The 72,089-nt window shown below is 43.6% G+C and overlaps 1 protein-coding gene across 1 annotated transcript; it reads left to right on the forward strand.

Moving 5' to 3' along the window:
• The first annotated feature begins 1,158 nt into the window (after positions 1-1,158).
• On the forward strand, positions 1,159-59,296 carry HSPA4 (heat shock protein family A (Hsp70) member 4). Its single transcript, XM_044280839.1, has 19 exons — positions 1,159-1,416; positions 21,124-21,181; positions 21,413-21,553; positions 22,354-22,476; positions 23,517-23,616; positions 25,479-25,612; positions 27,376-27,620; positions 40,369-40,445; positions 43,321-43,472; positions 44,106-44,212; positions 44,319-44,452; positions 49,753-49,934; positions 50,011-50,097; positions 50,809-50,961; positions 52,055-52,180; positions 53,018-53,125; positions 53,330-53,449; positions 56,038-56,199; positions 57,804-59,296. The coding sequence occupies exons 1-19, from the start codon at positions 1,310-1,312 to the stop codon at positions 58,002-58,004; spliced, it is 2,517 nt and encodes an 838-aa protein (XP_044136774.1). The 5' UTR covers positions 1,159-1,309; the 3' UTR covers positions 58,005-59,296.
• The last annotated feature ends 12,793 nt before the right edge of the window (positions 59,297-72,089 follow it).

A 72,089-nucleotide genomic window follows, 5' to 3' on the forward strand; every position in this document is an offset into this window, starting at 1 on the left:
GTATTATATGATAAATAATAGAATAAAAAATATAAAAATACTCTATTACTAATACTATGCCGTGCGGATGACCCCTCTTTGCTAGGGTAATCTATCCTAACAGTATGCCAAGTCTGTCCATGCACCCCCGGGTGTAGAGTGGCCCTCACTTGTATTATATTTTGCTATTATTTTACATTGTTCTGAGTCTTATTTAAAAATTATATATAATAATATTTCAAATAATTGGCTGGGCAAACCTGGTGCTTCTATACATCTCCGTTCTACAACATACTTCTTAAAACCTTGCCTTGTGTCTCTCATATGATATTCCTCCTGGAAATGTATGAACAGCATCAAATTAGTCATTTCCTGGAGGAATGATGGAAGAACAACGCAGAAAAGGCACTCCGGCATAGATGGGCCTTCTGTTCTGTAATCTACTTATTCATATGCAAAGAGGTATCCCCCAGGTAATGAGAACCATCTCTGAGACCCTCACCTCGAGAATGGGCCCCCGAAAATGAAGACGAGCTCACCGTGCATAGATAACAAGCATGGCCACTGCTCCATTAGCTTCTATGGGACTGACTGAGCACATATTTTTGCCAGTCCCACAAAAATAAATGGAGGGCCGCACCTATGTCAATGGTGGCCTATCCTAGTGATATACCACCAATGTCTAAACTAAGACAACCCCTTTAAGAAGAGCCAGTCCCCTCCTAAGAAACCTATAACTATTTCCAGTGTAATTAGCTGGCCACCACTAGCTGTGCTACACTGGGCCCTGCCCTGGTGTATCCTTATGGCACGTCACTACAGCATTGCACTAACGTGAAGTATGGAAATTTACAGAAACATCCCCATCAATTGCCCCACCGTTTATTTCTAGCTCTGGTTACGTCACGGCCAGAGAAGAAGGGACTACTCCCACTTCCCTGCAGTATCCGTAGCAACTGCATCGCCGTGCGCATGACGCAAACGGCGGCGACGGAGCTCCGCCCCCTCCCCTTGAAAGGAAAATCGAAGCGTGAGGACGGAGCTTAGTCACCATGCGCCTCCTGCGCCTTCTCGTGACGTCACGACACTTACTAACGCTCATTGGTTTTGCAAAGGCGCAGGGAGAAGCAGATTGGTCAGGTTTATGCCGAGGCTGTGACGTAAATGTATCGCGAGATCGGCCGGCGCTGTTTCTTTCCTTTACTCCTCCTTTGACAGCGAGATCTTTCGAGATCTTCTACAGCTCCATTCATCTCACCGTGGTGGAGTGTAGTGCGGCCAGTCTCCGCATCCCCTGTGCTGTGAGCTGCCAGTGTGTCAGGCTGCGGACATGTCGGTGGTGGGAATCGATCTGGGCTTTCAGAGCTGCTACGTAGCGGTTGCCCGAGCCGGAGGAATCGAGACAGTGGCGAATGAGTACAGCGACCGCAGCACCCCGTGAGTATAGCCGGCGACGCCATGCTTCTTGTCTCCAGGCGAGCTGCACATGTCTCGTCCGTTACCCGCCTGATCGGCCCGACTCCCGTCCACTGTGGCCCCGAGGCAGCCTCTAGTGCATTCTGTGTGCGGGGATCTCCATCTTTACACTTGTTTTTCCAATAAAGCGTTAATCTGGGAAGCAGGTCTTGGAATGTGTAAGTGTAGTGTGTGCCTGAGTGTGTCTGTATATAGTATTGTGTATGTGTTCACCGTCTTGCATACGTTGTAATAGTAGTGTATGACCATCTGTGTATAGTGTGGCTGTAGTATTGTGTGTGTCCATGTCTGTATATAGTAATGTAGTGTGTGTTCACCATCCTGTATACATTGTAATAGTGTATGACTGTGTGTGTATAGTAGTGTATGACATGTGGATGTAGTATTTGTGTGTGTGTGTGTATATAGTAATGTAGTGTGTGTTCACCATCCTGTATACATTGTAATAGTGTATGACTGTGTGTGTGTGTGTATAGTAGTGTATGACATGTGGATGTAGTATTGTGTGTGTGTGTGTGTTCACCATCCTGTATACATTGTAATAGTGTATGACTGTGTGTGTGTATAGTAGTGTATGACATGTGGATGTAGTATTGTGTGTGTGTGTTCACCATCCTGTATACATTGTAATAGTGTATGACTGTGTGTGTGTATAGTAGTGTATGACATGTGGATGTAGTATTGTGTGTGTGTGTTCACCATCCTGTATACATTGTAATAGTGTATGACTGTGTGTGTGTGTATAGTAGTGTATGACATGTGGATGTAGTATTGTGTGTGTGTGTTCACCATCCTGTATACATTGTAATAGTGTATGACTGTGTGTGTGTATAGTAGTGTATGACATGTGGATGTAGTATTGTGTGTGTGTGTGTTCACCATCCTGTATACATTGTAATAGTGTATGACTGTGTGTGTGTGTATAGTAGTGTATGACATGTGGATGTAGTATTGTGTGTGTGTGTTCACCATCCTGTATACATTGTAATAGTGTATGACTGTGTGTGTGTATAGTAGTGTATGACATGTGGATGTAGTATTGTGTGTGTGTGTTCACCATCCTGTATACATTGTAATAGTGTATGACTGTGTGTGTGTGTATAGTAGTGTATGACATGTGGATGTAGTATTGTGTGTGTGTGTGTGTGTTCACCATCCTGTATACATTGTAATAGTGTATGACTGTGTGTGTGTATAGTAGTGTATGACATGTGGATGTAGTATTGTGTGTGTGTGTGTTCACCATCCTGTATACATTGTAATAGTGTATGACTGTGTGTGTGTGTGTGTGTATAGTAGTGTATGACATGTGGATGTAGTATTGTGTGTGTGTTCACCATCCTGTATACATTGTAATAGTGTATGACTGTGTGTGTGTATAGTAGTGTATGACATGTGGATGTAGTATTGTGTGTGTGTGTGTTCACCATCCTGTATACATTGTAATAGTGTGACTGTGTGTGTGTATAGTAGTGTATGACATGTGGATGTAGTATTGTGTGTGTGTGTTCACCATCCTGTATACATTGTAATAGTGTATGACTGTGTGTGTGTATAGTAGTGTATGACATGTGGATGTAGTATTCTGTGTGTGTGTTCACCATCCTGTATACATTGTAATAGTGTATGACTGTGTGTGTGTATAGTAGTGTATGACATGTGGATGTAGTATTGTGTGTGTGTGTGTTCACCATCCTGTATACATTGTAATAGTGTATGACTGTGTGTGTGTATAGTAGTGTATGACATGTGGATGTAGTATTGTGTGTGTGTGTGTTCACCATCCTGTATACATTGTAATAGTGTATGACTGTGTGTGTGTATAGTAGTGTATGACATGTGGATGTAGTATTGTGTGTGTGTGTGTTCACCATCCTGTATACATTGTAATAGTGTATGACTGTGTGTGTGTGTATAGTAGTGTATGACATGTGGATGTAGTATTGTGTGTGTGTGTGTGTGTTCACCATCCTGTATACATTGTAATAGTGTATGACTGTGTGTGTGTATAGTAGTGTATGACATGTGGATGTAGTATTGTGTGTGTGTGTTCACCATCCTGTATACATTGTAATAGTGTATGACTGTGTGTGTGTGTGTGTATAGTAGTGTATGACATGTGGATGTAGTATTGTGTGTGTGTTCACCATCCTGTATACATTGTAATAGTGTATGACTGTGTGTGTGTGTATAGTAGTGTATGACATGTGGATGTAGTATTGTGTGTGTGTGTGTTCACCATCCTGTATACATTGTAATAGTGTATGACTGTGTGTGTGTGTATAGTAGTGTATGACATGTGGATGTAGTATTGTGTGTGTGTGTTCACCATCCTGTATACATTGTAATAGTGTATGACTGTGTGTGTGTATAGTAGTGTATGACATGTGGATGTAGTATTGTGTGTGTGTGTGTTCACCATCCTGTATACATTGTAATAGTGTATGACTGTGTGTGTGTATAGTAGTGTATGACATGTGGATGTAGTATTGTGTGTGTGTGTGTTCACCATCCTGTATACATTGTAATAGTGTATGACTGTGTGTGTGTATAGTAGTGTATGACATGTGGATGTAGTATTGTGTGTGTGTGTGTTCACCATCCTGTATACATTGTAATAGTGTATGACTGTGTGTGTGTGTATAGTAGTGTATGACATGTGGATGTAGTATTGTGTGTGTGTGTGTGTGTTCACCATCCTGTATACATTGTAATAGTGTATGACTGTGTGTGTGTATAGTAGTGTATGACATGTGGATGTAGTATTGTGTGTGTGTGTTCACCATCCTGTATACATTGTAATAGTGTATGACTGTGTGTGTGTGTGTGTGTATAGTAGTGTATGACATGTGGATGTAGTATTGTGTGTGTGTTCACCATCCTGTATACATTGTAATAGTGTATGACTGTGTGTGTGTGTATAGTAGTGTATGACATGTGGATGTAGTATTGTGTGTGTGTGTTCACCATCCTGTATACATTGTAATAGTGTATGACTGTGTGTGTGTGTATAGTAGTGTATGACATGTGGATGTAGTATTGTGTGTGTGTGTTCACCATCCTGTATACATTGTAATAGTGTATGACTGTGTGTGTGTGTATAGTAGTGTATGACATGTGGATGTAGTATTCTGTGTGTGTGTTCACCATCCTGTATACATTGTAATAGTGTATGACTGTGTGTGTGTATAGTAGTGTATGACATGTGGATGTAGTATTGTGTGTGTGTGTGTTCACCATCCTGTATACATTGTAATAGTGTATGACTGTGTGTGTGTATAGTAGTGTATGACATGTGGATGTAGTATTCTGTGTGTTCACCATCCTGTATACATTGTAATAGTAGTATATGTCATGTGGATGTAGTATTGTGTGTGTGTGTGTGTGTGTGTGTGTGTGTGTATAGTAATGTAGTGTGTGTTCACCATCCTGTATACATTGTAATAGTAGTGTATGTCATGTGGATGTAGTATTGTGTTGATGTGGTGTTGTCCTCCTTAATTCTAGGAAGAAGCCAGTAAGTGGTATCTACAATGAAAGTATTGGCAGATGAGCAGATAACTGGGCACCAGTGATAGTTATAAATGCCATATAAAGTCCGGTCTGTGGTTTCGCAAAAAACGTCATATTCTTGTCCATTTTACAGAATTCAAAAATGAAATGGTGGCGTGCACTTGGCAGGTATAAGTGTTTTGCGGATCTGCAATTTGCGGACAGCAAAATGGATGCGGCTGTGTGCACGAGCCCTGACGGTGGTAGGGTAGACCCATTAAAGGAGTCCTGATTCTACAGATTGTCTGGAAGGGCTCAAGTTACCTCACTAGGATAGTATCTCCAAAGCGGGACAGATTAAGGGGTTTTATATGCCCAATCTATTAAATGGGTTGTTGAAGTAAAATAACAACTCGGGCAGCCTCTGTACATGGCGTAAAAAAATAATAATAATATGGAAGTCATACTTCGGTCTCTTCTCCCCTGCTGCATCCTGTGCTCTGGTCCTCCCCACTTCTGGCATCACTGTACTGGCTGCAGCAGTAATGTTCCATGCAGCCAGTCTCTGCCCTCAGCAGTGACCTCCCTTGTACTACTGAGGTGAGTGTTGCACCGTGACCTGCGTACCTGCAGCCAGGAAGATGAGGTCAGCGGTGGGGAGAACCGGAGGACATGCTAGAAAAGGGGTGACCACATATACAGGGGCTATCCGTGCTATTATTTCTCTTGGACAAGCCCTTTAAGGTGAAAACTACACCAGTTATGGACCAGCAGAGCTTTTAGATGTAATTTACATCTGTTTGTAATGATGATCAATGTTCCGGTCCACAGAGACACTTTTTAGAAAAGAGCGCTGTGTGAACACCCAGTAGGCCTGTGTTCACACAGCGCTGTTTTTTCCTAAGCAGCTCTGTCATGGAGCGGCTAATGTGCAGCTCATGCTCCTTTCAGCCACAGACTGGATCTGCATGGGGATTAGCCCTGTTGTAATCCAGTGGCTCCAATTAGCCTTTCTTTTATTGCAAAATCCAAAGGACATGTGATCTGCAGCGCCTGTTAGGCCTCCTACACCCAATATACGGGCGCCGGCCATTTGTTCACTTGAATGGGTCCGCAATCCGGAAGGTGCTTCCCATGGGGTTTCTCTCCGTGCCTCTGCACCGCAGAAGAATAGAACTTGTTCTATATTTTGCGGTGTGGATGGTTCTGCATCCTTCTGCGGATACCATGGGTGTTGCCTGTGCCTTGGGAACTGCAGTCCCCATTGCACGGAACTGCGGAGCAATGGCAGTGCACATGAGCCCTTCGTTCATTTTTTTTAATTTTGTTTTTCTAGAGGATACAAGTAAGGCTACTTTCACACTAGCGTTCGGCTGTCCGCTCGTGAGCTCCGTTTGAAGGGGCTCACGAGCGGACCCGAACGCTTCTGTCCAGCCCCGATGCAGTCTGAATGGATGCGGATCCGCTCAGACTGCTTCAGTCTGGCGGCGTTCAGCCTCCGCTCTGCTCAGCAGGCGGACACCTGAACGCTGCTTGCAGCGTTCGGGTGTCCGCCTGGCCGTGCGGATCCGTCCAGACTTACAATGTAAGTCGATGGGGACGGATCCGTTTGAAGATGCCACAATATGGCTCAATCTTCAAGCGGATCCGTCCCCCATTGACTTTCAATGTAAAAGTCTGGACGGATCCGCTCAGGCTAATTTCACACTTTGCATTATATTAGCAAAAAAAAGCTGACGGATCCGTTCTGAACGGAGCCTCCGTCTGCATTATTATGATCGGATCCGTTCAGAACGGATCCGATCGAACGCTAGTGTGAAAGTAGCCTAAGGTAACAAATGCCCCATTCACATGCCCTGTTTGTGGAATCTGCATCAAATTCCTGAATGTCTAACTTCTCCCTCCTTAAAGGGGGCTGTCTGGTCAAGTAGCTGACAACCCCAGTGGTTGTAACCTGTGGCCAGAAACAAAATTGCATGTCTACCAAGGAGCGGCCTGGGAACCTAAAGTGGCCCCATGTTGTACAAGTGTCCATATTGACAAGAGACAAGGCAACACAAGTAGTGGGGTCAGCGATACCATAGCACAAAATACCATATACCACAGTGCAGCACAAGATATAGCCCCCAAAGCTTTCCCCCCCGTGTTGGTCATCAATAACTAAAATATTCTGTCCTCCTTCTCCAGTTGTCTATGTAGCAGCGGGCTTAGGAGGCGAGAATCAGGTTATAGTTGAATTCAGGAGGGTATGTCGCTGGCCGGGCACATGATTACCTGATTCTCACAGCATAATTTACCCGAGAGCTCATCATGTACCTGGCCAGGGGCAGAGAGGGTGGCTTGGGTGGCCCACCGGGAAATTTCCCTGTAAGGTCTATTGCCAATCCGCTCCTGCTGTCTGCGGTCCGGCGGTTCCTACACTCCTGTCAAATTGCCATCTGCTTCAAGTCCATGCTGGACCGGAAGTACTTTTGTCCTCTGACCATTGCGGCCTATCAGCGTTCTCGTGCTAGAATGACATGTGACTTATCTCCCTGGATAACAAAAGGATCAGGCATTAAAGCCACCCTCCAGTCCAAGATTTTTTTATTTTTTTTTTATTTTTACTTTTAACTGGAGAGAGAACACAGCACTCACATGACCTCCTTTTCATCTGTTTGTTTGAAGATCTGCCAATTCTCAGGCCCCCTTTCTGCCATCTAAGATGGCCGCCCCACTTCTCAGGCTGTGTAACGCTGTTATTTTTGGTAGTCCAAGACACTTCTGGCTGCCCTTGGATTGGCCATCGCTGCTCATGTGAACAGTGCTGGCCAATCCAAGAGCAGGGCTGGACTAGTAGCAAGTGTCTTGGGCTACTGATGCACAGTGTGTTCAGACAGTCTGAGAAGCAGTACGTCCATCTTGGTTGGCAGAAGATGTATAGACATGTTGGGGGACATTTGCTAAAGGGTTCTATTTTGGCATAAAGGTCAGATTATGGAGTATATCGTATTTGCGCATAATTTGACTTCCAATGTGCTGAGAAAAGAGGGCGGGGCTTTGTGTCACCTGTCGGATCTACTATAACTTTTGCCAGTTTCTGGCACGTGGCAGGGCAGAGATGAACCTCATTTTATTGAGTCTTCAGTCTCTTCAAAAAATTAGGCGCATCTCACACCAGTGCAGGGAGATGTAGAATTGTCAGTTCTATAAAAGTGACAGCAGGACATGCAGCCATATTGATTGTCACCGTTGAACTCTCAGAAACGAATGATCAACCTTAAAGGGAACCTGTCACCAGTTTTATTGTGTCCTAACTAAGGGCAACATAAATAAGTGACTGATTCGCTTAGCAAAATGCTGGGTCACTTTCTTTAATTGACCCAGTCAATCTGCCAACATCTTGTATTGAAAAGCTCCAGCTGATAATGAGTCATAAATATTCATGAGCTCCTGACTCTCCCCGCCCACCTGATGCTGAGTGACAGTTATTTTCCATATGAATCAGCAGCAGGTGGGCAGGGGAGTGGCTATAGCTCTGAATTAAATAAACGCTGGACTCACTGACATCACGCTGGACTCAAATCAGCTCATTAGCATGTGGCATCTTTGTGTGTATATTATGAGGTAACCATCTGTCACACCAGTAAGTGAATACATCTAAGGCACTTTTTAGTAGTTGATGATTGTATATAATTAGTTATATTATAATCAAATATCCACATGACAGGTTCCCTTTAAAGCGATTGTCTGGGTTCAGAGCTGGACCAGGACATAACCCTTTCTTCACCCAGTCGGCCCCTCTGAGTGGAGAATCAGAGCATTTCAATCACGCAGGATAAGGGCTTTTTCAGCAGATCCGGTGATGTACCGAGTCGATGTATGGGCATGCTAGGTGGAGGCTTCTGCCTAGCAGTGAGCCCAGTGATGTCACTGGCACTAATAGGCGGGTTGCAGCACTGCTGTAAAACCGCCTCGGGCAGCTCTAAAGCCTGCCCATTAGTACTGGTGATGTCACCGGGAACACTGCTAGGTGGAACGCTCCACCTAGCAGTGTAAAAATATAAACAAAACAGCCTTTGTCCTGCACTATGCCATGCAAAGGGAGAACATTTGTCAGGTCAGGGTGTGGCTCACAGACTTCCTTCTACTTCATCTCAAAGGTGTTTGGGGTTGAGGTCAGCGCTGTCTGTTGGAGGGTCAAGTTGTTCTACACCAAACTCATCCAACCATGCCTTTAAGGACCTTACTTTGTACACTAGGGCACAGTCATGCTGGGATAGGAAAAGGCCTTCTCCAAACTGTTCCCACAAAGTCGAAAGCAAACAATTGTCCAAAATGTATTGGTATGCTGAAGCATTATGATGTGCCTAGGCCAATCCCAGAAAAACCACGCCAAAGCATTATCCCTCCTCCTCCAAACTTTACAGTTGGCACAATGTAGTCAGACGAGTAATGTTATCCTGGCATTCGCCCAACCCAGATTCGTCTAGCAGACTGCCAGATAAAATAGTGTGATTCATCTCTCCACAGAACACGTTTCCACAGTTTTAGGGTCCAGTGATGACATGTTTTACACTACTTCTGACACTTGGCATAGTGCTTGGGTACTTAAGGCTTGCACGCAGCTGCTTGGCCATGGAAACCCATGCCGTGAAGCTCCCAGTGCACAGTTCTATGCTGATGTTAAAGGGGTCCTGCACTTTGTTTAAACTGATGATCTATCCTCTGGATAGATCATCAGCATCTTATTGGTGGGTATCCGACACCCTGGAGCTCCGCCGATCAGCTGTTTGATAAGGCAGCGGTGCTCCAGCAGCGACGCGGCCTTCTCACTGTTTACGGCCGGCTGAGTGACATCACGACTAGTATCAACTTGCCTGGGCGGGGCTAAGCTACATTCAAGTGAACAGAGCTTAGCCGCGCCCAGGCCAGTTGATGCTAGTCGTGACGTCACTGGGCTGGCCGTAAACAGTGAGAAGGCCGCGGCGCTGCTGGAGCATCATTGCCTTCTCAAACAGCTAATCATTGGGGGTCCCGGGTGTCGGACCCCCGCCGATCAGATGAGGATAGATCATCAGTTTAAACAACGTGCAGAGCCCCTTTAAAGCCAGAAGAGATTTGGGGCCTTTGCGGTTGAGTCAGCAGTGTTGGTGACTCTTATGCACTGTGCCCCTCAGTATTTGGCGACCCAGGTCTGTAACGTTACTTGGTCTACCATTTTGTGACTGAGTTGCTTTTTTTTCCACTTCGCAGTAATACCAGTCACAGCTGATTGTGGAATATCTAGGACTGACTACAGCGGTGACATCCTATTACAATACCATGTTGTAATTCACTGATCTCTTCAGAACAACCCATTCTTTCACCAATGTTAGTAAAGGCAGATTGCATGGCTAGGGGCTGGATTTTATACACCTGTGACAGTGGGACTGAAAGTAACAGCGGAGTTCAATGATTAAGACTTGTGTCCCAATACTTTTCTCCGTATACTGTATCTCAGTATCACTCTGTGGCTAAGGCTCCATGTACACACAAGGCACATGATGCACTATTGCATTAATTGCTATGAAGCCCATGTCCTGTCTACGTGATAACTGTGGACGCATTGTGGGTGAGTAAAAGCTGCATGGATGCTGCCGCCTACTTGGACCAGTTCCACGAGCAGCTGGGTGTGTTGAGGTAGTGTTACCTGCCATAGTTGTAAGTGATTTTTGCTTCTTAAAGTATCTCTGGTCAGAGTACAAATGCAGGAACGTGCCTATTAGTCAGGGTGGTGGTTATCAGCTTACTGCCCTCACCATGCCCATGTAAATCGCAGCTAACAGGACTCACCTCAGCAACCACAGGTTTGTCCTCCATTAGGCCTCTTTTACACAAGCGAGTTTTCCACGCTGGTGCAATGCGTGACACGAGCGCATAGCACCCGCACTGAATCCTGACCCATTCATTTCAATGGGTCTGTGTACATGAGTGTTGGTTTTCACGCATCACTTCTATGTTGTGTGCAAATCGCAGCATGTTCTATATTCTGCGTTTTTCACGCAGCCCTGGCCCCATAGAAGTGAATAGGGCTTCTGTGGAAAACGCATTGCATCCGCAAGTAAGTGCGGATGCGATGTGTTTTTCACTGATGGTTGCTAAGAGATGATGTTTGTAAACCTTCAGTTATTATTTTTTTTTTATCACTTATCACGTGCGTGAAAAACGAATAAAAACACATTGCAAGACAAAACTGACTGAACTTGCTTGCAAAATGGTGCGAGTTTCACTGAACGCATCCGGAGTTGGTCCGTCCCGCTCGTGTGAAAGGGGCCTAATAGGTTCTGGTGAACAGTGGCACCCAACTCCTGTTTGGTTGGATGTACGCTTATTGGGCATCTGGAGACTCCTGTATTAAGTGTCTCGTGACATTGGTTACCTGGACACTAGTATCCCGATAAACAGCGCTCCATAACTAGTGCTTGCTGCATTTTGGAAAAAACAATGAGAAATAAAACCTTCACTGTTAGTGCGTTCCATTATTCCCTGGGGTTTCAGCAAGCATCTGGCTATTCCGTTTTCTGACCTTTTTCCTGTAAACGCTGTGTGTTAACCCACAATTTAAGGGTACTTTCACACTAGCGTTATTCTTTTCCGGCATAGAGTTCCGTCAAAGGGGCTCTATGCCGGAAAAGAACTAATCAGGCATATCCCAATGCGTTCTGAATGGATAGAAATCCGTTCAGTTTGCATCACTATGCCTTCCGTTCAGTCACTGTCGGGCGTTTTGGACGGACATAAATCTGGCAGCATGCTGCGGTATTATGTCCGTCCAAAATGCCTGATCAGTCGCAGGAATGCCGGATCCGGCATTAATTCCTATTGACTTGCATTAGTGCCGGATCCAGCATTGCAAAACAACTAAAGGACGGATCCGTCCTTCTGGTCTGCGCATGCACAGACTAGGAAAACTGTGAAAAAGACTGCAAGACGGATCCGTCCATTAGCATGACAAGCGGCGAGACTGATCCGTTCTTGCAATGCATTTGTAGACTGATCAGCACCCGGATCCGTCTACAAATGCTGTCAGTTGTCACACTGATCGGCGGATCCAGCAGGCAGCTCCGACGACGGAACTGCCTGCCGGATCACACTAATGCTAGTGTGAAAGTACCCTAAGGGATTGTATGTTTTTCGCTCACATCACTGATGACTTTCTATCTCTCCTTGTTCAGCTGCATTTATTAGAACAATGCAGCTGAACAGAGGATAAGAGAAGACATCCAGTCCACAGCTCTGCGTGAGTGCTTGAAGATGGCAGGATCGGTGGAGCGAGGGACTGGTAAGTACTAACTAAAGTGGTTTTTTTCCTCCACATGTTAGAAGAAAGGTGTGTGGGGTTTTTTTTTTTTGTAAAGCCCCTTTTAGGCTTCATTCACATGTCTGCAATTTCTGCGGAACCGAATTGTGTACGCATTCATTTCTATGGGGGCAGCACGATGTGCTGCCTGGACATGGAATTGCGGATCCGCACTTCCGTTCCGCAAAACAAATAGAGCATGTCCTATTCTTGTCCGCAATTGCATATTCTACTAGTGCTGTCAATGTGCGGTCTGCAAAATGCGGAACGCACATTGCTGCTGTCCGTGTCTGCGGATCCGCAAAGCGCGTTTCAGATGTGTGAATGGAGCCTAAAGCATTTTGCGTTCTCTGTATCGCTGCATCCTGGCAGGATGTTTATATACTTGCCTTCCTGATCTCATCGGCTACTTTTTGGGTTTTCTAACTGCACCCAGCAAGCAGCAGGCTTAGAGAGAAGGTGTAGGGAGCATGAATACTGTAGAGAAAAGTGTGGCAGGAGGAGCAAGCCTTGTGAAATGTTAGAGCAAAGCATGCCGGGTTTGCCAGCAAACTCAGTATGAAGTGCTACATGTGAACATCCTGCGAGGATGCAGTAAGAGTGAGAAAAGGGGAAGCAAAGTGATGACAAAACAGGTCTATGGGGCAAAAATGGGTGCGTGGCTCCAGTTGTGCATTGTTACGTCTGCAGCCTATCACCAACCTTAGTGTTCTTGTGACTAGTGATTGGCTGCAGCAGTATATGGGACATAAACCATATGCCATGGCTGAGAGGACGGAACTGGTTCAGTGGAGGATCAGGCTGGTGAGTTTAAGACTACTTTCACACTAGCATTTTTACTGGATTCGGCAGGGATCAGCAAAAAAAGGCTTCCATTACTGATAATACAACAGTCTGCATACGTTATGAATGGATCCGGTTGTATTATCTTTAACATAGCTAAGACAAGTCAATAGAGGACGGATCCCTTTTGTATTGTCAGAGAAAACGGATCCGTCCCCATTGACTTGAATTGTCGTCTTGCTCCGCATCCCAGGACAGAAAGAAAACCGCAGCATGCTACGGTTTACTCTCCGGTATGAGAACGGAAGGAAATGCATTCTGGAGCACTCCGTTCTATTCAGCTCAGTTTTGTCCCCATTGACAATGAATGGGGACAAAACAGAAGCATTTTTTTTTCCCGCTATTGAGACCCTATGTCGGATCTCAATACCAGAAAATATTAACGCTAGTGTGAAAGTAGCCAAAGTTGTTTCATAATTTTAACGGCCTGCCTGCAGTTCGCACACTAAATGCTTTAATATCAGACCAACCATTTAATGGTGTTTTTAGCTATTCAACCTAAAATTAGAGCCAAACAGGAGAACCCCTTCCTGGAATGGGCCACTCACTTCATGTAATACTGTGAGGGTCCTCCATGAGACATACTTTTCTATGCTGTCTGTACGGCCTATTATGTTTAGTCTATTAGTTAACACTTTTCAGGAAATTTTCGTGTGTGTGTGTATATATAATATATAAAACAGATAGTTATTGCCTTGGTAACTATAAATTTAAATGACATATGAACATTTCATTAACGCCGTTCTCTGTGGTGTTGTGGGCAGGTTAGATGTTGTCCAGTACAGGAAATTAATTTCATCATTGAAGTTTTGTGATTGACTTTGGTAATGGTGTTCCTGCAATTTCCAGGAGTCAGTCTGGGGTACTATTTATTAAGCACTTTATCACAGAAGCCTAAGGGTGGTGCGAGTTTAGTATTGCCACTTGTACCAAATGCATTATGTGGCTTCCATTTTGATAAATTTGGTGCAGATTGCTCCAAATGTCGTGTGACAAAATGTCCGTAGGCCACATTAACATGCCATATTTGTAGAAGTTTTTCACTATAAAATGCAGTACACTGTATATCATGAAACCTGTCATGAGTTTTAGGTTTTTATACCTGCAGTTTTACGGATTGTAGCGGGTTTCCATCATATCTGTGGAAACTGTAAAATAAATGACAAAATCTACATGTAACCAGAGGCGTGCCAAGAGCTGCACCCTGATTTTGCATGTGCAGTTTGTTCAGTGTGATTCACCTGTACAAGTTATAGTCATAGTTGATAAGGTTGAAAAAGACACTTGTCCCTCTACTCCAACCTGTAATCCTACAGTGGAGAAAACCCCTATGGGATAATTGCCCCATTTTAACCTCGCTGACGGGTGTTTGGCCGTTTCGCACCACTATTAGGACAGTTTTGACATGTACACATAACTTGACTTTTGTAGTAGTCACACTACCCACATATCTTTTTTTTCTGAAAGTAGACACCTGGCACATTGTCAAAATGGAACTCAACATTTTATATACACAGACCCCTTCATACAACTTTGTGTCAGTGTTATTTTTCTTAAAAGTTGAAATGACCAGCTTGAAAGTTGAATGAACCATCCCCCACGTTCAACATGTGCAGTGATCATACATAAGATTTAGACCTAAATTTATATGCATAAAATAACCAGAACTAGACGCACCAAAAATCTGGTTTAAGCTGGAAATTTTAAAAAGTTACATATAGAATACAGGGACTGCACTCTTTGGAAAGTGCAACGCCAAAAACGACGGTATATATTTCCTAAAAGCGGACATCCCGATGTTTGCAGTTGCCTTGACTTTTGAAGTCGGTGGGGCTGAGCTGCAATACCAGCTGCACAGCCACTATACGATGTGTACAGCAGTGTGCTTGGAAAGCTGCCCGGAGCCTGCAGAGCTCCAGTGAGCGCAAAGGCTCCCTGAAACGGGGTTCCTCAGTCTCGGACCCCTGCTGATGTGATGACCTATCCTGAGGGTAGGTCATCATTATAATTTTCCAGGATAACCCCTTTAATTCAGAGTACAAACTATAAAGTACCTAAGCAGTGTTTTATGGTGGTGATCAATCTTCAGTATGTATAGGACAATTTACCTATTCATGTGTATCACCTAAAGTTAGCAGTAAAGGGTTTCCCTTCATCATTTCCAGTTTCAGGCCCTCCCATTTGGCCCCTCTAGGGACAGTGTGTGTTCACAAAATTGGTATCAGAAATGGCAGCCCACATTTGGGTAGAGGACATCCTATTCCTTCTTTTATAATGAACGATTTTTTGATTATTGCACATACAGAGGAATATTGCATGGCCTTGGTCAGAGTTGGGGTAATTCTTGACAAGGTGGGGTGATTGCTAGGTCACAAAAAGTCAGTTTTTGAAGATTCTTATGAAGTTCGATTGCCAAAGGTAAGGAAAAAAAATTCAAAGGTCCTGGAGATGGTTCAGCTCATTGTGAACCTAGTAGTATAGCTGAGGAAGGCAATGTCCATATTGGGAACCCTGACAGCTTTCATTTTGGTGGTGACCTGAGCTCAAAGCCAAACCAGAGACCCACATTGGAAGATTCTGGAAGCCTGGAACAAGAATGCCTGTCTCACACAGGCCTTAGGGAGATTGTTTAAAGCAGAGATGATTCTCCTAGAATCTGAAACAGTTGACTGCTTTCCGGTTAGCCCTTAGAGAAGACCTTCCTATGACTTCTGAAGGCTAATTCTTGTGGTCCCATTCTCCCGCCCCCTTCCTAGATGGGCCTGGATTTCATGCCTAAGACTAATGTACATGATGGATCCTTGGCTTCTAGGGCTGGGATCCGACGCAACTTCTGGCCCTCCTGCTGTGGTAAAACTACCACTCCCAGCATGCACACTTATCTAGCTGTTCTTGGAACTGCCACAGAAGTGAATGGAGCATGCTGGTAGTTGTAGTTTCACCTCAGCTGGAGTGCCAGAGATTACTTTCCCCTGTTCTAGAGGATCCAGATCTGCTGCATCAGGCATTCCCAAATGAGGAGTCTACATTTGACTGCTTGGAATGTAAGAGATTGTCTGAGAAATTTTTTCCTGCCAACAATCTGATTGCTGTTGCACTTAAAAGTACATCTTAAGGATATAGTGGGATCCAGGACAACTCCTTCAAAGAATCTGTTAGTTAATACCACAGGACACCTTTAGAGGTTTTGTGGTGTCCATTCATAGACAGGTCATAGCTGTTTCAGCAGCACAAATGGGGCCTACACAATATTAGGCAGTATTTCTGATGACTGTAGATGCCATAGGGTAAACTAAAAGTCTTGAGAGGTTCAGAATTAGACAGTCTATCTTGCACTTCTTTGTAGTTAGGTGCAGCACTCGCGCTGGTGTGTTTTCTGTTTAAAACTTGATCAGCTTTGGTGCTTGGTGGGAGATTTAGGAAGCCGCACTAAATCCCTGTTCAGCCAACTATTGTGGTAAAACCATCACAAGAATGTATTCCGTACCACTTTAGCACTCATGCACACAAACATATTTTCTTTCCATATATTTTTTTTTTTGCGGACCATATGTGAAACAATTCATTTTAATGGGTCTGCAAAAAAAGAAAACGGAAGTTACTCCGTGTGCATTGTATTTCCATTCCGCCAAAAAATAGAACATGTTCTATTATTGTCTGCATTACTCACAAGGATAGTACTGTTCTGTAAGTGGCCAACTGTTCCATTCTGCAAAATACGGAATGCACACGGATGTCATCCATATTTTTTGCGAACCGCAAAACAGACACTTGTGTGCATGAGGCCTTACTGTAGTGTTGCAGCTCTTCCTTTCACTTACCACCCTATGTGATTGTATGCCAACACTTGCGTCCTGCACTAACACTTCTCTAGTGGTCAGTCCAGGCACTTCCACTTGCTTTGCAAATGCAGAAACCTAACCTTCCCCTTCTAAATCATCCCAGCGCACAGTACTCATACTAGTAATGCACCCCCATGTCACATGGTAATCTTAGCAGGGCTCCCTTACATGTTTTCACATCAGGACCTCTCCCATATACATCATCTGACACTTGGCTACTTAAAAGCGGCCTATTGCCGGCTGCTTCCAGCATCTGTGTGCGCTGTCTGGGAAGAGTGGCCTGTGGGTGATTTTAGATGGAACTAAATGCTGTCCGTTACCACATTTAATAGATTGGTTCCCATGCACTACTTCGGTTGCTCCATGCTTGACTTTTGATGGTCTTCCACCTCAATGTGGTGGAAAAACTGGTCAGCAATCAAGTATAGTCTGTGTGGAAATGTGGCAGTTAGGCCCCTTTCACACGGGCAAGAATTCCATGCGGGTGCAATGTGTGAGGTGAACGCCTTCCACCCCCACTGAATCCGGACCCATTCACTTCAATGGGGCTATGCAGATGAGTAGTGATTTTTAACGCAACGCAGACCCCATAGAAATGAATGGGTCTGCGTGAAAATCGCATAGCATCCGCAAGCAAGTGCGGATGCAATGCGATTTTCACACATGGTTGCTAGAGATGTTAGCAAATTGATAAGTCAATTTACTGTATTTTCCCTTTATAACATGGTTATAAAGGAAAATAATAACATTCTTAATACAGAATGCTTACAAAAATGTTGCTTGAGGGGTTCATTTTTTATTTTTTATTCTCCTCATCCACTTGTTTGCACAGCCGGCATCATATTCTTTCTTCTTTCATATGGTGACGTCGGCGAATGAATATAGAATCTTCAGTGAAGAGGTTCGGCTCTGGGTACCACATTTAGTTTTTTCTTGCGTGCGTGCACGCTTTGCACTCGCATGGAAAAAACTGAACATTAGAATGCAATCGCAGTCAAAACTGACTGCAATTGCATGTCTACTCGTGCAGTTTTCCTGCAATGCACACGCGATGCATCCAGAGAAAATCTGGGACGCCCGTGTGAAAGAGTCCTAAGGCACCTTTTACACGGGCGAGTATTCCGCGCGGATGCGATGCGTGAGTTGAACGCATTGCACCCGCACTGAATCCCGACCCATTCATTTCTATGGGGCTGTTCACATGAGCCGTGATTTTCACGCATCACTTGTGCGTTGCGTGAAAATCGCAGCATGCTCTATATTCTGCGTTTTTCACGAAACGCGGGCACCATAGAAATGAATGGGGTTGCGTGAAAATCACAAGCATCCGCAAGCAAGTGCGGATGTGGTGCGAATTTTCACGCGTGGTTTCTAGGAGACTATCAGGATGGAGACCCGATCATTATTTTCCCTTATAACATGGTTATAAGGGAAAATGGCATTCTAATTACAGAATGCTAAGTAAAATAGTGCAGGAGGGGTTAAAAAAAATAAAATAAAAAATAATGTAACTCTCCCTTATCCACTTGATTGCGCAGCCAGCATCTCCTTCTGTCTTCATCTTAGCTGTGTGCAGTAACAGGACCTGTGGTGACGTCACTCAATCACCATGGTAAAAGATCATGTGATGACCGGAGTGACGTCACCACAGGTCCTGTTACTGCACACAGCTAAGATGAAGACAGAAGGAGATGCCGGCAGCGCTATTTTACTATGCATTCTGTATTCAGAATGCATTATTTTTCCTTATAACATGGTTATAAGGGAAAATAATAGCAATCTACAGAACACCGATCCCAAGCCCGAACTTCTGTGAAGAACTTCGGGTACCAAACATGTGCGATTTTTCTCACTCGCGTGCAAAACGCATTACAATGTTTTGCACTCACGCGGAAAAATCGTGTGTGTTCCCGCAACGCCCGTGTGAAACCAGCCTAAGTGTTAAAATTTCTTGCAGTGCCATCACAGGGGAAATTAAACTTTACAGGATGGCTATCCATGGTTTGTCCATGTAATATAGAACAGGTCCTTCAGGGAGAGACACTGCACTCCACTGTGACCATGAGAAGAGAATCCAGGAGGAAGACCCACACTCCATAAACTGAAGCATTCCTTCATACTGTATGTGAAGCAGCGTTTTAAATTGGACAACCCCGTTAAAGGTTAATGACATTGGCTTTTGGGTCATGTGGATCTCTGACATACACGTATCTGTTTCTGCCATTTATTGTAGTAGCTGCAGATATATCTAGTGGGATGAAAGGCAAAGATTCTGAGGTGGCAAGTACCTCATTCAGCACGTGGCGGGATAAGTACCTCATGATAAGTTAGAAGTTGTCCCCGATGGTACAATCTAGCAAGTCTTAATCGCAGGCTTTTATTATGCTTGTTACGTGAACCCCTCCTTGCAGAGCCGAGGCTGTTCGGTTCTATGACTCTCACAATTGCATAGATTGTACGTGATGTGTTGCAAATTGAGATCTTCCCCATTTATCTCTAAATCTTTTATTGCTCTAAATTGATGTAAGTTCTGTCCAACCATATTGCTTCTAATCCACAAATCTTTGCTTCTTTCTGGCTTTAGGTATCTCTGGCAGGCTGTTCCGGCACTAAGCAGCCTGCCATAGATGTCTGGATCCGACACTGCTGGATGCTACCTGACACCCACCGGCATATTTTCCGGGTTGTGGCTGGATCTCTGGCCAGTCCCCATTGTAGTGAATAAAGCCGGAGAGAATTCTGGCAGTGAGGGATCGGGCAGGGGAGTTGAAAAATATGCAGGAAAATCTGCCTCAAAACCTCATCTAAAAACTGTGTGAACCTACCCCTACCGCCTTTCATCAATGCAATTGAGAAGGCAAAAAAGATTTCCACCCCATTTGCTACACTCTGAAGCTGGATTTTTAGCCAAATTCCAGTTGCACATCCCTTCAGCTTATTTTCATGGGGCCCTTCCCAACCATGACCAGTAAGTTTCAGTAACCTACAGTATTTGTGATATCACCCCTATTTGAGAGTGAATAGTGTGTGGTATTTATATTTGATACTGTGAAGACTGAGAAGTGGTTCATGCTAAGTGCCTGCCTCAACAGATGGCAGCACAATGATTCTGACTAAATAACTGGAAGTGGGCTTCTATCTGACAGGTAACGCTAGAATTGCTTGTCTTTGTGCTTTCTTGTATTTTTCTACAACTACCTGTGGAAAACGGGGACATTCTTGGTGTTCTTGTCTTGCAATGAGCAAATGTTGTCAAAATGGACGAGGCAATGTGAATAATGTCCGAAATGACTCTATAGTGCCCTGGGATGTTGGACATTTTGCCATGGCTTATTTCACTTTTTTGATTATTTGACATTTGTGACAGCCATAGACTTTTATATCTTCTTCTAACATTCGTCATCTATGACCATTATCTGTATGCCATGAAACTTAGAGAAGGCTTCTCATAAGAATATAAAAAAAACTGGAAGCTAAACGTCCTGAAAGCCCATCGTATCTGAACTCCCAGAAACCATCAGACTGATTTTATTTATTTTTTAAAGTTCTAGATGTGTTTGTAAAGAAGCAGCTAGGTTCAAACCAATTTGGGCGCTTCATCTAATCTGCACTGTGGGAAATGTACTTGATATAAGCGTACTTTTACACTAGCGTTAAAGTTTTCTGGTATTGAGTTCCGTCATAGGGGCTCAATACCGGAAAAAAAAACACTTCAGTTTTGTCTCAATGCATTCTGAATGGAAAGCAATCCGTTCAGTATGCATCAGGATGTCTTCAGTTCAGTCCCTTTTACGGTATTTGGCCGGAGAAAATACTGCAGCATGCTGAACACTTTTCCCTAGTCCGAGAAATAACCCTATTTAGTTTGTGCTACAGAGCCCATTGGTGTAATGAGGGCGTTGCACCCAGAGGTGAGTGCTGTTGCACCCAGAGGTTCTCCTCCTTGACTCGTAGGGCCAGGCATGTAGATACAATCACACCTGGCCCTTAAATCTTGCGGCTGTGCAGTACAGAATTGGAGATCGCCGGGCACATGCGCCAAGCACACTGCTGCGAGATTTCAGGGCCAGGTGCAGTAATGGCTGGTGCAGTAGTATTGTCGACCACATATATTCATGGAGCGCCTCCGTATTTATTTATATATATTTTTTTTTTTTTTTTTTTAAACAGGTCCTGTATTTCGTTTGGCCCTAAAAACAGATCTATTGGAGCAGCTGCAAAAAGCCAAGTACGTAATTTTGTTGTGTGCAGAATCTGTGGTTATGTTAAGTGATTGGTCATTTCTGGCCATTACTTCTGTACATGTAATTCTACTTTATGGTTTGTTCTACATCTTTGTGTCTAGAAATCTGCCCACTAAGCGATTTCTGTTCTGTCTTGGGAACATATCTGAAAATGTTTCCTCCTGCAGATAAGTTGTACTGAAAACTTGCTGAGTTCCTTGTCCTCTTTCCTTCAGGTCATTTCCAATGTAAAGAATACTCTGCAAGGCTTCAAAAGGTTTCATGGCCGGGCCTACACTGATCCCTTTGTGCAGGCTGAGAAGCCAGGTCTGGGCTATGAAGTTGTGGAGCTGCCAACAGGCTCGGCTGGCATAAGGGTGAGGAAAATAAAGTGTAAATGTGCCCAAGGGAGCGCCTTTGTGAATCCCAGCGACACAGCTTCACTAATAAATCAATAATTATTCTGCTCTTTGGCTTCATTCACATGGTAGCATTTGTTCAGCAATTCTAAGACAAAACCAGAAGTAGGTCCTAAACGCAGAAGAGGCAGAAATCCTTCCACTTCTCAGTAGGTTCCATTTCTGGTGTTAGAAAAAAATACCGACCATGATACTACAGTTTGAGGCTGTAGTAAAGGAAATGGCAGTGATGACCCAGAACTGTCCTCCATTGTCTGCATTTAGGACATAATTTATTTAAAGCACTCTTCCAGAGCCTTTTGTTCTGGAAATCTGTTGGTCTGAGATCAGACTTCACCAGTGTTTTCTATGAAATATCAGAAAATCTTTTTGAGGAAGAATTTTAAGAAAAGATTCCCCAAAATTGTTCTTATTATGGGAAATATAGTACATGTAGTTACTAAACCAGACCTCTTGGGTGAGGTGACAGGTCTTCTAACAGACATGTCAGTTGCATGAAAATGTAAGCATTTTGGGAGAGATTCATCAACTTTTGTGACTTTTGGGTTTCTGAAGCACAGAGGCCCAGAGATGTGTGTAAAGAGGCATCTGCCTTTTTAAAAGATGATACACTTCTTACCCTGGCCCAAAGGAAATGCCACTCTTGATAAACCTCCACCTTTTTGTTTTTTTAGAGAATTATCAAGTGCTTATTATCCAGCTTATTGCTCATTTGTAGCGGCTAACAAGTCTATCAAATGAACATTTGTATCTTGTAGGTCATGTACTTGGAAGAAGAAAAGAACTTCACCATGGAGCAGGTGACTGGCATGCTGCTCACCAAACTTAAAGAAACAGCAGAAAGCGCCTTAAAGAAACCTGTAGTTGACTGTGTTGTTGCTGTAAGTAACTCAGTTTTTTGCCAATAGTTTTAAGATCTTCTTTAACCAAAATGTAATACGGTTATGAAGTTGTAGCAACCCTCCAGTCCTTCATAAAATTTTAACTTGGCATGGGCAGTGCATACTTAATGTAGGTAAGGTGGCTTGTGAGACAGTAGACCTGTGGTCTTCAGTTGGCAGGAAATTCACAGCGTCAAAAATCGTTATGTCAGCCTAGCTGTGTCTGAGAAATGCAACTGTCAAGTGGAGGGTGTTTGATGGACCCAATATACTTGGCTAAAACCAACCTGAGTCTTTATGCTGTGAATCTGACAGTTCCCAGTCCTTTCTGAATTAATCTATGATGTCCTCCAGCTCCAGCCTCACACTGAAATAACTCAGTGTGCTTCCTGAGTCTTAGACCCAGTCCCCAGCTTTTAGACTAGCCAGTACATGAGGAGGGCGAGTGACTACTAAGTGCAGTCTGAGAAGCTGGTGGATATTCTAGATGAATGCAGAGGGGGCATTGAAATGGCAGATTAGTGGCAGAAGGTCTAAAAAAAAAAAAAAAAACGAGGACCAGGTGCTTTATATTCTATAGATTTCCTTGATATGCAATATTATGGAAATCTGGAGGATTGCTTAAGAATGCTGAACACAGTCTTGAAGACTAGCAGCCATTATTTGATGCAGATCAATAGGAAAGGTATGTAAAGTGTCTGAATGTTGTGTAACCTATGTGTCTAATCTGTAAGTGTATTGCATTTTGTAATGTACTGTTTTTGAACTCGAGCTTGTATCATTCCAGATCACAATTGTACTTCAAATAGTCCACAAAACCCCTAAAAACGAAATTGCTTTGTATGCTTTTATATATCACTGATAGCAATGTTATTAGCCTAAAGCAGAAAATCCACCCAAAAATAGCCATGGATCATGTTTTTGTGAACCCAGCCTAACTGGCTGTAAATTGGGGTCAGTGCTAGATGGGAAAATGATTACCAAGCACAACCTGTTCCGAGTTGATGTGACTGTTCTAAGCTTGCTACTTGTTGGTTCAGGTTCCATGCTTCTTCACTGATGCAGAAAGGAGGTCTGTAATGGATGCCACACAGATCGCGGGGCTGAATTGTCTACGACTGATCAATGAAACTACTGCAGGTAACGAGAGTAAAAGTAAAGGGCATTTATAAAAAATAAAAATCTGTTTCTCTAATCACATGTTATGGTAGAATACACTGTATGCCATGGAGATCTTTGAGAGCACTCCATTCTTGTCCATCAAACTTCACAAATGCTTTTGAAGTAGGTAAGTAATCTCACTGGTATGGGACACCCACATACTGTGATGTTAAAGGGACCTGTACCTAAAGTCTTTCAGCTAACCTGTGGACAAAACAGTTCTGAGCAGTAGTACTCTTCTGTCGCTCCGCTGATTCTGCAATCACATGTCTGACTGGCTACAGGATGTTCTTCTGACATTGTGACCCTTTTTTCCTATTCAGTTGCATAATGTAGATGAAGTTGAACAGGATAAAAGAGGATCATATCTGGTTGTGACATTAAAGGTAGAGCATTTGGGCGATTCTAGCCAAGTTCGCAGAATCAATGGAGCGACAGAATAAGGCTACTTTCACACTCTTGTTTTGGGCGGATACGTCATGGATCTGCAAAAAAAAAAAAAAAAAAGATTCGCTACAATAATACAACCGCATGGATCCGTTTGTATTATCTGTAACATAGCCAAGTCAGATACGTCATGAACGCCATTGAATGTCAATGGAGGACGGATCTGTTTTCTATTGTGCCTGATTGTGTGAGAGAAAACTGATCCGTCCCCATTGACTTGCATTGTGTGTCAGGACGGATCCGTTTGGCTCAGTTTCATCAAACGGACAGCAAAACTCTGCAGGCAGCATTTTGGTGTCCGCCTCTAGAGCAGAATGGAGACTGATCGGAGGCAAACTGATTCCATTCAGAATGCATTAGGGCAAGACTTATCCGTTTTGGACCGCTTGTGAGAGCCCCGAACGGATCCCACAATGGGAAAGCCAAAACGCCAGTGTGAAAGTAGCTTAAGGTAATATTTCTCAAAGTGGCTTTTGTCCACAGTTTAGCTGAAAGGACTGGTACTGGCCTGGAGAACCCCTGTAAATCTTGGTATACTGGATATTGTGGTGGGCTGTCCAGGATTAGGAAAACATTCTTCCAAAAACCGTACAATGAATTGTATTTCTTATGTAACGCAACACACAACCAGTGGATGGGAGGAGCTGGTGCATGTTCAGGCTACTTTCACACTTGCGCTTGATCGGATCCGTTCTGAACGGATCCGATCATATTAATGCAGACGGCGGCTCCGTTCAGTACGGATCCGTCTGCATTAATAACTTAGAAAAATTTGTAAGTCTGAAAGTAGCCTGAGCGGATCCGTTCAGACTTTCAATGTAAAGTCAATGGGGGACGGATCCGCTTGAAGATTGAGCCATATGGTGTCATCTTCAAGCGGATCCGTTCCCATTGACTTACATTGTAAGTCTGAACGGATCCGCTCCATTCAGACTGCATCGGGGCTGGACGGAGGCGTTCGGGTCCGCTCGTGAGCTCCTTCAAACGGAGCTCACGAGCGGACCGACGAACGCAAGTGTGAAAGTAGCCTAACGTAGTCTTAGTTATGGTCACTGCCAGTAATTTTGTAAAGAGGTTTGTTAACCCAGTAATTAATTATTGAAGAACTAATCCAAGCATACAGACAAACGTGGTTAGTTTATGGGGTGTGTTAGCATTGTGTTGTGTTATTAGTTCAGTAAAAATTGTGCTATAAACCTTTCAGTTTATATTCTGTTATCATATCTAGGGGTCCTCTATAGATTATTAGTGATTTGGGAGTGTGGGCAAAATTTAAAAACGCTCAACCAGAAGCCATCTGTAACCTAATATTCTTAAAGGGTTTCCCAGAATTACCCACCAGAATTTCTGTTAGTTTCCATTTAATCATGATTTTCTTTTTCCTTTTGATATAGTTGCTCTTGCCTATGGAATTTATAAGCAAGATCTGCCTGCTCCCGAGGAGAAACCAAGGATTGTAGTGTTTGTGGACATGGGCCACTCTGCGTATCAAGTGTCTGTCTGTGCTTTTAACAAGGGAAAACTCAAGGTAAGCTCCAGTCTCCATTCCGTGTGTTTTTGGGGACTCTAGCTGATTGTTTACTGACTTGGGGTTGGACTGATCACTAGGGGAAAGGGCAGTGACTGGTATCGCAGAGCTGCAGGGCCCCAAGCGTTTCCCTTAAATTGTGCCCTGCTGTGAACCCCTTGAAATCTGTCAGCAGAGTGGTTTCGTTTTTAATCTAATGACTTCAGCGGGATGATTGGCATCAATTGTAACTCCAATTACAGCAAGAATTTCCTTTGGAACTGAGCTGCACCTAGGCCAGTGATGGCGAACCTTTTACAGACCGAGTGCTCAAACTGCAACATAAACCCACTTATTTATCGCAAAGTGCCAACACAGCAATTTACCTTGAATACTACAGTCCAATATAGAATATCTTCCATGTACTTTATCATTTATCTACAATAGCCTGACTGCATTCCATGCGCCGCCTGTGCTGTTCATAGTGCGTCCTGCGCCGATGACTGACAGGAGAAGTCTAAGGCATATTGGTACACAATAGACTTTTTCCAGGATGTGGGTGCCCACAGAGAGGGCTCTGAGTGCCACCTCTGGCACCCGTGCCATAGGTTCGCCATCACTGACCTAGGCCATGTTGCCAATGACTGTAACATCACTGGCCTAGGAAGAGGTCGCAGTGCTCAAAAAGCGCCGCTGTCTCTTCAAGCAGCTGATCCGTGTGAGCACTGAGAGTCGGACCCCCACCGATCAGATCCTGAGAATAGGTCATCAGTATTAAACACTCTGGCAGCTCCGTTAGCAGCACTACACTATTTTAGGGCTTATTCAGACTACCTTATCTGTTTTGCGGACCGCAAAACACGGATACCAGGTGTGTGCATTCCACATGTTAAGAAACAGCCAGCCCTATGATAGAAATGCCTATTCTTGTCCACAATTGCTGACAAGAATAGGACTTGTATTTTCTTTTTTAAGGGACCAAGGAACGGAAGTGCTGTCAGCATTTTTTGCAGCCTCATTGAAATGAATGGGTCCGCATCCGTTCCGCAAAATTGTGGAATGGATGCAGACATAAATATATGGTAGTCTGAATGAGCCCTTAACCATAGAGAATGTTTAGCTCGAGTACAAATTGAAGTAAGGCCTCATGCACACGACCGTTTTTTTTAAGGTCCGCAAAAAGGGGGTCCGTGATCCGTGACAGTGTTTTCGTCCGTGGGTCTTCCTTGTCTTTTGGAGGATCCACGGACATGAAAAATGAAAAAAATCTAAGTCAAGTTTGCCATTGAAATGATAGGAAAAAACGGACACGGATCACGGACACGGATGACAATCTTGTGTGCATCCGTGATTTTTCACGGACCCATTGACTTGAATGGGTCCGTGAACCGTTGGCCGTGAAAAAAATAGGACAGGTCATATTTTTTTCACGGCCAGGAAACACGGATCACGGATGCGGCTGCCAAACGGTGCATTTTCCGATTTTTCCTCGGACCCATTGAAAGTCAATGGGTCCGTGAAAAAAAACGGAAAACGGCACAACGGCCACGGATGCACACAACAGTTGTGTGCATGAGGCCTTAACCAAATTGTATAATTGCAGCAGGTGTAGTAACATCAACCACATCTAGCCGTACTGTGCACGTGTCTTCAGGCAAAAGCCAATGAGTTGTGTTTCAACTTTTATAGATTTCTCTGTTTTTGTAACGAATGATAGAAAGTGCTCCAATGAATAAGAATAGCCATTGCATTACCAGTGTGAAATTGCCTATTGTGTTCCTCAGGTTCTAGCTACTGCCTTTGATCCAAGTGTGGGTGGAAGGAAATTCGATGATGTTTTGGTTAGTTATTTCTGTGAGGAGTTTGGCAAGAAGTATAAGCTGGATATAAAGTCGAAGATAAGGCCTGTACTGCGGCTCGCCCAGGAGTGCGAGAAACTCAAAAAGTTGATGAGTGCAAATGCCTCAGAACTGCCAATCAATATTGAATGTTTTATGAATGACATAGATGTCTCTGGCTCGATGAACAGGTAATTATTCCACCTTCTTTGATATAGGTGCCAGCATGATCTAATGTCAATGATGGTCACACCCTTTAGGTTAACAGAACATTCTGCTAAAATCTTAGTGATCTCCAAATATATATTAGCTCATGCCTATGACCAGATTTCAAAGAGGACCTTTCATGGGTCCCAACATTGCAAGATAACTGTCTGGCCATGTAGAGCGGCGCCCAGGGATCTCACTGCACTTACTATTATCCCGGGGCGCTGCTCCGTTCACCCACTTTGGCCCCCGGTATATTCCACGCGATGTACTGTAATTGCTGCTAACTGTAAGTGGTGGGAGGAAGGAGAATCGGGGTGAGGATTGTGTGGACCAGACTCCTGGCTACTAAGACTGGACTTGGTAGAAGAACAGAGTGGTGCTTAACCGAATGGAAGCATGATCTGCTGCAATCCAACCAACCACCTGCTCTCACTGTGCTCACTACAAGAGTGGTGTCCTGCGCCGCACTGCAAACTGGGACATCAAGTTTGGCATCTTGGATGATTGTTTTTTTCTTGTGCTCTGGCAGCAGACACAGTTTCTCCTCGTCCAGGGCCACAGCCTCTGCATCCACCATCTGCTTCACTGCCACTTCCCTGTCCGTTACTGCTCGCCACATTCATCTTAAATGTGATATATATTCTTGAAAGTATGTCACACGTACAATAGCATAGGATTTGGAAGTGTGCGTGCAAAAAAAATTTACAACTATTTGTGATGAGGAAATGTTATACAGGACGGGTATGTACCACAGGTAATGTCAGTTTGCAGTGTCTATAGAAAAACGTACACTGGATGTCATTGACATTTTAGGAATGCGCACACTTTAACCACTTCAACCCCGCTAGCTGAAACCCCCTTAATGACCAGGCCACTTTTTACACTTCTGCACTACACTACTTTCACCGTTTATTGCTCGGTCATGCAACTTACCACCCAAATGAATCTTACCTCCTTTTCTTCTCACTAATAGAGCTTTCATTTGGTGGTATTTCATTGCTGCTGACATTTTTTACTTTTTTTGTTATTAATCAAAATGTAACGATTTAAAAAAAAAAGACATTTCTCGCCCATATTCATTGGGGGACACAGAGACCTTGGGGTATAGCTATGTCCTCTAGGAGGCGTTGACACTAGATAAAGCTGTTAGCTCCTCCCCTGGTAGCTATACCCCCTCCAGCCTGGAGAGAGAGCTTCAGTTTTCTCTAGTGTCAATAGGAGGCAAGACCTCCCTGCTCTGCAGGGATCTCCTGAAGATTTTATTTTTTTCCTTCCTTTTTCAGATGGGACAACAGTGGTCGCCTCGCCTCCCTGTTCTCCCGGGGTCGAGTTGCGCCAGTGCCGATTCCGCACTGCTGCCTCCCCCACAGAAGAAAAAGTGGACCAGGGCAGCCTCGCTCCCCTGCATCCCGCCAGCCAAGGGGTCACCTAGGTCCGCCAAAGAGAAGACCCTCCCGCCATACCAGACGCCTGCCACTCCGGTGCCAGCTGCTGAGGAGGTGACCCTGCTGGAAAAGGTGACCTTGAGGGTCCACTTCGGGAGGGTGAAGAGAAGAGGATGAGAGAGGTGAGTACATGGGGCTAGGTGAGTATGAAGACCTCTTCCCCCTCCCTCCATCTTTGACAGCCTGGGTCGCCCTATGGTTAACGGCCAGGGGGCTTTAGTCAACTATGACAAGACCCCTAAGAGAGAAGGGGTTAATCCGGCGGGCGCCATGCGACACGCGGTCCCCCCTTCACTTGCCCTCTAGGCCGACTGTTTCCGGCTCTTAGAGGGTTACTGTATCTTCCCCCCGGGCACCTCCGGCGAAAGACTGGGCGCAGTCCGTCTCTGGCTGCAGTATCCTTTAATTATTCTTTCGGGAGCAGGCGTCACGCACGCAGCTCCGAAAGGGTTAACGCCCCTGGCTGTTCGCGCACCCTCCGGGGTCGTTTGCGGAGAACCTCTGGAAGACATCTGACCCCTTGCGGTAGTCTCGCGCCGAGGGGCACTTACTTAACAAGGTCCTCCGGCTGTCACGATTCCGGCCGCGGGGTGAACATCCCGGTCCTCCGGGCGCCGCTGCAAATTTAGGCCCCGGCTTCTCTTGGGGCCTATAGGCTTCCTTCCCCTGTTGTCATCCCGGCCGCGGTGCGGCTTCTCAGGCGGGATGTGTGTCGCGCTCCGCTCCGGTCCCTCCCTCCACCCTCCGGCTGACTTCAGTACAGAGGGGCAGGGTCCGGGGTGGCTGTGCATCGGTACTTTAGGCCCTGGTTTCGCGACCTGCTAGGCCGCGACTCAGAGGGGGAGGGTGGCGGGCTGGCGCGAATTATTCCCGCCTAGCTGCCGCTGCCCCGCCCCCATCAGCACCGCCCCTGGACCTAATGTCGTTATTGGTTAACCCTTTCCGGCCAGCCACTTCTGTTGGGCCAGTTCCGGATTATCAGGGGTTGGATGGCCTGGGAACAATAAAATTGCTTATTGCACTGTTAACCCCTTCCTGCCAATTATCCACTTGAGGCTAGGCAGACCAGTTTAAAAAAAAAAAAAAAAAAAAAAAAAAGTTAAATGAGGCTGGAAATAAATGTCTACTTCCATTCAGGCCCTACTCCCCTCAGTCATGTCCACTCTGACTGTGCGGCACAAAAATGGGCCCGTGTCCTGCCCCGGACATGTGACGACCTCTCTTACCGTAGTTTCCCACTCCGCCCTCTGGGCCGTTTGGTTGATAATCCTCCACCTGCGTAGTCCAGTGGAGGACCTCTGACAGTTTCCAACCCACCCTCAGGGGAAGCTTGGTTGCTTCTGTCCACCGGTGCAATGCAGTTCAGGACCGCTGCAGTTACCAATCCACCCTCCGGGGTCATTGGTCATGATTCTCCACCTGCTCAATACAGCGGAGAGCCTCTGGAACTCCCATTCCACCCTCCGGGGTCGTTTGGTTGATAATTCTCCACCTGTTCAATACAGTGGAGAGCCTCCGCAATTCCCAATTCACCCTCTGGGGTCGTTTGGTTGATAATTCTCCACCGGCTCAATACAGCGGAGAACCTCTGGAATTCCCATTCCACCCTCCGGGGTCGTTTGGTTGGTAGTTATCCACCTGTTCGATATAGCGGAGAGCCTCCACAATTCCTAATCCACCCTCCGGGGTTGTTTGGTTATAATTCTCCGCCTGCTCAATACAGCGGAGAACCTCTGGAATTCCCATTCCACCCTCTGGGGTCGTTTGGTTGATAACTCTCCACCTTCGCAACTCACAGGAGGACAGCTGAAGTATTCCCGTAATTCTCCACCTGCGCAATTCAGTTAAGGATCTCTGCGGGATCCCAATCCGTCCTCCGGTGCCGTTTGGTCGATATTCTCTACCTGAGCCATACTGTGGAGAACCTCTGGAGTTCCCAATCCACCCCATGGGGTCGTTTGGTTGATATTTCCCCACCTGCGCGATTCCAGTGGGGGGAAAAGACTGGAAATTCCCAATCCACCCTCTAGGGTTGTTTGGTTGATAATTTTCCGCGGGTTCCTTTTTTGTATACGGGACCTCTGTTCCCAATCCACCCCCAGGTAGTTTGGTTGATGAGCCCCAACTGCGCAGTCCGCGACTGCTGGGGGCGATTTTCTAATGCATATACCTGCGCGCAAGCGGACCACAGCAGGTCGTCTTTTCCTCGATATCTCCACACCCCCTCTCTTCCTCCCAGGGTCACGCTCGGGTGCACCCTCTCTCACGGGAGTGGGTCCGCCCGAAGGGGGGGGTGAGGAGTATCATTGATTCGGGCCTTGACGTGAATCCGAATCAATCTCCTTAGGTTGAGTCTACGGTGGCCAGCGGCACTTGTCGTGGGCATTACCCCCTTCCTTAGGCGGTATCGTTGCACCACTACGATACGGTGTTCACCTTTATACTTGTCCCCTGCCATGGGTGGACTAGGTACAATAACACTATTTTCAGTGCATTCCACCTTCTGTAGGTGGTGGAATTGTACCTCCACTGGGTTCTGTGCCTGCCGTGTTCATTTGCTCCTTCCATTGGTGGAGCGATTCCATTCTCACTGGTCACTAGGGGTACTGTATCCATTACCTCCTGTCTCGGGTGCTAATTGCTCTCCCATAGGGTACAGGATTGCCATATGCACTAGTTTTCACCGTGGATATTAACCCCCCTTCTGGTGGAGTGTCTGCCTGTGGCACCAGTTTGGATACGGTCCGACTGTCGCACTATCCTTCCTTAGGCGGAGTGTTGCGCGTCATTGTTCTTACTACTTGCCTTACCCTCTTTCGTTAGTGATCACTAGCGGGGGAGTATCTGTACATCTTCGGATTCTGCAATTCAACGGCGCCACGGCTCTAGGTGCCTGCGCTTAGTTTCATTGGGGGCGTGGCGACAGTTGGTACTTGACGGTGCTCGGTACACTTACTCTAGTACTATATGGGTTCCGCCAGTGCATACGTGGCTATTCCTCCTTGTGTTCCTTGGAGCTGGTTTTGGGCAGGATTATATCTCCTGCCCAAACCCACTTGTGTCCTAGGGGCTCCCATCTCTATGGGTTTCCATTGTCCCAATCGGGAACGGTGTTGTCCGCATCAGTAGTGGTGCGTACACCATTGCACATATCTGGTTTGTGTGCCGACGGGCCAAGTGTTACACTGACTCCTTACTCTCTTCCACCATTCCTGTTGTGGGAAGTGTTTGGGTTGGCACTCTGGTTTAGCTTGCAGCCTATTCAGCCTGTGCGGGTACTAGCGTTCGCAGTCGCTACAGTGGGGCATTCCATCAGGTAGGGGTTCTACCCTGACGCTTGCTGGGCAGTTGTTCCTGTTCAGCGCCCTTCCCGGGTGGAGCGTTTAAAGTTAGCTCTCCTTCCCTGGGGCGGTATGGTACCGTGGCTTCTACCGGATTCCTCTACGGTATGGGGGTCCTGTAGTAGCCATTGCGTAATCTGGCTCCTCCTGTACGGCTCCTTCGTCAGTTGACGGATTCTTCTGTCTCCGTATTCGGTGGCGTGCGCTGCATAGGCTCCTCCTTGGCGGGGTATGGCATCCCTGCTTCATCCGGTGGCTACTTCTGTATACTGCTAGTCTCGGATGGGGAACGGACTTCGTCCTTCCCCCTTTTCTTTCCGTTCTTCCTTCTCTGGCTTGGGGTTCACGGCCATTCCGCAAACCTTGGTGGTTCCTCTGTTGCTACTCCCCCTCATCTATGTGATGCAGGGTTTTTGGTTCTGTGGTTTTTTCTTTTTCTTTCGGTCTCGTTCCGGAACGACTGTTGGCCTGTGGCGTTCCTGTATTCCTCCTTCTACAGGTGACTCCTACCGTTGGTCCTGGGCGCGCTACCGGTGTGTACCTCTACCTCTCGATACTTGACTGGTGTCGGCATGTCTGTCCGATGTAGTCATGCCTTTTCGCTACGCATTCCGTGGCTAGACTGAGACTCCCCACGCCAGGATGTGCGGGGGTGCTGTCGCGTCTGTTGATGGAGTTTTGTTCCTGGGACGGGACTCCCCTTCTCTTCTTCCTCCTTAAGGCAGAAGTTTTTCTCTAATCTTGGTTTGGTTGTTTGCTTCCGTCAAGCGGTTTTGCTACACCGTCGTTACACGGTCGCTAACGGAGTTCTTCCGTCTATGATTCTCATATCGTCACTACCTTTGACTATCCAATGTGTTGATTCCTGGCTTGCGGTTGGGCATGCCTCATTCAGGCAGCTTCTCAGTCTCCCGTCACACCCGGTCGGCTCGGGGGGACATTGGTGGACCACTTCCGTAGCTGGGTAGGTTCGGCACTGTGTGGCCTTCCAGCGTCCTCTGACCCACCCAGGGTCCTCAATTCCTTCCTACTGGGAATAGCCGTACGGTTCCTCCATGCCGTCCTCCTTTTACCGCCTTGGGATCAGACCTTGGTCTTTTTAGCACTCCGGAATTCTCCCCTTGAACCTGTCCTGGTTTTGCCAGGGGTAGGAGCTTTCCTGGGGTCGTTCTTCCTTTCTCCCGACGGTGATCTCTGATTTTCATCTCGATGTAGAATCTGGCCTTCAATCACTGCGTACCTCCCCTTCACACCCTCAGGAACAGGTGTTGGGTCGTTTGGCCGTTGTCAGGGCTCTGACTGTTTATTTGTCAGCCTCCAGTTCCTTCCGGCGTACGTGCTCGCCTTGGTTTTGTCTTTCCGGAGGGTCCTCGCATAACATTGGCGGCCTCCAGGGTGTCAATTGCACGTCTGCATTGGTTTGAACTTCTGTCCCCGGGACAGGGTTCCACCCTTCAGTGTTGCGGCTCCTTTCACCAGAGGGGTTAGCGCTCTTGGGCTCGGATGGTTCAGGGTTCAGCCGCAGTTGTGCGGGGCGGCTACTGCCCTCCTCCGCTCATTCACAAATCTTTGCCTAGTGCATGCTTATGCATCGGCGGGCACCGCCTCTGGAGGCTTGGTCTTGCAGGCAGCAGTTTTCTGTTGCCTGCAGGGGCGATGGCTCCGTGGGTCTGTGTTTCTTTCCCCCCCCTTGTGGACTGCTCTTGGACGTCCCAAGGTCTCTGTGTCCCCCAATGAATATGGGCGAGAAAAGGAGATTTTTGTATAACTTACCAGTAAAATCTCTTTCTCGCTCTTCATTGGGGGACACAGCACCCACCCAGTATTGTTGTTTGGTCACAGTTGTGGCAGTTGATGGTTTGAGCCTGTTGGGTCCTTGCCATGGTTGGTGTTCTGTGTTTTTTCTTTGTTGGCTTGCTTCTCCTACTGCTTCTCACAAACTGAAGCTCTCTCTCCAGGCTGGAGGGGGTATAGCTACCAGGGGAGGAGCTAACAGCTTTATCTAGTGTCAACGCCTCCTAGAGGACATAGCTATACCCCAAGGTCTCTGTGTCCCCCAATGAAGAGCGAGAAAGAGATTTTACTGGTAAGTTATACAAAATCTCCTTTTTTCACTTTCAGCCGTAAAATTTAGCAAAAAAAACGACATCCATATATAAATTTTTCGTTAAATTTATTGTTCTACATGTCTTTGATAAAAAAAACAATGTTTAGGCAAAAAAAAATGGTTTGGGTAAAAGTTATAGCGTTTACAAACTATGGTACAAAAATGTGAATTTCCGCTTTTTGAAGCAGCTCTGACTTTCTGAGCACCTGTCATTTTTCCTGAGGTTCTACAATGCCCAGAAAGTACAAACACCCCACAAATGACCCCATTTCGGAAAGTAGACACCCTAAGGTATTCGCTGATGGGCATAGTGAGTTCATAGAACTTTTTATTTTTTGTCACAAGTTAGCGGAAAATGATGTGTGTTTTTTTTTTTTTTTTTTTTTTTCTTACAAAGTCTCATATTCCACTAACTTGTGACAAAAAATAAAAACTTCCATGAACTCACTATGCCCATCACAAAATACCTTGGGGTGTCTTCTTTCCAAAATGGGGTCACTTGTGGGGTAGTTATACTGCCCTGGCATTTTAGGGGCCCAGATGCGCGAGAAGAATTTTGAAATCAAAATCTGTAAAAAATGACCGGTGAAATCCGAAAGGTGCTCTTTGGAATGTGTGCCCCTTTGCCCACCTAGGCTGCAAAAAAGTGTCACACATCTGGTATCGCCGTACTCAGGAGAAGTTGGGGAATGTGTTTTGGGGTGTCATTTTACATATACCCATGCTGGGTGAGAAACATCTTGGTGAAATGCCAACTTTGGATAAAATGGGAAAAGTTGTCTTTTGCCAAGATATTTCTCTCACCCAGCATGGGTATATGTAAAATGACACCCCAAAACACATTCCCCCAACTTCTCCTGAGTACGGAGATACCACATGTGTGACACTTTTTTGCAGCCTAGATGCGCAAAGCGGCCCAAATTCCTTTTAGGAGGGCATTTTTAGACATTTGGATCCCAGACTTTCTCACGCATATGGGCCCCTAAAAAGCGAGGGCAGTATAAATACCCCACATGTGACCCCATTTTGGAAAGAAGACACCCCAAGGTATTCAATGAGGGGCATGGCGAGTTCATAGAATTTTTTATTTTTTATTTTTTGTCACAAGTTAGCGGAAATTGATTTTTAAATTTTTTTATTTTTTTTTGTATTTTCTCAGTCTCCCTTTCCGCTAACTTGGGACAAAAATTTCAATCTTTCATGGACTCAATATGCCCCTCACGGAATACCTTGGGGAGTCTTCTTTCCGAAATGGGGTCACATGTGGGGTATTTATACTTCCCTGGCATTTTAGGGGCCCTAAAGCATGAGAAGAAGTCTGGAATATAAATGTCTAAAAAATGTTACGCATTTGGATTCCGTGAGGGGTATGGTGAGTTTATGTGAGATTTTATTTTTTGACACAAGTTAGTGGAATATGAGACTTAGCGGAAATTGTTTTTTTATTTTTTTTACTAAGTCTCATATTCCACTAACTTGGGCCAAAAAAAATGTCTGAATGGAGCCTTACAGGGGGGTGATCAGGGAGTCTATATGGGTGATCACACCCCTGTCATTGATCACCCCCCTGTAAGGCTCCATTCAGACGTCCGTATGTGTTTTGCGGATCCGATCCGTGGATCCGTAAAAATCATACGGACATCTGAATGGAGCCTTACAGGGGTGGTGATCGGGGAGTCTATATGGGGTGATCCGGGGTTCATAAGGGTTAATAAGTGACAGGGGGAGAGGTGTAGTGTAGTGTTTTGTGGTACTTTACACAGCTACCTTTTGTCCTCTGGTGGTCGATCCAAACAAAAGGGACCACCAGAGGACCAGGTATGTTAGACGCTGTTATCAAAACAGCGTCTAATATACCTGTTAGGGGTTAAAAAAAAATTGCATATCCAGCCTGCCACCGAACGATCGCCGCTGGCAGGCTGGAGATCCACTCACTTACCTTCCGTTCCTGTGAGCGCGCGCGCCTGTGTGTGTGCGTTCACAGGAAGTCTCGGCTCTCGCGAGATGACTCGTATATGCGTCACTCTGCGCAGAGCTGCCGCCTCCGGACAGCAGATCTGCGTTAGGAGATGTGGCACAGCCACAGTGGACTATTACACGGTATTTAGCGCAGGATGCGCTAAAAAGAAATATATTGCTGCTGTCACACACAAAATGTGCGGGGAGGATACTCGAGCATTGCGCTCAAGCACATGTGGTACTCAGCTAAGTACTGTCATGTGCTGAGCATAGCGACGCTCGAGCCGAACTGGTATGGCATGCGCTCACTCAACACTACTGCAGACTGCTAGCAATTATTCATAACTTCTAATAGAAATAATAGAGGAATGGGACAACATAGAGCCATAAGAATAGATTCTCCAAAATTGTTACATGGGTAATGCATGAAGATATTAAAACAGACATGTCAGGAGAGGGGACAGCTCCTCTTTAAAGAAGAAAGAAATATCTGAAGAAAAAAAATAATTCTCTCCCAAGATTCCAGCCTGGGATTGCTACATACAAAACTGGGCACTTGGCACTAAGGTATAGCCCTTTAACATGGAGAAGACGAGTTATTTTTTTTTTTTTTTTTTTTTGTGTGTTTGTGTTTTTTTTTTTTTTTTTTTTTTTTACCTTTCTGTGCTTAGACGCTAACTTACATTATTGGTGTCTTTATAATCCTAATCTGCCTGTGAATAAAGTAGAAATGTGTATCTTAGCCTTCTGAGCATATCTCAAAGTGGTGAAGCTACAGTTAGCACTGTATATAATATGTACATGCTACAAAACTGCTCTAGGTCGCAGTCCTGCCCTCAGCCTGTCTAGCTCTGTCAGTCAACGGGAGGTGTTAGAGCAGTGCTCTGAGCATTTAGCCCCACCCTTTGGTGCTCAAACTTGCTCATTTGCATATGAATAAAAGTGCCAATATATCTGCAGCTGTCTAGACAAAAGAAAAGTATAGTTTTAATCCGCATTATGAGCCCCACAAGGCAGTATGTGTTCAATTGGGTTGATCATGCTGACAAAGGCTCTTTAACCACCTCCGGACCGCCTAACGCAGATGTGTGGTCCGGAGGTGGCAGCCCTGCGCAGAGTCACGCATATATGCGTCATCTCGCGAGGGCCGGGATTTCCTGTGAACGCGCGCACACAGGCGCGCGCGCGCTCACAGGAACGGAAGGTAAGCGAGTGGATCTCCAGCCTGCCAGCGGCGATCGCTCGCTGGCAGGCTGGAGATCCGAATTTTTTAACCCCTAACAGGTATATTAGACGCTGTTTTGATAACAGCGTCTAATATACCTCCTACCTGGTCCTCTGGTGGTCCCTTTTGTTAGGATCGACCACCAGAGGACACAGGAAGGTCAGTAAAGTCGCACCAAACACTACACTACACCCCCCCCCCCCCGTCACTTATTAACCCTTTATGAACCCATGATCACCCCATATAAACTCCCTGATCACCCCCCTGTCATTGATCACCCCCCTGTCAGGCTCCGTTCAGACGTCCGTATTATTTTTACGGATCCACGGATCGGATCCGCAAAACACATGCGGACGTCTGAATGGAGCCTTACAGGCGGGTGATCAATGACAGGCGGGTGATCACCCATATACACTCCCTGATCACCCCCCTGTCATTGATCACCCCCCTGTAAGGCTCTATTCAGACGTCCGCATGTGTTTTGCGGATCCGATCCATGGATCCGTAAAAATCATACGGACGTCTGAATGGAGCCTTACAGGGGGGGTGATCAGTGACAGGGGGGTGATCACGGAGTCTATATGGGTGATCACCCCCCTGTCATTGATCACCCCCCTGTAAGGCTCCATTCAGACATTTTTTTTTGGCACAAGTTAGCGGAAATTTTTTGTTTGTTTTTGTTTTTTCTTACTAAGTCTCATATTCCACTAACTTGTGTCAAAAAATAAAATCTCACATGGACGCACCATACCCCTCACGGAATCCAAATGCGTAAACATTTTTAGACATTTATATTCCAGACTTCTTCTCACGCTTTAGGGCCCCTAAAAAGCCAGGGCAGTATAAATACCCCACATGTGACCCCATTTCGGAAAGAAGACACCCCAAGGTATTCCGTGAGGGGCATATTGAGTCCATGAAAGATTGAAATTTTTGTCCTAAGTTAGCAGAAAGTGAGACTTCAAGAAAAAAACAAAAAAAATCAATATCCGCTAACTTAGGCAAAAAATAAAAAATTTCTAGGAACTCGCCAGGCCCCTCATTGAATACCTTGGGGTGTCTTCTTTCCAAAGTGGGGTCACATGTGGGGTATTTATACTGCCCTGGCTTTTTAGGGGCCCGAAAGTGTGAGAAGAAGTCTGGGATCCAAATGTCTAAAAATGCCCTCCTAAAAGGAATTTGGGCCCCTTTGCGCATCTAGGCTGCAAAAAAGTGTCACACATCTGGTATCGCCGTACTCAGGAGAAGTTGGGCAATGTGTTTTGGGGTGTCATTTTACATATACCCATGCTGGGTGAGAAAAATATCTTGGTCAAATGCCAACTTTGTATAAAAAAATTGGAAAAGTTGTCTTTTGCCAAGATATTTCTCTCACCCAGCATGGGTATATGTAAAATGACACCCCAAAACACATTCCCCAACTTCTCCTGAGTACGGCGATACCAGATGTGTGACACTTTTTTGCAGCCAAGGTGGGCAAAGGGGCACATATTCCAAAGTGCACCTTTCGGATTTCACCGGTCATTTTTTACACATTTCGATTGCAAAGTTCTTCTCACACATTTGGGCCCCTAAATTGCCAGGGCAGTATAACTACGCCACAAGTGACCCCATTTTGGGAAGAAGACACCCCAAGGTATTCCGTGAGGGGCATGGCGAGTTCCTAGAATTTTTTATTTTTTGTCGCAAGTTAGTGGAATATGAGACTTTGTAAGAAAAAAATAAAAATAAAAAATCATCATTTTCCGCTAACTTGTGACAAAAAATAAAAAGTTCTCTGAACTCACTATGCCCATCAGTGAATACCTTAGGGTGTCTACTTTCCGAAATGGGGTCATTTGTGGGGTTTTTCTACTGTCTGGGCATTGTAGAACCTCAGGAAACATGACTGACAGGTGCTCAGAAAGTCAGAGCTGCTTCAAAAAGCGGAAATTCACATTTTTGTACCATAGTTTGTAAACGCTATAACTTTTACCCAAACCATTTTTTTTTTTTGCCCAAACATTTTTTTTTATCAAAGACATGTAGAACTATAAATGTAGCAAAAAATGTATATATGGATGTCGTTTTTTTTTGCAAAATTTTACAGCTGAAAGTGAAAAATGTCATTTTTTTGCAAAAAAATCGTTACATTTCGATTAATAACAAAAAAAGTAAAAATGTCAGCAGCAATAAAATACCACCAAATGAAAGCTCTATTAGTGAGAAGAAAAGGAGGTAAAATTCAATTGGGTGGTAAGTTGCATGACCGAGCGATAAACGGTGAAAGGAGTGTAGTGCCGAAGTGTAAAAAGTGCTCTGGTCATTGAAGGGGGTTTCAGCTAGCGGGGCTGAAGTGGTTAAGGACCCTATGTTCTGAAGCTTGTTCAGCCAGCAGCTTTTCCCATTGACTCATGTACATGCATGCTTTGCTAACCATGCTTGGATTCCTTTTTTTTTTTTTTTTGTCTCATGTAAAAAGGTATACCCAAACCTTGGTATCTACCACCAGGACAGTCTGGTGGCCCTCATACACACTACATGGTCAACCAATCCCATGAGATTGTTGAAATTTGGTCAGCAATATCCTTGTCTCTTGTATTTTATTTTATTTATTTTCTAATTTCCTTGGTAATTTTTGGTTTTAAATGTCTCTATCTTTTTATAATTAAGGGGTCATTTTGAGGAAATGTGTGAGAGTCTGCTGTCTCGAGTTGAAACTCCACTCCGCAGTGTCCTAGAGCAAGCCAGTAAGTAAGATTTATGGCTGAAACTATAGACTATAGAACTAATAGTATTTATGCATTTAAGAGGTTATCCCATGATTAATGTAAAAAATGAAAATCTGACATGATATAGTACATCAATCTCTAAGAGCTGCTGCAGCTCTCTCCCTATGACTGCGTAGGAGGCAGCTGAAGGATGACACGGAGTATGCTCCCACCATGGGAAGAAGTTATAGGAACCATGAAATGGGTGCTCTATTTGGAAAGGCTGAAGGTAGAAAGAAATAAAGAGAAGATGGTGGATAAGTTTGTCAAAAAATGGAGACATTTTATTGAATGAACCGTCAGACATAAAAATTTGAGAACTGATGTCTCCCTTTACACAAACTACATGGTATTTGACTCCCCAAGTTGGAGCAACACTAGGGAAACTGGCGTCTTGTTGAAACAGATACTCTTCTGCTAAGTTCAGTCACGGATAATGTTGGTGCTCATTAACCTGGAACTAAGGGGACATGCCTGAGTTAGAATTAAATAGTAGGGAGAGGGTCAAAAATGGAAAAAATGATCAGGATGTATACCTGTACTGTGATTTTTGTATTCGCTCTTTGAGGATTTTTATGTTGATGTAATGAATGAATGAATGCTCTGTTATACCTTCTGATTAAAAAATATATATATATAAAAAAGAAAGTATGTGCGGCCTTCTCAGTGAGCAGGTCAAAGAAAGAAGACAAACAGCAGGTGGCGCTATACAGATACATTTTATTGGATATCGCATGTTTATTACATGCCTTTACTAAAATATTCTGATCCAGGGGCTGGTTTGAAAACTAGAATATATTTTGTGGGACAAAACCACATTTTTGATCATTATTGCTAAATTGCAATCCTAAACTTTGCGTTACTGTTGTGAGTCTTCTGTGTGCTAAAATACGGTACGCTGTGGCAGAATCTTTACGTATGCAGCCAGGTTTAAAGGGAATCTCTATATTGTACTTTTTTGCCAAAGCAGTCAGTGGTGGGGTGAGGGGCAGTGACTCCTTAACAGCAGGATGCCAGTGCTGCGGCTAAACAGTAAATTTCATTATACATTAGACACAAGGAAGGCAGCATAATAAAAATCACAGAAAAAAAACTAAGATAAAAACATCCTGCACGGTATGATATATAAATTTGCGCATGTCCCTGGCAATATTATTGAAGAAAATCCCAGAAATAAGATAATGATGCACTTAGTAAAGTAGATGCAAGCATTATATATGGACAGTCCTCACTCTGATAATATCTGAGACACTTAGCCAATATATTTTGATCAAAACACATCTGTGTCCGCCTACCAAGCGCCAAGGTGGTCAAGGAAGGCAGCATAATAGCCTTTAAAGGATAACTGTCACATTTAGACCTTAATTTCAATTTTCATATATGTAGTTACTAATAACATGATATTCCAGAATCAGTTACTATTAGACTGACTTACCCCATGTTTAATAAGATTCAGCCCGTAGCAACCAGTCTGCATAAAACTGCAATTTCACTATTCAATTAAGATGGCCGCCACTGCCCTCACCCTGATGCTAATCCAGCCTGCCCTCACTAGCCAGTAAAAATAGCCCCCCAAAAGTGTCAGTAACCAGAGCCCTGCAGCACAAGGGGGTCCTCGTACCACATGTTTTCATTTATACACTGAGCAGATGGCAGACCTCCCTTCCCTGGTCTGCGCTGCTCCAACTCTGCATTCTCCAGCTCTGCTGAGTGAGGGAGTATCTGCCAAGCGCAGGGACAGGGAGAAGTGCACACAGCCCAGGTACTGTTATCAGCTGCTGGGGAGGACCTGGCTTTAATCATTTACTTACAGTCCCTTGCTGTCAGTAATGCGCCCTCCGTCATTCAACACATAGACGGACCATGCCTAGCAACCCAATTTTAAGCACAGGTAAAAGTACAGGGAAGAAAACTGTGGAATTAAGGGGTAATTGAATACAGTGAAAAGTTGAAATAGGGCCACCAAGGTGATATTAATCACCACAATCCAATACTCCAAAAAAACTAAATACGACACTTATCCTTTAAAGGAGATTTGTCACTTCAGCAAATGGCATTTATTTTGTATGTTTGCATACTATAGGAAAAAGCACTGACCTCTGGTGGTCGGTGCTATGGGACTGCACATAGAGTAAAAAATTAAAATGTTTAAAAAGGAAATGCAAGTAAAAGATTACAGGTAAATGCAAATCGCCTGCTTCACAACTTTATGTGTAAACCTTCATTATTTTTTCTTTTAATATATAAACCAATTTCACCCCCACAAATAATTTCTCTTCTCTGCAAAACTAGATCTGTTTTTTTTTTACCATTTTGCTACATGTAAATAATCTAACCTTAGTTCTGTTGACAATTTTTTTTTTTTTTTTTTCAGCCGCTATTAATTTACTTAGTAATTGCCAGTAATAATTTTTTTTTATGCTCCCGCTCTCCGATCTTGTATATACAGAAGATGGAGGACTTAGTTGTGAGTGGTCCTGAACGCTGTGTGTGTGCTCCTGTCTGACCACGAAAGTGCCTTTTTTCTAGGACATTGTAATTCCTGTGCTAGGGAGGAAGAGGGAGTATTTAACTGTGGGGGAAGCTGATTGGTTGTGGGGAATAAGTGCGCTCCTGAGATGAAAGAAAGTAATTCTGAAAAGTTAGGGAGGGAGGCCTAAGGGAAAGGGCATCAGTGGCCATTTTAAGAAGACGGTCAGATTGCAGACTTGTGAGGAGCAGTTGGTATGGGCGGAATCGTATGAAAAAAGTGGTATATCACTGCAGCAGCAACGATATTTATGAAAAAATATTAATTTTGAGTGAAAATATGATAGTTGTACTTTAAGATCATGCTCTCTCTTGTCTTGTGCAGAACTTAAGAAAGAAGATATTTATGCCGTTGAGATAGTTGGTGGTGCCACACGAATCCCAGCCGTTAAGGAGCGAATAAACCGTTTCTTCGGTAAAGAAGTTAGCACCACGTTGAATGCTGATGAAGCAGTAGCTAGAGGCTGCGCATTACAGGTGAGTGAACAGCCTTTGAATGCATGGCCTGGGGACATTTCTGTTCTTGCTTTTTATTTAAGATGTTCAAGCTTGTCTTAAGATCTCCCTATTGTATCTCATGTTTCTTTTAAACAGGCTATCTGATTTATTTTTTTGAAGGGGTTGTGTTCTGGTCACACAAAACAAGGTTTCATTTGGAAGCATTAAAAACAAAAATAATAAAAATATGCATGTATATACGTATTGCTGTTACATAGTTGCAATGATGCTACCTGGTGTCCTTTTTATTTCTTCTCACAGTTGGGCCTCATGCACACGACCTTTGTTTTGGGTCCGCATCCGAGCCGCTCTTGTGGCGGCTCGGATGCGGACCCGTTCACTTCAATGGGGCTGCAAAAGATGCGGACAGCACTCTGTTATGTCCGCGTCTGTTGCTCTGTTCCGTGGCCCCGCTAAAAAAATATAACATGTCCTATTCTTTGCTTTGCGGACAAGAATAGGCATTTATATTGAAGGCTATCTGTGCGCACTGCAAAACACACCACGGTCGTGTGCATGAGGCCTTACTCTTCACAGCATTTATATTTTACGATTATTTTTTTTTATTCCTGCTTGCTTCTCAATTTTATTTTATTTTTTTCTTGGTCGTAGTGTGCTATTCTGTCTCCGGCTTTTAAAGTTAGAGAGTTTTCCATCACTGATCTGGTACCTTACCCAATATCCCTAAAGTGGAATTCTCCAGCGGAGGAAGGTCTAAGGTGGGTACAAATGCATATAATTTATTGACGGTCATTCAGTATTTGAATCGCTTGATTTGGGATTTTTCTGTGCTTGGTAACATTGTATAAATTATTTTGTTTTCAGTGACTGTGAGGTGTTCCCCAAGAACCATGCTGCACCGTTCTCCAAAGTGCTTACATTCTACAGGAAAGAACCTTTCACTTTGGATGCTTATTACAGTGCACCCAAAGAACTTCCCTATCCTGATCCCTCTTTAGGTGAGTTCAACATTCTTCAAGGGGTTGTTTAGGAGTTTGATCTTGGTGGTGGTTGTCTGATAGCCGGCATAGATTGACCCCCAATTTTATCGTCGCATACCAAAAAATTTACGTTGTCATACATCCCACATACTGTATCCTGCATACCTGACTACTGCTAAAGATGTGGACATAATGTGGGAGCCATCATGTCCTATATTTGGTAGGCAATATATCTAGCGGTTTTGGAAAAACATAAGTTACATGGATAGGAATTTACCTTCTGCACTGCTAATGGCCCTCAGTTAAAATAACAAAGCATGTGATTTCAGTTGTCAAGTTTCTGTTTTAGTTTTTTTTGTCTTAATGGGGATTTCCGAGATTTTTCAACTGGTGACTTATCCTTTGGATAGGTCATCAGTATCTGATTGGTGGAGGTCAGACACCCAAGACCACCGACAATCACAAGTTTGAGAAGGCATCGGCACTCGCAGTAGCACCACGACCTTCTCTCAGCAAACCAAGCACAGGGCCGTGCACTTAATAGCGCCAGTGCTTGGCATCGCTGCTCAGCCCCATTTACTTCAGTGGGGCTCAGCTGTGCTAGGCCATGTAACCGATAAACGTGACGTCGCACTGTCTAGGCAAAGCTGTGAGAAAGCCACATCGCTACTGTCTTCTTAAATAGCTGATCAGATGGGGAGGGTCCAAGATGCAGAGGATAGGTAATCAGTTAAAATATCTTTGGAAAACCCCTTAAATGCGTTGTCTGGGAATTAAGAAAATGAAAATACTTAAATATTACTTTGATATAAAAATATTCCTAAATACATTTCATTAACTAACTATAATGGTTCATTTGGTCTAGGGAGCAATTAGGAGAAATAAATAAAATGGCCACCGTCCCATTGGCATACACGAAACATGTCCTAATCACACAGCAGGACAAGTTACTTCCCAACACTGATGTAAAGAGCTGCCTCATCCTTCTCTCAGCTCTGCTTGTCAGGGATTATGATCCTGAATACAGATGATAAGATCTTCAGCTGATTCTCTGTAGGGATGGAGTTCATGAGGAGACATGAAGTGCAGAGAGGACGGGTAGGACAGACTGTGGTAATGTGGGGCTGTTCTAATTTACACCCCCTCCCTCCTCTCTGTACTTAATGTCTCCTAATAAGCTCCATTCTTAGATCTTCATCTGAAGATCATATTAAACTGTATTTAGGATCATAATCCCTGACAAGTAAGAGAGGAAGATGACGACAAAGCTCTCTGACTTTGTCCTCCTGTGTTATTAGGACAGGTTTTGTGTGGACTAGTAGGATGGTCGCCATTTTATTTTTCCTAATGAGTGCTCCCCAGACTAAACGAGCCATTATAACTAATGAAAGGTATTTGGTAATATATTTATAATTACGGTAAGTAATATTTAAGTGTTTTCATTTTCTTAATTCCCGGAGAACCTCTTTAAATATAACTACGTGTAGTTGTATATCAGCAAATGACCAAATTGTGACCATGGACACACAGTTAACACCTTTGTATCATTTTGTTAGATAACAATGCATTCACCTTGATCTTCTTATTTTTCTTTATCATTTTAGGGCTGATTCTTTAACCACTTTCCTACCGCTGCACGACTTACTATGTTGCAGCGGTTGGATCTTATCTGTAACTCGACGTATAAAAGTGTTGGGTTACATTGCCATCTGCCGGCGCTGTCTTATTCAGCTGATGTCATAGGGAGATGTGCTGTGGCCAGCAGGACCGGTTTGGTTGTAATACACGCTTGTAGCACTCAAGCTACAAGCGTGTATTACATTGAAGAAGTTGAAAGTTGGCAGGGAGTGCTTTTTCTTGTGTAAGAGCACCAGCTGCTTGCTTTAAAATGAAATTTCAGCTTGCAGGCTGGGAATTAAGGGGAACCTGTCACATCCCAAAACGATCCCAAGCCGCCAGCAGTGTGTTTCTGATGATGCCTTTCTTCCTGAAGGCAGATGGAGCAAAAGTACTGAAAACGTTGTTTTATTCCCTGCTGGTGCACTTCTCCACCCATGCTTGAAGTCACGGAGGCAGCAGCCTCCTAGCTTCAAGTCACGGTGACCATGCCCCCTTTAGTGGCCTCCTTGCTTCAAGGAGGCCACTGCCTCCTTGACTACAAGCATGTGAGGAGAAGCGTGCCGGCAGGAAAGAAAACAAAGTTTTCAGTACTTTTGCTGAATCTGCCTTCAGGAAGAAAGGCATCATTAGAAACACACTTCTGGTGGCTTGGGGTCGTTAGGTGACAGGTTCTCTTTAACCTCTTCCTCCTTGACTGTGGCAGAAAGGGGTTAATTTACACAAAAAAAAAATATATATATATATATATATATATATATATATATATATATATATATATATATATATATATATATATATATATATATATAATTTTCCTTTTTTTATTAATTTTTTTACGAAAGGTTTCAAGACAAAACCTCTCTAAAACCATTACCGTATCCTGAAAATGGACAATATTTATGTAATTTATATACTGGCTGGGCCCTCCGCAAGACTTCAAAAGATTAGAGCGCATTTTTTTCATTTTATTTTATTTTTTATTTATTTTTTATTCGGTCTATAGCACAGTTCTTCCAGAAAAATGTTGGCGAGTGCCAAAACGCTACAAGCCCCTTCAAAGTGACTTTTTGGTGTTATTTGCCTACAGTATTCATCTGGGGAAAATTTGGACATTTTAACCTGTAGGATACCAGTGCCGTACAGCTACGGCGCACTGATCGGGCAGGAGCTGCGCCCACTCGATCAGCTGCAGGGGTCCGGTAGTCACAGCCAGACCCTTGCTGTATTCGCCGGCATCGGCACGTGGGGTATCAATTGGGTCCCCGTGCTGCTGTGATGGATACCCGATGCCTTTCTTGGGCATCATGACTGCCTTCCATGAAAGCCTGTGACATCCAGCCCCCTGGAACTAACAGGCAAGAAGCTGTAAATGTATTACAGTGAGTACACTTACAGCCAATGCATTACAATACAGAAGCATTGTAAAGGGGATCAGACCCCCAAAATGTGTAGGACAAAAAATAAGTGTAAGGGTCCATTCATTGACACGTCTGCAAAATGGGTCCGCATCCGTTCCGAAATTGCGTAACGGATGCGGACCCATTTTGCGGACGTGTCAATGAATGGACCCTTACACTTATGTTCTGTGCTTTAGAATAAATGCAATTTATGAAATGATCTTAGAATACTGCTATTTTATTCATGTTAGGATATATTCACATAGGCCCACACTATGACCTTGACATTTTGGAAATTGTGTCGTGTTCTCTAATTTCGATCGCAACGGTGTATATATAAATATAATTTTATTTTTTTATGAACAAAAAAGGGGTGGGATGTTTGGGTGTGTACATAGTCTAATTACTGTTACTAATACAAACCGGATTCCCAAAAAGTTGGGACACTAAACAAATTGTGAATAAAAAATGAATGCAATGATGTGGAGATGGCAAATGTCAATATTTAACGTTTAATGTACCATTTTAAAGGAAAAATACGTTGATTCAAATTTTCACTGTTTCAACAAATCCCCAAAAAGTTGGGACAAGTAGCAATAAGAGGCTGGAAAAAGTAAATTTGAGCATAACGAAGAGCTGGAAGACAAATTAACACTAATTGGGTCAATTGGCAACATGATTGGGTATAAAAAGAGCTTCTCAGAGTGGCAGTGTCTCTCAGAAGCCAAGATGGGTAGAGGATCACCAATTCCCACAATGTTGCGCAGAAAGATAGTGGAGCAATATCAGAAAGGTGTTACCCAGCGAGAAATTGCAAAGACTTTGCATCTATCATCATCAACTGTGCATAACATCATCCGAAGATTCAGAGAATCTGGAACAATCTCTGTGCGTAAGGGTCAAGGCCGTAAAACCATACTGGATGCCCGTGATCTCCGGGCCCTTAAACGACACTGCACCACAAACAGGAATGCTACTGTAAAGGAAATCACAGAATGGGCTCAGGAATACTTCCAGAAACCATTGTCAGTGAACACAATCCACCGTGCCATCCGCCCTTGCCAGCTGAAACTCTACAGTGCAAAGATGCCATTTCTAAGCAAGATCCACAAGCTCAGACGTTTTCACTGGGCCAGGGATCATTTAAAATGGAGTTTGGCAAAATGGTAGACTGTTCTGTGGTCAGACGAGTCACGATTCAAAGTTCTTTTTGGAAGGAAATCTGGGACGCCATGTCATCCGGACCAAAGAGGACAAGGACAACCCAAGTTGTTACCAACGCTCAGTTCAGAAGCCTGCATCTCTGATAGTATGGGGTTGCATGAGTGCGTGTGGCATGGGCAGCTTGCATGTCTGGAAAGGCACCATCAATGCAGAAAAATATATTCAGGTTCTAGAACAACATATGCTCCCATCCAGACGTCATCTCTTTCAGGGAAGACCCTGCATTTTTCAACAAGACAATGCCAGACCACATTTTGCATCAATCACAACATCATGGCTGCGTAGGAGAAGGATCCCGGTACTGAAATGGCCAGTCTGCAGTCCAGATCTTTCACCTATAGAGAACATTTGGCGCATCATAAAGAGGAAGGTGCAACAAAGAAGGCCCAAGACGATTGAACAGTTAGAGGCCTGTATTAGACAAGAATGGGAGAGCATTCCTATTTCTAAACTTGAGAAAGTGGTCTCCTCGGTCCCCAGACGTCTGAGTGTTGTAAGAAGGGGAGATGCCACACAGTGGTGAAAATGGCCTTGTCCCAACTTTTTGGGGATTTGTTGACACCATGAAATTCTGATTCAACATATTTTTCCCTTTTTTTAAATGGTACATTTTCTCAGTTTAAACTTTTTTTTTGTTCCGTGATTTATGTTCTATTCTGAATAAAATATTAGAAGTTGGCACCTCCGCATCATTGCATTCAGTTTTTATTCACGATTTGTATAGTGTCCCAACTTTTTGGGGAATCCGGTTTGTACTAGTAACTATGGCTAGATCTTTTACATTTTAATTTTCCTTTTAAACTTTTTGTTTTTAATAATATATCCATCATCTAATGGCACAAAATAAAGGTCTAAGGTGTCCCAAGAAAAATATGAACTACATGTAGGCTGGCTGAGAAATTAATCAGTTATTTGCAGCTAGACACATTGCTACAACTGAAAAACTGGCCTGCTAAGGAAGGGGGATAAAGACTCCGGTAATGAAGTGGTTAAATAGAAAACTGTTAAGATTAGCTATTTTCATTTTTATTTTATTTTTTTACCCTGGTCTGATAAAGCCATGTTTGTCTATGACAGGTCAGTTCCATGTGCAAAAAGTGGCCCCACAGGCTGATGGATCCAGTTCCAAGATAAAGGTTAAAGTACGCGTAAATGTCCATGGTATATTTAGTGTCTCAAGTGCATCTCTAGTTGAAGTCCATAAGACGGATGATTCAGAGGAACCTATGGAAACTGACCACACTGGGAAAGAGGAGGAGGTACTACTGTTATTTGGCGCTCTCCAACTAGTACAGCTCACAGTGCATTACTTACATGTCACTTATCTGTTGATAGAAAATGCAGGTTGATCAAGAGGAGTCCAAAACAGAAGAAAGCCAATCCGCGCAAGCTGAAAGCAAGCCTGGTTCTGAAGAAATGGAGGTGCATGATTTTTTTTATTTTATATATTTTTTAAACTAAGAATTACTGTAGTTTTGTAGTGCGGCATTGGTCACACAGCTTTACAGGTAAAACATGTTAAAATGTGTTTATCTGATAAAACCCACATGGCCAAAAACTAATTTTTGGTAAAACATGTGGCTTTCACTGTGCCATTTTTGAGCATGTGGCACATTTCCGGCCTGTGTGAATAAATTCAGTTGGATTACATGCCATACTATAGAAGTGGTGCTTAGCAGCCTTGAAGAAGTTTCTGGGCTTCGAATGCTTACCAACTGATTTAATCACAGCTCAGAAGTAATGTTTTATTTCCATTCTATTGCCTCAACGCTTTGATGTACCTTTTCTTGATACCTATAGGGCTTACTAAAGGTGGGATTATAAGTCTGAAGAACCCAAATTCCTATGATTCCTCTCCCTGCTTAGACACTACCTCTGTGTATATAGCTGGTTGCATGCTTCTCTCTTTCCATTTGTAAAATGGTGCTATAATGAATCCCCCTCTGCTCTGCCCTTCTTTTGCTCACTGACACTACATTTTCTGTTGCTAAGCATGTGAAACACAATCTTTTTATGTGCGAATCTTCTTTAAAACCGCCCCTGCCTGGCACCATTTAATGATCCAGAGTTGTACATGAGCAGTTCAGTTAAAATGTGCAGTGGTTTACAAACAAATGTTTTTTTTCATCTTAGACATCCCAAACGTCACCTAAGGAGAAGAAGAATGATCAGCCTCCTCAAGCCAAAAAACCTAAAGTGAAGACTAGCACAATTGATTTGCCCATTGATCACTATCCTCCATGGCAAATAGGAAGGGACACCTTAAACCTGTTTATTGAAAATGAGGTATGTGGAAGAGAGAATAAAGCCACTTGTGCTGCGCAAATCTACAACCGTTATCGTTAATTTGAAAGTGGCATTAATTCCATGGCGCTGTAAATCAAGTGGGGGTTACACATACATAATATAAATTACAGTAACAAACTATTAACAGACTGGTACAGAGAGATAGAGGGCCCTGCCCACAAGAGCTTACAATCTACAAGGAAAGGGAAGAACAGAGTGGGTGAGGGTATAGGCTGCTGACAAGTCTAGTTATGTGGGAGGGTTTTTAATTTTAAGAGGTTCTGTTTGTCACAATTTTTGCCCACAAATATTTTTATGCAGTTTTAACAAAAGGTTGTGCTTTGATGCACTAAATTGCATGAAGGTGCCCATGTGTATAAAGTGATGGGTGGCATTTTTATTTTGGGCAGGTACCTACTTTAGAAGTATACGCGTATGGGGTTATAATTTTGTTTTTAATTCAGACAATGGGGTGTTTTTCCAAGATTGTATATATTTTTTGTTTGTTTTTACTGATGACCATCAGTATCTGGTTAAACAACTGGGACCCCGCCCCCCCCCCCCCCCCCCCCCCCAATCAACTGTTCGATAAGGCACTGTCGCCTCTGTGAGCGCTGCAACCTTCTCGCTGCTTTTCATAGGCCAGTGACGTCGCGTTCATGGTACACATGGTCTAGGAGCAATTCAGCCCCATTCAGGTGAATAGGACTGAGCTGCAATACCAAGCACAGTTGCTATACAAAGTATGGTACTGTGCTTGGTAAGCTGTGAGAAGGCCGCAGCGCTCAGAGGAGCACCAGAGCCAGCTCAAACATCTGATCTGTGGGGGTCCCGTGTGTCAGACCTCCACCGATCATCCCGAGGATAGGTCATCAGTATAAAAAATAAAAATGTCGGAATACGCTTTTAAGGATGCTTGTTAGCCAGTAGCATGCCTGACTGTTTATTTGCCATGTGATTGGCATTAATGTGCTGGCATTTCCTATCTTGATCAGGAATCTGTCATGCTCTGGGAACTCCTTACACAGCATCTTATAAATTTAAGCATGGGAAGGACACCTGAAGGCTAATTGTTGGCTGCTTGCTCATTTAGGGAAAGATGATTATGCAAGATAAATTGGAGAAGGAACGAAATGATGCAAAGAATGCAGTGGAGGAATATGTCTACGAGATGAGGGACAAACTGAGTGGAGATTATGAAAAGTTTGTCAATGAAGATGTAAGTGGTTGTTTTTATATTAATTCTAAAATAATGTGACTACTTCTGTCAGTTTTTACTGATAGTATACATTCTCAACCTGATGTCTCTGTGAGGACTTCTTCTATAATCAGAAGTTCCCCTTGAAAGCTAGGATTACATTTGTAGCCCATCCTGGCAGCATAGTCTTCCTATTGCAAAAAGATAAGGCTATTCTCATGCCGCTGTTGTAGGCTTTGTTCTAAGAGTCTGTTCAGCATGCAGCACTAATCTTCCTATCAAAAGGACAGACGCCACATGTTAGATGACTATTACTTTTTAAACTACATTACACAACCAAACATACAGGAAAACACAGCACTAAATACCTATTACATCCAGTGACATCTCTGATACACATGTTCTCTTTCCTCACCTTCTCTGATTGGACAAGACCGCCTCGATGACTTCTTTCAGCCAGATCTTATTTCTGCAGAGTTTGTCACATAGACAGACATCCTGGGTTCCTACTTTTCCATCATCCTCTCCACCTTCTGAACACCCCATCCACCCACCCCTAATACTGTGCTCTCTAGTACAGTACTGCAGAAACAGTAGTCGTCCCCCGCATATACTAGTGAAAGATTGCTGGCTGCTAGGCAGTTCCGTGTACCCCTCAACCCAGTGGCACTTACCTCTTGGGGTACGCATACCGCTGGTTGATAAAGTCTAGATCAGAGATTAAATTGGGCTCTTCCAGCCACACAACTGTAATTTCACATCTGCTCCATAGTGAGACTCTCAGAATCACTATTTTGTGTAAACCAGTTGATACATTTGTAGATGTATTTAGTATTTGTAATTGTTTTGTATTTTAAGGATCGGAACAGTTTTATTCTAAAGCTGGAAGACACTGAAAACTGGTTGTATGAAGATGGAGAAGATCAGTCAAAACAAGTTTATATAGACAAACTAACAGATCTAAAGGTAATGATGAATAAGTAAAGGAGTACATTAATAAAATGGTTTACATCCATATATTGGATAGATATGAAAAAAAAACCTTTCCATTCTCACTTTTACATGTATTTCAGTGTCTCTAAATATAAGACTTGTTCAGAATGACCCTTTCCCCATTACTTTTGTGTAGTTACCCTATCAAATTTTACAATTGCATCTTCTTGCTTCTAGAATTTAGGTCAGCATATCCAGACACGTTACCAAGAGTTTGCGGACCGACCAAAAGCATTTGATGACCTTGGAAAACAAATTCAACTTTACATGAAAATTATTAATGCTTTTAAAAATAAGGTATGTAATAAGATATTAACGGAGACTAAAAATATAACATGGAAGTATGTTATCAAAGCTAGGCTGGCCAGATGTCTTGGTTATCTGGTGGCCCTCCTCTTGCCATTTTGCTTCAATTTTTACAAGATGATATCTATGTTCCACAATGGTGCTCAAATTGCAACAAAAACTGCAATTTGATTACAAAGTGTGAATTCACTCATTCTGCAGTAAGCCGGATTGGGGTTATGCACACTGACGCTATAATATGCAAAGACTGGGTCAGGTGTAAATGATATAAGAGTTTTTGTTCGTGATGCCAATTGCAGCGTGCGCAGGGTACAGTCTCAGGGCCCTTTAATGTGTTGCAACTCACGTACCAGGTTAGGAATGCCAGAGTGGTGTAATGTCTCTGTGTAATATTAGGTAGTGTGTCAATGGTGTCTCCTACCTGGGTACAGCTGGACTCCTGGATCCTGGCTCACTTGCAATAAATTTGTGTTGCTAGTAGGAGTAATTGAGGAACTTGGTAGTAATGAATGAGATCCAGACTTGAAATATAATTCAACTTGTCTTTACTGAAGGCAGCATTAATCCACATGAGATACAGCATTAGTCTTTTGGGTCCCAGCAGGTATTTGGCAATGTATGGCAGGGATCAATATCTCTTCTGCATCCAGCCTGTGCCTGGAGCTCTCTTGCAGGATTAGTCGTCTGCTTATTGCTCTGTAATATGTGGCAGGAATCTGTCTTCTGCTCTCTCTATCTTCTGCTTGGTATGGGACTGACTAGCTAAGGTGGCATTTGGCTTCTCTTGGTCTCTGGATAGTTACAGTTAGCTCACAGGGGATTGCTCCTCCAGGAGGGCTGGATGTGGCTGCTTGTTTGTCAACCAGCTGAGGCTGAAGGGCTCAGACTGGGAATGGTGATCTTTGGCCTTAGCCGAGGCACGATCCTGGGTTGGGATCCCTAGAACTGGGAGCTCCTACCAGCACAGGGGTAGCTGGCACACTAACTATAACTTCCTTTCCTCCCCATGAGACAGGACATGGGACCAGCCCACTTCTGCTCATAGAGGGGGAGCTAAACTGGAATAAACTATTCCAGTTTAGAAACGCTAAACTGTCTAAGTTCCTGCTGACACATTGCTGACACCTGCTGGTATACATGGAAAACTACAGCAAATACATGACACAGGCCTAGAAAATGCACATTTGAGAAGGATGTAATGTGAGATTATACATAAGATAAGTACACTTAACATGTGGTAGCTGGGAAAAAGAGTGTAGTAACATAACTCTGGGATATTACAATTCTATGCAGGTGGAAGTGAACACATCACAATTTGGCCTTGTACACGTGGCTGTATCTGTATTTCGATCTGCAAATAAATAAAAATCTGCAAAACACAGATAATTTCTGTGTGCATTCTGTATTTTTTCTCCCTCCCATCAATACTTTCAATTATGTATTTTCATGTATTATCATCTGCTAGTATGGGGAAACATAGGAACCATGCTGAGATTTGCAGACTGAGAACCAATTCTGCATTTGCAGACTGATCCCAATTCTGCATTAGGACTAGATGCCAAGTTTTCCAGGATGCCATAAGTTCATAGACTGCACATGTGCTGGGCTTTACTCTGGGCTCATCATAAGGGGCTTGTCTGTGCACCTGGGGAGCACATTTATTGTCAAAAAAAAAAAAAAAAAAGTCAGGGAGTCTCTTATTTAGTAAATTTATAAACCTTTTTACTTTTTTTTTTTAATAAAATTTGAAAACTCATTTAAGATCATAGAATTTTTGTTCTGAAGGAGATTCTGTGCAGATCCTAAAGGAAATATGTCATGAAAAAGAACTTATTGGTTAAATTGTTTTTATGCTTAAAGGGGTTATCCAATATCATACAAGAGCCTCCCCCCCCCCCTCAGAGGCAATATACTGGTACTTATGCCACTCCTGGTCCCTCGGCTACTTCTCCATGTATACGGATTAAGACATCCGGTATCGGTTGGGGTGGGGGCAGCCAATGGCAGATGGGTATGACCCTCCCTAGCATTGCGGGGTACTTACTGGAAAATAAATAGAATTTAATATATAAATATGAAAATCATATCAAAACCTCATATCATATAGTACATAACAATCTTTCTAACAGAGCTAGAACCAGCCGTGCACCCCATATGGATCCAGAGATCGCCACATTCATGGCTGCTATTGTTCTGTTAGATTTAATGCAGACTGGTAGCTCAGGGATGTGTGTCCTTTCTACTGCCACTCCCCTGATCACAGTAGATATGTCTGGTGGAAGCTGAAGGATGTATGACCACTTCAGTAGGTGGATGTGCACATTACTATACAGATTAAACATTAGGTAAAGAGTATTGCTGAATTAACATAATGTTGGCACAACCCCAAGTTCCATATATTCTACGGTTGTCACCCACTGTATTCTTAGCTTGTTGGTAAGCAACGGCTCTGGCAGTCAGCTGGATATTTTATTCTTTAAAAAAAAATAAAAAATTGGAACAGGCATCATGATTGCTAGTATGAATTCCTGTAAGTATTACAGTGTGAGACTGGTGTAATTTATCATTTCTGACTGCAGGAGGAGGCATACGACCACTTAGATGCTGCTGACGTGGAGAAAGTTGAAAAGAGCACAAATGAAGCTATGGAGTGGATGAATAACAAAATGAACCTGCAGATGAAGCAGAACCTTACTGCAGACCCAGTGGTGAAAGCTAAGGACATACAAGCAAAAACAAAAGTGAGTTTTAGCGATTTGTCATAATGAATCTGTCTGGAATGTCCCTGCACTAAATGTTTTCTTTGGGCTTGATTCGAATAGGGATGTGTTGCTGGATTTTTGCTGGTTTCTTCTCTGTAAAGTATGTCATACTTGGCATTTTCATGTCTAATGTGCCAGGATTCCCTGTTTATTTTAAAGGAAAATCCATTTTAAATCAAGTATTTAGGGTAAACATTTACATTTATGTTATTTTTAAATACGTCACTGTCTATATTTGGAAAAAACAAAACCTAAAATTTTGCAGTTTTTGCACTGGCCACTAAGCCTAATAGGAGACACTTCTTGGTCTCTACAGATAAGCAGTTAACTGCCGTAAAGTTATCGCATATCTCTATCATGTACAGACGATGGCTTGCGTTGGCATCATGCATTTTTGCGGAAATTGGCCAGATCACGACTGGACCTCACTGCAGTCAATGAGGATCCGGCTACTTTGTGCTGGTACAGACTACCAGGTCTCAGAATCGAGTTGTGAACAAAGCCATACAATGTGTGTAGGGGGGGGGGGGGGGTTTAGAAAACATGGATGTGTTACTATCTGGTTTTAACTGGCAGAAAAAAATTATAGGAGACATATTCCACTTAATGAATGACCTATTTGTAATAAAGTATCTGCATGACGCACTTTGGTAGGTGACACACCCTGTTGGAAACTCGTTTGTACTTTTAACCAGTGAGATACAATATGAGAGGTTTACTAACCATTTTGAGGATTCTGTTACAAGTTTAAAGTGTATTTTTTCATAAATGAGTATCTTATTACAGAAAAATGCCTCTTCCTCCACTTAGCACCCACCACTTCTCTCCCCCCTGCCTCTTGCACTGATTAATTTACTCTTAATTCACTGCTGAAATTTATAGGCCCCTCTTACACTGTCCGCGCATCAGACTAATAATCACTAACAAGCCCTCATCGGAACGCTTATTGACTATTATCTGCTGGTGTAAAGGTGTCGCCAATTGCCTGATGAATGAGCGGAAAGCTTGGTCATGAGGTAATAAGATTGTTTGTGCGGTCACCTAAATCATTGTTTGCCAGCATCAGCCTCTGCTGCCGACAAACAATGATTCTGTATAGGGACGAGCGATGGTATTAGTGATTCCTCCTCCCCATACTGTGGAGGAGATTGGTTCATGTAAATACAGCTTTCTTCTCCACCAACAAGCTGGCGATTATGTTCCATCCTGACAATTGTCTGCTTGATTGAGCCGTGTAAAGGGGCCTTATATCCCCGTAGTATTAGAATAATGTCCAGATAGTGTTATTACTCAGAAGCACACTCAACAGCTTGTTGTAAGTGACCCAGAATGATCGGCATTTCAAACATTGATGCTTTTTCTTTTCTTTCTTTCTTTTTTTTTTTTTCCTGTCAGACATTTATCTTGTAAAAGTTGGTGCACAGACTTCATAAATGTGTGGTTCTGTTCAGGTGTCTGAATTGATGTATGTCGAAGACAAAGTTTTTCTTTCATAGCTGCCCCTGACAACAGGTTTCATGTAAAATTTTCTCATGGAATTTGCATAATTAGTTTCCCATTTTTGTTTTATCTGCTTATTTTAGGAATTGACGAGCACTTGCAACCCCATAGTCTCCAAACCAAAACCCAAAGTGGAACCTCCAAAAGAGGAGCAGGCAGCCGGAGAGCAGAATGGACCAGTAGACAGTGACGCAAATGGCACGGGGCCGCAGGGTGCTGAACAGAGTGCAGACACGGCTGCGTCTGATGCAGAAAAGAAACTTCCAGAAATGGACATTGAATAAATTCCATAATCGATTTCTATTCTCAAACAGTATAACAAAGCTTTAAGTTGTTACCTACGTATGACTCGGAACACTGATCAGAGAAAAGTGACTGCAAATTTCTCGTAGTTTCTTAGTATATCCTATCCCTAGGATTTTCAGCTTTTTTTTTTTTTTATCTATACGCTTTGACATTCGTATTGGTTTGACAAAGTTCTTATTTTTCTGTTGTACATTGCTTTAGAGTAAGTCCTTGTTACTACGATTTTAGCAAAGGCTGTAACATGTACATTTACCGATAGGCTTATATCTGGAGTTACTCCAGGTCTGTAGCTTACTTTAGTAGTAGTCAAGGTCTACCAATGGGTTACTAGCTCAGAGAAGCTTATTGCAGTCAGAGTAACACAACTGCATCATCCGCTTTTGAGTTCCTCAGAAGATGCAGAAGTTTGCATCAGTTTCACTATCAATTGTATCTTCCTCCTTGACAGCTGGTTACCGGCAGTAATCGCAGTCTCTTGCATGGAAGCCTGGGTGCTTGTGGGGGCTAACATGAAATAGGAATATTAAAACCCAGCACTAGCTGCAGTCTTCTGATAGTAACGTTTATGTGCATTTTCCTCTTCAGAGTTGGAAATGGTTTGATCCATAGAGTATTATATTTTCCATACATCCATGTTAAGTTTTAGCCTTGGTATGTTATGCACACCATAAGCTGTTCTGTCCATGATTCAATGAATCCAGTGTGGTAACAATTGTTTTTAAGAGAAAGCTTTGCAGAAGGTAGTTACTATGTGGCTGCTCCTCCCATACATAGCCAAGAAACATCCTTTGCAGTACTGTTGAATTTCTAAGAACCTTGTTCGTTACGTCCCCATCTCCTAGCTCACAGCAGAAATGCTGTAAAAACGGGAGTTAATCGATAAGAATATTCACTTGAAGGGTGCAGGTGGTTTCACTTGCACCCATGTAATGCAGCTTGTTTGTTCAGTCATCCTTCATGTTATTTTTTAACATGGGACAAGATTTCGTATTTGTTTAGTGGTATACAATTCTAGTAACCATATTGGTCCCAGAAGAAAACTGGATCTTGTACGAAACACATGAGGATTGTGTAGCCATGTTGTACCCGGGGACTCATTCGGAGTACTCGAGTGCAACATGAAAGCATAATTTTTATGTTCAATAAAGTTCATATCCCATAGGAGACAAGTTTGTATTTTTTCTTTTTTTTATTCTTATTGTTATTACCAAATCTCTTAACACCTACAGCAAATCCTGTCTGAAAAATAAACTTGCTGGGTTGCAATGGTGTTGGGTTGTCATTTATATCTATATATTTATTGGTCACCTGGTTTGGATGTATTGCGTGCCTTGAGGTCCATGCAGGCATCCCCACCTTCATTGTCATTGATACACATCTCAAATTGAAATGTCATGAAACGGTATCATAGAAAATGTTTTAACAGATATGTGGCTGTAGAGCAGCCTTCCCCAATCCATTGGCTTTCGGGCCAGATGTGCCTTTTTTCTAGAACCCTGCTACAATGGGTCTTAAACCATATCAATTGGAGTAAGACTTCACGTATACAGCCGTCTGCAAACAAACAGATCCACAAAATACATATACTTCCATCAATAGAACTATTGTCACCTGCAATACAGGCAAGGGTAGGACGTGTTCTATAATTTACAGAACAGCCACAAGGCTGTGCAAAAACATGTGCATGGCCCTATAGAAATGCAAGAGTCGGTGACCTATCCAGAAAAGAAAGCACATTATAAACAGAAAAAAATCGGAATTGGACTTGCCGGTAATTCAGTTTCCCTTATGACGGCACCACAGGAGGATGTTCCCCTTTGACCTTCTTGGGACAGGGAACAGAGGTTAAAAGGTTCTCCCACCAGATTACTACACCAGGATGGATGCAACCGATTCATTAAAATCCTCAGAAAATCTTATGCAAATTTTACATAGTAGTTAGTAATTACTGGTAAGTTTTCCAGCTCATGACAGCACCGCAGGAGACGTACCAAATTATAATTTGGGGCGAGGACCAAGTCTAAGGACAACAAATCTCAGATATTTATCATTAGATAAAAATACCATTCCATAGGATCAGAAATAAACCTGCGACAAACTTTGTTTCTGACAGAAAACTAAATCTTGATAATAGAATTAGTGAATCCAGTTGTAACTCTTAAAATATCTCTTTATCTGCATCCTTGATCAACTGTCCTACCTCTGTTTTATAGTCTTGGCTTCTCCGGCCCAAATTTTTTTATTTTTTTTTTGCTCTTTAATGCTAACCTGTGGATTAAAGATTATTGTTGGCAAACTTACCTTCCACAGTGTTGCGGTTCCCGAGCTCTTCTGCTCACATGGTTCGTCCAGCTGGATTTTCTATTCTTCCGGTTGCATTCCGTCTTCCTTCCTTCAGCAGGAGGCGGATCGTCACTAATAACGTCACGGCCTTGTGCAAATTGAAGCACTGGCCTCAGTCTCCTTTGTTAACGCAGGCGCAGTACGCGTGTTAACAGTGCGCATGTGCTGTTATCTCCGTCCAAAAATGCAATGCGTGTCTGTCCCCCCCAACTTAAAATGGTTTTGGTGACGGATCCTTCTTGGCCATTTTAGAAATAATACAACCGTATATGGTCATAACGGATGCAGACGGTTGTATTATCATGACGGAGTAGTTTTGGATTATCCATGACGTGTCTATTAAAAACGCAGATGTAAATTTATTCAGCTTCATAAACGACCCCCTAATACTTTCACACTGGTGTTCAGTGTGGATCAGTCCTGTACTTGTACAGGACGGATCTGCACCGATAATACAAACGAATGCATCCGTTCAGGACAGATTCATTTATATTATAGTTGAAAAAAAAAAAATCTAATTCCCACATGGATACGTCCTGACTTACATTGAAAGTCAATGGGGGACGGATCCGTTTACAATTGCACAATTTTGTGTCATTGCGAATGGATCCGCCCCCATAGAATGTAAGTCAAAGTCACTACTGATCCGTATGGCTCCGCACTTCCATGCAGTAACAAAAACGCTGCTTACAGTGTTTTGTTGTCCGCCTTCAGAACGGAACTGAGGCGGTACGGAGCCCAAAGAAAGCATTCTGAATGGATCCGCATCCATTCAGAATGCATTTGGGCTAAACTGATCCGTTTGGGACCACTTGTGAGGGCCTTGAAACGGATCTCGCAAGCGGATCCACAAACGCCAGTGTGAATACTTATTTAAATATACATTTTAATGATTTTCAAACATCATTGTTAAATTATTTTTTAGACCAATAGAATTTAATTATTTTTTTAGAATGCCATCCTGCCTCGTTGGAGGTTGTACATCGCGTACTAAAAGAAGGGATCCATCAATAATTCTTCACGCTTTTCCAACACAGCCTGAGAGAATTAGACAATGGCTAATCCAAACCGGTCAATATGAAAAATAAATAGAAATGATGGTTGAAAAAGTTTCTGATGGAAAGTTACATGACACATACCGTCTATGTTCTTCACATTTTTCCTCTGATGCCTATACCTACCATGAAGAAGGCTATGACCAAATGCCAGACCCACTATATTTCCAAAGACATTTGGTATAACTGGAGAACCTTCAATGTCTACAGAGTATATTAGAACAATCATGCAAACAAGACATACGGGTACCACTGCGGAATCTTGGTATACAAACTGTCTATACAGTGCCCTTGTGGCGTGCCAGAACCGCAGGGGTTACACGTGAGGTGGGCAGATGAGGGGCCAGTAGTAATACAGTTCATCGGTTTACTCACTGTTAGCAGAAAGCCTCCCTGGGCCAGCAGCACAGTGATGAGGAAGACAGCACGAAACATTCCGGGGCACACTCTGTGGTAGGGAAGCACCAGCCTAGTACTGCCAGTACTGTTTATGGTGGTACAACCAGTTGTAGTGATATTGACGAATGAAGTAGACAGTGGTAGGATACAACTCAACTTTTACTGTAGCTGGTTTTAGTTGCGGCATATCCATCCAGACAGAATACAGTCTTTTGTTCTTTAGAGGAATTCTGTTGATTTGCTGTTAATAGGTTTGGCTAGGTTTTGACTCAGGCTGTGGTTCTGTAGGTCTTACTGGTATACTTGGTCCTATTATTTCTGTATCTTCCAAGCCCTTGAACAGGTAGCTAATCTGTCATCTATAAGGTAGGGTGAGGCTGCCTGTAGCTAGATTGTCCTCCACCATGTGCAAAGGTGCCTATTAAGCCTTAGGTAGTGGCTGTTCTCACCGATGTCTCTCTTTTAGCTTTGATTTCTTCCAGGGACGCAACACTATCCTCTGGTTGTAGGTTGTAGGAACTAAAAGGTTCACAGGAGGAAAACAACTCTCCTGCGCCTCATACCTTGGCTCTACCTCATTGCTGCTTCAGACTTCACCCACTACTGTGGTGTGTAGCCTCAGCTTAACAACAGGCTCTACTCCTCTCCTTATCCTCATTCTATCCTCTTCTTGGCCTGACTAAAGTATTTATATAAACTAAGTGCTATCCCCCTTTAGTGGTGGGATGTATAAAGTGCACCTCGCCAGCCTATGAACAGGGATACAACAGGTGATGTAATGAAGAATGACATGCAATACGGTAATGTAGTTTCACAGTAATTTTGCAGTTCACACGTGTCCTGAGTGGGACTCTGCACCCTGCGTGACAACAAACACTCGGACTGTAGTCACACCGTCATATACCAATTCATCCACTACAACATCTTATTTTCCAGAGGCTACGAGTACCGTCACAGCACAACCATCAACTATAACAGCCCAACCTGAAGTACAAGCACCTCTGTGCAAAAAAAGGAGAATTGTGGTTGCAAAACCACCAATTAGCACTTTGCTAGGCTGATGGAAGCATTGTCTAAAGTGCCAACTGCATCTCAAATGTATTCTGTTGAATCAACAAGCTCTGTGGGGACTTCCAGTGAAATGTCTGTTATCCCTAAGCAGATTTCTTACTGTGACTTTTTACAAAATAAACGGTCATTTGCCTGCCAGAGGGACTATGGTCAAGACAAGAACAATTAATCCACCAGAAAATGATCCAGAGGCCACTATCACAGTACTTGATCTAGAATTATTTCTATGCAAGATGTGGATGACAACCATTCTCCTCGAGCAAAAACAGAAGAAAGATCTTAACAAATTCCGGTTGAACCTCACTGTTCAGCTTATTTATCGGCTGGATCAAACATCGAGGAACCACATAGATATTTTGGGCCAGGAGAAGAAATGACTTTTTCTATACCGGAGGAATATGAACTGTTTACTCAATACCAAAGTATATTTCTAGTAAATGTTCATTTCTATGTGAACATGACTACGCACAGAGTTATTTTACCGATAAACCTGGTGTCACACAACAAAGCTCAACAGAAGATTTGCTATCATTTGAGGAATCATTTTTACCATTATCTCAATTTTTGAAAGTTTGGGAAAATGTTCCTAATCGTGTGGCAGAGTCCTTATCATATCAGGAGGAAATGCAACAGTCCATAAGCACTGTTGTTGAGCCCTTGGATCCTTCTTTCCACTTGTCAGAAAGTGCAGAAAACAGTATGGAACAATCGCAACATTTTTTGGATCTAGAAGAGGAATTTACGGATTTATATCAAGACTGTGGTTGTCATGTTCAAGAAGACAAATATTTAGTCTTTGATTGCGCCCTAAGAAAATTACTTTCACTAGTGCTCTGTCAGGCCAAACCAAATTGTAATGGTAAATTAATGGGACTAAAAAAGAGCATTATTGGTAGCATGCTGGTTGTTACAGTCAAATGCCAGTTTGGGCATATCCACAAACTATGGGAATCCCAACCCAAACACGGCCTGAAACCAATTGGAAATGTTTTAATTTGATCCGCAGTTCTACTTAGTGGATCGAGTTTTAGCAAAGTTTGTGATTTCTTAAATATCTTGAAATGTAAATCAATTGGAAAAAGCTCACATTATGAGAACCCAAAAAAATACCTATTCCAAGCCATTGATAGACAATGGAAACTAGAACAAGAAAATGTGATAGAAAACATGAAAAAAAAAAACTCTATTGCCGGTGACGGTCAGTCAGATAGCCCTGGCTTCTCTGCCAAATATTGCATTTACTCTGATGGATTTATCATCTAGCAAGATTTGTTCTTTTACTGTGGAACAAGTTACCCCACCCCTCACATCAGTTGGACTGGAAAAAATCGGGTTTGAGAAAAACATGGAATATCTATTTGAAGCTGGGGTAGATATACACATTCTTGTGACAGACAGACATGTTTCAATATGAAAGATCATGCTTGAACGGTACGGCGGCACAAGTAACTCACAGACACACACAGGGCAGCCAGGCATGCTCGCTGATGATGACGCTGATGATCACATGGCATGCTCGCTGCCTTCAGGCTCCGCCTCTGCCTGTCGTACGTCTGGACCCCGGCCAGCTTCCTGCCTACGCGTGCCTGCTACTCCTGGGTGGCGGCTGACAAAGCATAGAGCCTGGAGATCTCAGAAGATTAGAAGAGAGAGAGAAGAAAGAAAAATAAGTAGTTAGAGAGAGAGAGACGGACAGACAGAGACTCTGGAGCACTAGTGTAAGTAAAAGTAATAATTAAAAAAGAAAATCAAGAAGATTCAAAGCCCACCCCCACCCTCCACACCAGGCTACAGACAGTGTCAATTCATATATTTAGTCCAGACTCTTATGAATTGAGGGAACTGGCCACCAACATGCTGGTCCACATCACTTATTGTGGCGGCTGCATGGTTTGATGTATTTTTTCTAGTCTCTCACACTCTAGTCTCCTCAACAATAAAGAAACGCAATTTCTTATGGAAATTACAAGAGTAAGCTAGCATGCGATGTGTCATGCGTGCCATAGACTGTCACTCCAGACTGGAGTAGGTAGGTACCAATTACGAGTCTTTTTAAAACATGTTTTTTCCATATGGTGTCAAGGATTGGTTTAGGAATGATATGGCTGGTATAATTTTTTTTCAAACCCTGGTGTGTCTGCTAGATAAAGTCTTATAATTTGAGAAAGCTGAACCTCCCCCCCCAGGAAAATTTTTTATCTACGGCACTGCTAGAAGATTATCCTACGTATAATGAAAAAAGAACTTGCCACCTCATGGCAATCTCAACGGCCATCTTACCCACCAAATATTGCAACAATTCCTAAACCGGATAGACAAGAACTTATTCAAGAACATGAATCCAGATTCTGAATACACCGCTTTATTTTTTTAAATTATATTTATTTATCATTTTCTTCTTATCATTAAAACATGACATAAATGGTAATTAGCCATTACAAAAATACATATATATACCATCATAACTTACATAAGGGTATCATAACAATACAAATATACACCATTGTGCAAAGTCATGTCATAACAGTCTATCCCCTTCATTTTAACTTTTAGAGAACCTCATAACAAAGATTGCTTCCCCCCCCCCCCTCCCTCCCATCCCCGACCCCCCCCCTCACCTCCTCCCTCCCCTCCACCCTTTTTGGTTGTCTTGGGAGTATCCCAATGGCCTTTCCTTTCAGTAACCTCATTTCAAGATCTTGCGATTCCCCCCTTTTTACTCCTTATTTATTCTTTGGCTTCACCTGCCTGGCTTTCTCGTATCTTGTCACCCTTTCACATAAATTTTTCCAATCTACCACGTTTGGCGGACTGTCCGCTCCCCATCCTCTGGCCAAAACAACACGTGCCAACATCAGGCCTTTTTCCCATTTTCTTTCACTTTCTCTATCTACCCCTATTCTTCTAGTATCTCCCAAGACTGCTATACTAATCTCAAAAGAAGCCGATTTCTTTGTCTCTTTCTCGAGGTGCTGGAAAACTTGAGACCAGTACCCCTGTACAGGCGGGCACAACCAGATCAGATGGACAAAATCGTCCCTCTCCTCTCCACACTTCCAGCACTTTGCATCTCCTGTTTTATACATCTTGCTCATGACCCTTGGGGTGACATAGGTCCGGTGAAGGATAAAGAACTGCGTCAATCGGAAGCCACTGGAGATTGTACTCCTTTTAACGTTTTTATATATATTTCTCCAGTCCAGGATTAAGGGTGCCACCTCTTGTGCCCATTTCTTTTCACTATTAAATCTAATCACCCCTCCCAAACCCTTCTTTATCCTTTTATAAATCTGTGAGATTGAAACTTTACTCCCTATTCCCTGATGGCAAAAATCAACAAATTCTGAGTGCTTTGTAGTAAAGTATTCTTTATTCTTAGTTTTATCAAAAGCGTGTTTCAGTCTACTATATCTAAACCATGTGAAATAATCTTTATCTATACTTAAACCCATTTCTTCTGGTGTCTTCAGCCTTCCTTCCACTACTATCTGGGGCACAAATCTAATACCCTTTTTATCCCAAAACAGATAATCCTCAAACTTCAAAAATTATTTTAAATTAATATTTCCCCAAATGGGTGAAACCTTTAGTGTGTGATTTATTCCTAGTAATTTTTTAGTATTAACCCAAACTAAGTGTACCATCTTACTAATTGGGCATTGCCTCCCCTTAATTTTTATCATTCCTGCTTCCAATATACTAATAATGTTATATTGGAGAGCTCCCAACTCCCCTTCCAAAAAACGACGCAGTCTGTCATCCTCCATCATTAACCACTGGAGCTGGGATGCAAAATAATAACCCCTAAAGCATGGGATGGACAAACCTCCATCTTCCTCACCTAGCCATAGGTATTTCTGTTTCAGCCTGACCCTTTTTCTCCCCCAGATAAGGTCGTTTATCACTCCTTCTAACGCATTGAAAAAATGGTCCCCTATCCAAATTGGGCACGAGGAGATAACGTACAAAATCTGTGGCAATAGAACCATCTTTATTATTGCTATTCGGTCCACTTGTCGGATCAACAGCTTTTGCCAAACACTTGTTTTTTCCCTAACCCTTTTTAATAGAGGGTCAATATTGAGTTCTAAATACTCCTGTATCCTCGAACTAACTTCCCAGGTATTCAAATGATTCCGTAGGTTTCAAGACTTTAATGTTAATTTTATCCGGCCCAATTTCCTGACCAATTGGGAGCAGTACCGACTTTGTCCAATTCACCTTAAAGCCGGAAACATGGCCAAACTGGTTAACTACCTCCATCAGATGCTGTACCATTGGTATTCCTCCATCCACAAAAAACAGAATATCATCAGCGTATAGGCATATCTTATCCAATGCACCGTCTCCCCCAAATCCCCTTATTTTTCCGTCTGCTCGGATCTTACAAGCTAGTGGCTCAACAAATATAGCGAACAATAGTGGGGAGAGGGGGCACCCATGACGGGTTCCCCTCTGCAAGGGTATTGCCTCTGATATTACTCCATTGACCCTAACCCTAACTTTCGAGTTGTTATATAAAAGCTGTACCCATTTTATAAATTTCTCCCCCAGATTGAACTCATGCATAGTCTTCCAGAGGTATGCCCACTCCACCCTGTCAAACGCTTTTTCAGCGTCCAACGACAGGATGGAGTGGGCGCCCTCCCCAACCATCTGCATATTCAACAATGTCCGTCTAATATTCGTCTGAGCCTGACGTTTGGGTACAAACCCAGTTTGGTCTGGGTGTATTAATTTTCCAATAACTTTTCTTAGGCGGTTTGCAAGCAACTTAGCACATATTTTAAAGTCGGTGTTGAGGAGAGAGATGGGGCGATACGACTCCACCTTTCTCTCATCCTTCCCCTTTTTGGGTATCAAACTTATTACAGCCTCGGAGAGAGAGGACGGGAGTTCGCCACTATCCATTGATTCATTTAAAACCTGTACTAACACTGGAAGAATGACCTCTCCATACCTTCTATATATCTCAAAGGGTAGGCCATCCAACCCAGGACTGGTATTCCCCTGAATAGTTTTCAGTGTGTCTCGTAGTTCCTCAACTTCAATAGGGCCGTTCAACCAGTCCCTCTCCTCCTCCGAGAGTCTGGGAATCGGGACTCCCTCCATGAAGATTCTGATTTCTTCAGGCCCCCCCCCCCCTCCGAGGAGTAGAGGCCCCCATAATATTCCACAAATTCGCGCTCTATCTCTCCTTGGCTGGACACCAGCCCCCCAGCTCTCCCCTCAACACCGTCAATCCTATTACCCCCCCTCTGATTCCGTATAAGTGTGGATAGCAATTTTCCCGACTTCCCAGATTCTCTAAAGTATCGTTCCCCCTCAAAAAACACCTTTTGTTGTGCCTTATCACTCAATACACCGCTTTATACTAGTTGAAACGTCTGTTTAACAAATTGACTAAATTGCTAAATATATTGTTATTTATTGTTATGCATTAATATTTTCCTGTTACCATATAAATTTATAATATAAAAACAAAGGCTTTTTGTTGAAACATTTTTTATTTTAAAAATAACATACATTTTTAAAACCATACAAAATCGATCCCATATATTGCAACAACCAAGATCAGAAACGATTCTTTTGTATAGAAATATACCTATTTATTTTAATTTTTTTTATATGGGATGGATAAGAACTAAGGTCATGCATTGCAAATCATTTGAAACCAGTATATGTTTGATTTTTTTCTGGAAAAGTTAGTCGGATTTTGTTCACTACAAAGGATGGTATTGGTACATGATGTCCTTTTCCCAGGAGTCCATACACTATGCTGGTAAATTTACGATATGCAGTTAGATGTAGAATCCTATGGCAAAAAAATAAATGTTTTTTTTTTTTTGACTGAATAGGAAAAAAAAAAAAAGGGTAATATGCTTTTACACTTGCAGATGAGGTGCGGATGGTATGGAGAGAAGCGTTCCTTCCCGACAGTTGGCTGCTTGTTCACTGAAGGAGACCGCACCATTTACATACATCGATCTCCGTGGCAGTCAGAGAACCATCAGTCGCTATTTTGATTTATCGTACCCATACAAAATCATGGTTTATAGGCAGCAGATTGCTACATAGAAGTCATGATTCAACATCTGTCAACCTAATTATTGCTGGGCCGACATCCTTCTCTGCAGAATGCATATACTGTTTCAGCTATCCAAAATCATTTATTTGCGTTCAATAGAGAAGGAACTTGGGGAGAATGTGTAGGTGCATGGCTTCCTGCTGCCGCTGCAGTACACTAATACAGGGCTTGACAAATTTCCTTGGAATCTAGGAGCCAGCTAAAAAAAGTTAGGAGCAAGGCAGAGCTGTGTCATAAAGCCCCCAGTAGATGCCCCATAGTGCTCCCCCCACTTCTCCATAGAGCCCCCAATAATGCATGCCAGTACATAGGGCCCCCAGTACATGCCCCCATAGTGCAACTTCCCCTCTTCTCCATAGTGAGTATATAGGGCCCCCACCCCCCTTCTTGCCACAGTATACGATAAATAATAACAATAAACTCATATACTAACCTTATGCTGCTGTCAGTGATGCGATGCAGGCCTCTTCCGGCTTGTGTCCCACACTGTACGGCTCAGAGGCCGCCGGCATCGGCCTCTAATAGGCTACAGGCCTAGTGCCTGTAGCCTATTAGAGGAACGGCCAAGGGAGATGCCTCTCTCCTGCTCCTCCGCACCATTCCTCTGTATCTCTGTCCTGAGGACGGCGATACAGATTAATATGGAGATGAGCACTTCCACAATGGAGGTGCTCATCTCCACTCCTTCTGCCTCCGGACAGAACGGGCCCCCACTCCGGCGCTCCGCACCCGTCGCCCGTACACCTTTGAAAACGGGCTTACAAATACCCGAGCGCCAGGACCAAATTTCAGATCGCCCTGGCGCCTGGGATTTGTCGAGCCCTGCACTAATGCACTCGGATAGATGATATGATGTTATTACAATACAGGTAATACCAGGTGCACTGGATGGCAAACGGGGGAACTGGATGGAAAACGGGGGGCACTGTGGATGTCACTGTTATGGACGCACTGTGAATGTCACTGTTATGGACGCACTGTGGATGTCAATGTTATGGGGAAGTGTGGATGTCACTGTTATGAGGGCGCTGTGGATGTCACTGTTATGGGGGCGCTGTGGATGTCACTGTTATGGGGGCACTGTGGATGTCACTGTTATGGGGGCGCTGTGGATGTCACTGTTATGGGGGCACTGTGGATGTCATTTTTATGGGGGCACTGTAAATGTCACTGTTATGCGGCACTGTGGGTGTCACTGTTATGGGCGCTGAGTATAAGTGATAGGGCTCGTGCACAGAACCGTTTCGGTTTTGCGGTGCTAAAGTTGCAGATCCAATGAATAATGTTACTGTCCGTGTGCGATAAACATTTTTTTTGCAGTCCCATTGAGTTCTATGGGTTTTAGATCTGCATTATGAGGACCAGAGTAGGACATGTTTTATCTTTCTCAGAACTGACATATGGATGTGGATAGCACATGGACGTCCTTCAGTGTGTTTTCTACATCCGTATGTCAGTTCAAGTAAAAACAGAACATGTCCCATTATGTTCCTCAAAATGATGACCTCAAATCCATCTAACTCAATGGCACTGCACAAATTGTGGATTGCAAAATGGATACGGTGCATAAGTGTTTAGATAAACAGCTCAGCAGGAAGAATCATATAAAATGGGACTAGCTACACAGTTTAGCAATTTCAGTGATGGGATTAGGTACACCGCTCTGTAAACTGGATAGGATTAGGTAAACATGTGAGGACAGAGCCTGTGGACTGTCAGTGATGGGATTTAGACACTGGGTGAGAAGTAGATTCATGTCTCTGTGCTGAAAGATGGACACAGGAGTTGTAGTGAGTGTAGCAACTTCATGCAGAGCAGAGTGGGGGGCGTGTCCAGCCTGTGACTCATCTCTGTTCAGTGCAGCCAGGCTTGTGTATCAATAAAGTTATGTATTCAACAAAACAAGAAGGGGAGATGGACTTCAGGTTCCGGCGTGCGCATGGATAGCCGCTAGTGAGAGGCGCTCCACTCGGTCGGCCCGAAACTCGTAGAACCGCCGCCTATTGGGGATGAAAAATACCCCCCAAGAACAACAGGGGGCCACCCATGGAAAAATTTGTGGTCAGAGGCGGGTCGCAGAAGGAGGTTCAGACAACACTCCCGACAGGTGACGACCTGAAAACCAGGGGTAAGATGGCGCCGGTGGCCGAGTAACATCACAGGCTCACCCGCTCGACTTCTCAGTCGACGCAGAGAAGCACCGAGGCCTCCGGCTCGGAAGATGAAGAGGTGGACTGCGGTCACCCCCCGAAAGGTGATTTAACGGCCTTGTGCAAAACCATGGCCATAGAAGTGGCCAAACTCCTTGCGCCAGACATAAAGCCTCTCTAGAGGCCACAGTCGCAATGGCTTTACAACAGCTGCAAACTGAAGTGGCGCAACATACCTCCCAGATCACGAGGTGCAGCAAAGGGTGGTGCTGGTCGAGGAAGTGCTGGAGAGGGTTCAAAGCAACATCAGTGACCTCCTGCTTAATAACCAATCCCTGAGGGAGAAGATCAATGATTTGGAGAACCGCTCCAAGAGGAGCAATTTACGAATAATCGGTTTGCCGGAATCGATCCCTCCAAACCAGCTGGCAGATATCTGCGAGGTGGAGATACCGCAAGCTTTGGGGTTGAGGGGCACGTGCATAGTGGAGAGAGCGCACCGAATAGGACCACCAGTACCAGCAGCAGCGCGATCCAATAATGCAAGGCCTAGAGCTGCAATAGTGAAATATCTGAACTATGCTGCCAAAGAGGCCATATTGGCGAAGTTTAGGCACAAAGAGCAACCCTTAATAATTCGGGGCAGCAAGATCTTACTGTTCAGCGACTATTCCGCAGAGGTGGCGAAATGCAGGAGAGAATTCACCCAAGTTTGTTCCTCACTGGCAAGGAATAAAATCAAATTTGCCTTATTGTATCCTGCAACCCTGAGGATTTTCAGCCAAGATGGGTCGATCGATACCTTCCATTCCCCAGGAGAAGCAAGGGAGGCGTTGGAGTTGGATCCATTATGCTCGGACATGGTCCTGCCTTTTTCCCAAAGATCCACAGCTTAGATCAGCCAAGTGCGTATAGGCCGATATCCTTAATTAATCAGGATGTCAAGATTCTATCCAA

Source organism: Bufo gargarizans, chromosome 2, assembly GCF_014858855.1.
Source record: "Bufo gargarizans isolate SCDJY-AF-19 chromosome 2, ASM1485885v1, whole genome shotgun sequence".
Taxonomy (NCBI): domain Eukaryota; kingdom Metazoa; phylum Chordata; class Amphibia; order Anura; family Bufonidae; genus Bufo; species Bufo gargarizans.

Bases quoted from the DNA above. Each gene is read 5' to 3' on its own strand.
- HSPA4 (XM_044280839.1), top strand. From the start codon at position 1,310: ATGTCGGTGGTGGGAATCGATCTGGGCTTTCAGAGCTGCTACGTAGCG. The intron at 1,417-21,123 runs GTGAGTATAGCC...TTTTTTAAACAG, and splicing joins TACAGCGACCGCAGCACCCC to GTCCTGTATTTCGTTTGGCC. The intron at 23,617-25,478 runs GTAACGAGAGTA...CTTTTGATATAG, and splicing joins GATCAATGAAACTACTGCAG to TTGCTCTTGCCTATGGAATT.